Source organism: Cyanistes caeruleus, unplaced genomic scaffold, assembly GCF_971803275.1.
Source record: "Cyanistes caeruleus unplaced genomic scaffold, bCyaCae1.hap1.1 HAP1_SCAFFOLD_96, whole genome shotgun sequence".
Classification (NCBI taxonomy): domain Eukaryota; kingdom Metazoa; phylum Chordata; class Aves; order Passeriformes; family Paridae; genus Cyanistes; species Cyanistes caeruleus.
Genome location: NW_028255898.1, coordinates 1,114,030 through 1,182,287, shown reverse-complemented (window position 1 = coordinate 1,182,287; position 68,258 = coordinate 1,114,030). Strand labels below are relative to the sequence as shown.

Genomic DNA, 68,258 nt, shown 5'->3' with positions numbered 1-68,258 from the left:
TCCCCCCCACCGTCAGTTTTGGGGTAAGTTTACAGGTTTTGGGGTTTCTGGGGTGGGTTTTTTGTGGGATTTGAATGGGATTTTTGGGATATCTGTGGGCACTTTTTGGAATTTTTGGGAACACTGGGTGCCCCCACAGGTTTGGCTTTGGGCTGCTGACATCACGCACCTATGCTGAGTACCTGGCGGGGTCCCTGGTGCTGCAGTCGCTGCAGGGCGTCGGCACTGACATCTGCCTGAGGCTGTGGCACATCGATGGCAAGGCCAAGAGCTTCTGCATCTAGGGGGGCTTGGGGGCAGCCATCGGGGGTGAGGAGAACCCCTGGGAGGTGCACAGCAGGGCAGTGCAGAGCCCCAAAAGTTGGGTTTTTGGTCACGGAAAGCCAGGAGGACCTTCCAAAGTTGGACTTTTTGGTGGAGGTTTTCCAGTTGAATCCCCAAAGCTGGAGCTTGGTCATTAAAATCATGGAGAGATTTCAAGGGCTGGGTTTTGGTCATGGAAACTGAGGAGGAGCCCAAAAGTTGGACTTTTATGGTGAGGTTTTCCAGTTGAAGCCTCAAAAGTTGGGTTTTGGTCATAAAGGTCATGGAGAATGTTCCAAAGTTGGATTTTTTTGGTGGAGGCTCTCCAGTTGAAACCTCCAAATTTGGCGTTTGGTCATCAAGGTCATGGAGAACCTTCCAAAGTTGGGTTTTGGGTCATGGAAACCAAGGAGTACATTCCAGATTGAGACTTTTTTGGTGGAGGTTTTCCAGTTAAATCCCCAAAGTTGGGTTTTGGTCATCAAAGTCATGGAGGACCTTATAAATTTGGATGTTTTTGTTGAGGCTCACAAAAGTTGGGTTTGGTCATTAAAATCATGGAGAACCTTCCCAAGTTGGTGTTTGGTCATTGGGGTCAAGGAGGACCCCAAAAGCTGGGGTTTGGTCATGGAAACCACGGAGAACCAAAAGTGGCTGTTGGTCATCGTGAGGGCCAAGGCCACGCCCCCATTCTGGCCACTGACTGCTGACCGTTCAGGCCCTCGGCCATTGGGATGGCCCCGCCCCTTCCCCCACTGAGCAGGGCTTCATTCATGAACAAGGCCCTGCCCCCACTGAGGCTGCAGCTGTGCTGGGGTTGGGGCTTTATTGGGGGAGGGGTGAGGGGAGGAGGGGAGGGAGGAAGGCTTAGGGTGGAGGGGCGTTGGGTGGGCTGAGGATCTGGATTGGGCTTGTTTTGGCCCAAAATTCGTCGTCATCATCATCATCATGGAGGCCATCTTCATGATCTTCATGTTCATCATCATGGAGAACATCATCATGGAGAACATCATCAGCTTCATCATTGTGGAGAGCATCTTCAGCATCATCATGGAGGCCATTTTCATCACCATCACAGAAATCATCATCTTCATCATCATCATGGAGGCCCTAAGGTCCATTTTGGGCTTTTTTTGCCCCAAAATCCCTCCTCATCTTCATCATCATCATCCCTTCCATCATATTCTTCCTCAGCTCCTCCTTCAGCTCCTTCCCCCACCCTCCTCCTCCTCAGCCCCGCCCCCTAATCTTCATCACCTCCACCTTCATCCTCCTCGGGGCCTTCATCACCTCCATCTTCATCCTCGGGGCCTTCATCACCCCCACCTTCATCTTCCTCAAGGTCTTCATCACCTCCATCTTCATCATCCTCGGGGCCTTCAACCCCTCCACCTTCATCATCCTCAGGACCTTCATCCCCTTCACCTTCATTATCCTTGGGGCCTTCATCTTCCTCAGGGCCTTCATCACCTTCACCCTCGGGGCCTTCATCTCCTCCACCTTTATCATCCTCGAGACCTTCCTCCCCGTTTTGGGCCTCTCCCTCCTCCTCCTTGGGGCCTTCCTCCCCACTTCGGGGCTGTCCCTCCTCCTCCTCCTCCTCACACGCCCCCTGGGGCTCTGGCTGGCAGCAAGGACAGTCTGAGCGGTGTGTGGGCGCCGCGTCGCGCTGGGGGTCATAAAAATCTGCGGGAAACGGGGAAATCCCACCCAGGAGTGACCCCTGGAGTGACCACGAGTGACCACCAGGCACTGCCCCTCCCCCCCTAGGCCACGGCTGGACATCAGAGCGGTCACTCATTGAACAGGGGTCATAAAAATCTGGGAAAAATGGGAAATCCGCCCCCCCCAAAAACCCAGAAATGAGTGACCACCAGCCACTGTCCCCCCAGGCCACGGCCAGATGTCAGAGTGGTCACTCACCGAAGGGCCCCGGCCGGGGCGGCCCCTCCAGCCCCTCCAGGACGGTCAGCAGGACACGGCACGTCTGGTCCCCTCTGGCCACGGCCAGAGCGCACAGCCGCCGCACCCAGCCCGAGCTGCCCGGCCGTCCGAGCGCGGCCACCTCGGGCTCGGTCACAGCTCCAGCTGCCCGCAGCCCGGCCAGCAGCGCCTCGGCCGGCACCGAGTCCAGCCGGCGCTCCAGGCCACGGCCGCCCGCTTGGACACGCTCTAGCCACGCCATGGCGGCCGAGTGGACAAGGGGAGTGGACACTGGACACTGGGAATGGACACAGTGAGTGGACACCAGGAGTGGAGCCTGGGAACAGGGGCTGGACACTGGCAATGGACACTGGGAGTGGACACCGGGAGTGGACACTGGGACTGGACACTGCCCCCTGGGGTGGCTCTGGACACTGCCCCAGAGGGGTCACTCCTCTATGGGGGATGGGGAGCGCTATAGGGGACCTCCTCCTAACCCCTCCCCCACCTTCCACAGGGATGTGTCCCCTATAGAACCCCCTTGTCCCCTACAGAACCCACCCCATGCCCTATAGAACCCCCCAATCCTGTCTAGAACCCCTCCCGTGCCCTATAAAACCGTTCTGTCCCCTATATAACCCCTCCCGCCCCCTATAGAACCTCCCCCACCTCCCCTCCTCCCTCCCTCCCTCCCTCCCTCCCTCCCTCCCCCCCCCACCAAATCCCCTATAGAACCCCCGTACCTGCTCCGGGCCCCCACAGCCCCTGTAAGCGCCCCCTGCTATTTAAAGCCCCGACCTTTACGGGCAGCGCAGACCCCGCCCGTTACCGCGCCAACCGCCACGCCCCCGCGGTTCGTGCAGCCCAATGACCCGCCCATTTCCCCGCCCTTTGTCCCCGCCCCCCTTTCCCGCCGGACCGCACCACCGCGCGGGACTGCAGGGGCGGGGGGGCGTCCCCGTTTCCTTCCGGACGCGAGTGGGACGCGCCGGCCGAGGCTATAAATGCGCGGGCGGGCGTCATGTGGAGCGGCCGCGGATCCAGCGGCACCGCTGTCGCCTCCAACGGTACCGGCACCGTGGGGACCCCCCTCAACCCTGGGCAGGGACCCCCAGGCCCCTCCGTGCCCTGCGGACCCCTCCTCACCGCGGGGGCTGCGTCGCCCCGCGCCATCTAGGAGTGCCGGGGGTGGATCATGAGGGAGTTCCGGCGGTGTTGCTGCGCTTGACACGGCGGTGGTTGTGTCGTTTCTAATTAACGTGATTCTGAAGGGGCATTTCCTCGTTAATTGGTGTAGTTAAGGCGTTGTTACATTGTGGATTTCTCGTGATCAGCGCTCCTCTGGGGGCTCCTCTGTGTGTGATTAGTGCTCTTGTGATCCGGTGCCGCTCCGTTTCCGCCACGCCTCGCTCCTAGTTTTAAGTTTTTAATTCATTTTGCTTTTTACTTTTAATATTTCCCCGCCTTAACCCTCACAAACATTTTCATTTTAAGGCCAAACCGCAAATTTCGGCCGCTGTTTTGGGGTGTTATTACCGCTAAAACGACCGCGGATGGGGCGGGGGCCGAACAAAGCTCGGAGCCCGGATGCTCCGCGCCTGCAGCGGCAAGGAAAGTTAACCTCAGAACGCCCAGTTATAACAGAAAAACTTCAATTTTGGGTGACATTCCCAGGCATTTATTTTTTTTATTTCGGGACAATTTCGGAGTGTTTTAAGTGCTCTGGGATTCTCTTTTTTTTTTTTTTTTTTCCCCGCCCACCATTTTGTGGTTTTGCCCCTGCGGAACCGCCGCCACTTCGTGCGCGCGGCGCTCGCGCGGCGCCATTGCCGCGGTGACACATCCGCGTCCTCCCGTTAAATCAAACCAAAATCAATCCGATTTAATCAAATTAAACAAATGCGCTAAAAAAAAAAAAAATTTAAGCCCTATACCTTCTGTTTCGGCACTAAGAAACCCCACGGTTTCTTCCACGCGAGGCGGGAAAGAGCCGTTGAGGATTTGTGAGGGAACTTTAAGCGTATTTTAATTAAATATGGCTTTTTATAAAATACAGATTTTTATAGTTAAATTCGGGTGTTTTTGTGCTGTTTATGTCGCTTTCCAGGGAAATTCGATGGTAAACGCAGGTTTTTACACCCTCTGAATCCTTCCCCCAGGCGCCCCTTTTGTTACGCGAAGCCTGAGGGGAGTTTAAAATTTCCCCTTCATTTTAACTTCTTAATATTTAAATTTACATTCATCCTAAAAATCGAAGTTTATCCTTTTTAATTTTATGCAGAAATAGTTAAATTCATTGATTTTCTGAGGTTTTAGAGCCTTTTTGCCCTCAGACCCATGTGCCTACACACCCCCTTTTGTTGTGCGGCGCCTGGGGAATATTAAATTTTCCCTTCAATTTTTCTGTCTAAACCATTAAATTTATTTTAATTATTGTTTTTTTATAACACATAAGTAACTAAATTCGAGTTCTGAGTGCTTTTTGAGGGGGATATTTGCTGTAAAAACGGGAATTTTAGGCCCTTTTCCTTGCGCTGAGTCTGACTGGGCTTTAAGACTTTGCATCCATTTTCACATTTAAATAACAAAATCCGACTTCAATTTTGCTTTTTATAACTAAAAAAATAAAATTTTGCTGTGATTTTTTAAGGATAAATCCATTAGTTTTATTTTCAGGTGGGAAATTTCGCTCCTCAGCAGGGTTTTGGTGCTTTTGGGTGGCTGAAGCACCAAATTTTCCTTTATTTTGTGTTGAAATTTCACTATTTCTGCCCTAAAATCAAAAATAACTCCAAATTGTCTAATTAAATTGGTAAAATTTTTGTAAGGTGGTTTTTATTTTTTTTTCTGTAGTTAAAAGCTTCCTGTCAGTAATTAATAGCGTTGATCAGTTGATTTCTTAATTTTAATAGCATAAATCAATTGATTTCTCTAAGGATATTTTTGTGCTTGTAAAGTGTTACATTTTTGTTTATTTGAAGGTATTGAATAATTTTTTATAACGAAAAGTCTCTTGATATCAAATGAATGCATTTTATAAAAGATGTTTAAATATTTTCACTTTTTATAAAATTTAGGTTTATAAACCTTAATATTTTAGGTATTAAGAGAGGACATTTTTTCTCATTATTGGTTAATAAAATGCTTCTAATTACAGAAATAAGCATAACGATAAAATCAGTTTATTGATAAATAATTGGCTGTTGGTTGGATTTTAGTTATGGAAATAGATGTGGAATAATAACTTACGTTATTAATCATTAAAGGATTATTTTAATTATAGAAAACCGTATAAAAACACTTTTAAATGTTTTTAATGTTAGTTTTGTGTTAATTTTCCTAATTAAAAGCATGATGTATATCAAGCAAGAGATTTTTGCTCTTAATCCCCTAATTAAAAACATTTTTTTAATAATTAATAATACTTAATGAGTTAATTCCAAGATATTTTTGTTCTTAATTCCATCATTAAAAATGCTCTTTTAATAATTAATAAGTACTTAATAAATGAGTTGCTTCCAAGAGATTTTTGCTCTTAATCCTGTCATTAAAACACTCCTATATTTATTAATTACTTAATAAGTGAGTTAATTCTAAAGTAGTTTTGCTCTTGATTCTGTAATTAAAATACTTTTTCAATAAGCATTGATTACTTTAATATAGAGTTCAGATATTTTTAATATTACATATATTGCTATAAATAATATAATATATTTATAAAATAATGCATTATTTATATTGATTAATTATTTACTAATTATATTGAAAATTTAAACTTAAAAAATCTTAGAAAATTAATAAACTTGAAATACTCATTTATTATTTATACTTATTACTACAATTAGACTTAAACCCATAATTAAAAGGCTTTTATTAGCTCATAACCTCTCACTACATTTAAAAATCTCTTTATTTGGGGCCATTTCCCATGGATTAACCCCATTTTAATTCTGCTTTCCCCAGATGACGCAAGGGTACGGCCCCCTCCCCCCATCCCTAAGGAATCCTTTTCTCACGGGATTCCCGGGAATTTTAACGGGATTTGAGTTTTCCCTCGGCAGCTATGGCACCTACCCTGCCCCCACAGCCAGAGCTACTCATGGGGGGGCCGGGGGGCAGGGCTACTCCCAGCAGAGCTACAGCAGCTACGGCCAGGGCTCAGCCAAGGGCTTGGGCTACAGCCAGGGCGGCTACAGCGGCTCTTACAGCCAGAACTAGAGCGGTGAGCGATCCCAAAAATCTGGAATTCCCAAAAATCCCCATCCCTCTATCTTGCTAGACCTGAAATCTGCGCTTCTGTACCTGAAACTGCCCTAAAACTGCTCTGAAATCCCCCAAAGTGAGCCCAGAGCTGCCTGGGCAGAGCCAGAGCAGTGAGTGATCCCAAAAATCCTGGAATTCCCAAAAATCCCAGGTGTTATATCCCCCTGTACCCAAAATTGCCGCCTTTGTACCTGAAACTGCCCTGAAATGACCAAATCTGAGCCCAAAAATGACCCCAGTTTTTGACCATCCCGTTTCTCCCGGTTTACTCCCATCATTCCCACTTTCCCCATTATTCCCATCATTCCTGTTTTTCCCACTTTCTTCATTTTCCCCCCGTTTTCCCCCTGTTTATCCCCGTTTTTCCCCAGTTTATCCCTATTTCTCACTGTTTTTCCTGTTTTCCCCCCATTTTTCCCCAGTTTATCCCCAGGTTACTCGGTGCCAGCGGCTCCTCCCTCCTACAGCTCTGGCGGCTTTGGCTCCGGGCAGAGCTCCTCATACCCGGCCTACTCCCAGCCCCCCACTGCTGCCTCTGCCAGGTCGTTAATTAATCACTAATTAATTATTAATTGGTTATTGATGGCTATCAGTAACCCAGACTCTAGACCAGTAACCCCAGACTGCTTCCCAGTTACTCCCAGTAATGCCAAATGCATTCCCAGTTACCTTGGTAGTTCTAGGGATTTTTAGGTGAATTTTGGGGTTTTTGGGGTGATTTTTGGGTGAATTCCAGGTGATTTCGGGTAAATTCCAGGTATTTTAGGTGATTTTGGGTGATTTTTGGGTAAATTCTAGGTGCTTTTGATGAATTCCAGGAGATTTTTGGGTGCATTCCAAATATTTCCAATAAACTCCACATTCCCGCTCATTCTCCCCCTTCTTTTTTAGCCAGCCCCCATCCCTCCCTCCCCTCATCCCACTTCTAATTCCTGGTTTTTGGGCTGAAATTCCCATTTTTTATGTTTTTCCCACAGTTACGGCAGCGGCTTTGTCAGTTCCAGCTATGGCCAAGCCCTGAGCAGGGGCCACAGCCAGCAGAGCTACGACCAGCAGTTGTCCTACGCCCCACCCCCTCCCCTGAGCTACAGCCAGCAGGGCCAGTACAGCTCTGGTGGCTGTGAGTCATGTTCCTAAAAAAATCCGGGGTTTTGGGGCAAATTCTGTGGATTTTGGGCAAAATTGGGACTGAAATTGGGGGATTCGGGGTGGAATTTGGGGGTTTGGGATAGGAACAGTTGTCCTACAACACCCCCCCAAGATACAGTGGTAGAAATTCCCCAAAAATTGCGGGATTTTGGAAAAAAAAATTACCAAATTTGGGGCAGAATCCCTGGGATTCGGGGCAGAATTTGTGGGATTTAGGGGAGAATTCTTGGAATTTGGGGCAGAATCCCTCAGATTTTAGGCAGAATCCCTGGGATTTAGATCAAGATGGACTGGATTTGGGGCAGAATTTGGGGCAGAATCCCTGGGATTTGGGGCAGAATGCCTGGGATTTGGGGAACAATCATTGGGATTTGGGATAGGGTCACTGGGATTTGGGGCAGAATCCCTGGGATTTGGGGCAGAACCCTAGGATTTGGGGCAGGATCCCTGGGATTTGGGGCAGAATTTGGTGCAAAACCCCTGGAATCTGGTGCAGAACCCCTGGGATTTGGGGCAGAACCATGGGATTTGGGGCAGGACCAGTCACCGCCCCCCCCAGCATTCCCTGAGCCCAGATTTTCCATCCCAGTTGGCAGCTATTCCCAGGATGGCTTGGCGCTGAGCTCTGGGGGGGTTCCAGGAGCCAGGCGGGACCTTCAGCTCTCGGGGTGGCTTTGTGCGCGGGCGCAGCCACAGGAACCGCGGGGCCATGGGGTGAGTGCAGGAGCCTCCAAGTGGCTGAGGATGTCAGCAGCCCCCACTGAGGCCATCCCTGCTCAGAGACTGTGAGGGAATGGGCAGACAAGGAGAGCGTCCGTGGGGCTGGGGAAGCAGAACTTGGAGGCACCAGCAGCTCCAGGTGGGAAATGGAGTGTGGAATGGGGCTGTGAAAGCCCTGCCTGGGCTGTGCCAAGCAGGACAGACAAGTGTAAGAGAGGGTCCGAAGATTCCCTCATCTGTCTCACAACCGTCTCAAGGACAGAGACTGAGACCCTGAATATCATAAGGGACTTGGTTTGGGGATTTGGGCCTAGCTGAGATGGATGTTTGCCAAGTGATTGTTTGCAGGTGGTTGCACGGTACACTGCTTTTGTTCCTGCTGGTGAGCAGAGGCTTGTGCATGGTAACCTGTGCAACATCTTTTCCATGACTCATGGCTCTCATTCCTGCTGGTGAGCAAAGACTTGCAAGACATGGATCGCTCCGTACCCTACACCTGCTCCCCACACAATGAAATTAGTCACAATGATCATCTATCTCCTCTGTTTTTGGCCCTGTGCCCCTCACTTTGCAAAAGTCTATAAAATTATACCCCAAACTTACCTTCCTTTGAGATCTCTCCAATGGACAGAAGACTGCGTTGTTGGACGGCTGAGTGAACTTTGATGTTGGTAGCTATAATCCCCTTACTCTCTTTCCTTATGCTTTGCTTTCTCCTCTTTTCTCTCTGTCACATATTAGTGCTGATGAACACTCAATAAAGTGAGTTTTGCTGTTTAAGTCCTTGGTTTGCTGATAATCTTTTGTACTCTAAGACCAACTAAAAGAACCACATCACGAATCCCACCTTGCGGATTGTGACACCATCATGTGCTACGACCGCTACGTGTCCATCTGCAAACCCCTGCACTATGAGACCCGCCTGGGCAGCAGAGCTTGTGCCCACATGGCAGCAGCTGCCTGGGCCAGTGCCTTTCTCTCTTCACTGCTGCACCCAGCCAATACATTTTCCCTGCCCCTGTGCCAGGGCAATGCCCTGGACCAGTTCTTCAGTGAAGTCCCACAGATCCTCAAGCTCTCCTGCTCCAAATCCTCTCTCAGGGAACCTGGGCTCTTTGCTGTTAGTGTCTGTTTGGTATTGGGTTGTTTTGTGTTCATTGTTTTCTCCTATGTGCAGATCTTCAGGGTCGTGCTGAGGATCCCCTCTGAGCAGGGACGGCACAAAGCCTTTTCCACCTGCCTCCCTCACCTGGCTATGGTCTCTCTGTTCCTCAGCACTGTCATGTTTGTCTACCTGAAGCCTCCCTCCATCTCCTCCCCATCCCTGGATCTGGCACTGTCAGTTCTGTACTCAGTGGTGCCTCCAGCCCTGAACCCCCTCATCTACAGCCTGAGGAATCAGGAGCTCAAGGCTGCAGTGTGGAGAATGATGACTGGATCATTTCAGAAACATTAAACTGCTGGCCAATTCCTGCAAATAACTTGTAATAAAACTTATTTTTGATACTTCTTGGTGGTTTCATTTAGGAGGTTTTTTTTCTTAGTTGTATGTTTTAAAATTGTCTTCAATAAAATATCATTGTTTGTGCCATTTCTCATTTTGTTTCTCTCTCCATCTTCCCTTTGGCCACAGACTCTGCCAATGAGGGGCTGTGCCCTTGGTGGTTTTAAAGGAACTAAAGGATCTCCCAGCAAAGTTTCCTCCAGAGATCCCCCTTTTGTTCCTGTCCTGGGGTGACTTATGATACTGGTATCCCCAATCGTCTGGTTTATGTTATATATTTTCTGCACCTTTAAGACTGGCTTTGAGTGCAAGAGAGGGGGAAGAAGAAGCGTGCAGTTTGTGTTAAAGAAAAATATCACTCCCACACATCTCGCTCCTGGACTGTGGTGTCTGCAGCACGGACAGACAGCGGGACAGAGCTTCACTCTGGCTTTTAGTTAGCTTTAGCTAGCTGAGGCAGAGGAGTTCCCTGGACTTTTTTTTTTTTCTTTTCTTGGATCTGTGCAAACCTGCTCTGGACTGAACACCCAGCCAGATCCCAGGAGTTCACGCCTTTGGCCCACTGGGGCCTGGGCCTTGGCACTTTTCCAGCGCCAAAAGGACTGATAAGGGACTGAGCAAGCCAAGCTACACCACATGAAAAGGACTTTTCTTCCTAGACTTGCCATCCCATCAAACAGCGAGAGGTTTTATTATTTAATATTATTCAATTTCTGTTAAATAAACAGCTTTTTCTACTTCTCTCCAAGGAATTTATTTTTCCTTTCCCAGACCAGTTGGTGGGGAGGGGGCATTTCCCTGGGGAAATCCCCATTTGGAGTTTTCCTCCCTAATTTGCCCTAAACTAGGACAGTTCCCTTCTCTGGAGCTGCAGCAGCAGTGTCTGTGTGCAGAGCTGGGGCAGATCAGTGCTGGCACAGCAGCTGTGCCCAGGAGCAGCAGTACTTGGTGTTGCCAGTGCTGCTCCCGTGCCACTGCCCCGCTGCCCTCCTGGCCCTGGTGTTGCTGCAGGGCCTGAGTGCTCTCGGGGCCGGGCACAGCCCTGGGGGTGGCAGTGCCGGGGCTGCAGCAGGAACAGGCCATGGGCACTGCTGGGGCAGCGCTCACGCCTCAGGGCAGGGCCTGGGGGCTCAAGGCTCCTTGTCCAGGCTCTCTCAAGAACACGGCCAGGCCAAAGCTCAGCACAGAAAACCCCCGTGAGCAGCCCCAGTGTGGCTGTGGGCAGGCTGGGGGCAAACAGCATGGCTGGGGCTCTGCAAGGTCCCTGGGCGAGACGGGAAGGAGCAGAAGAGAAGGGACTGACCCATCCCCACTGTGCTGGACACCCCAGGCCAGCTTGGAGGACAGGAGGGAAACCACTCAGGTTTGTCATTGTGATGAACAGGCCAGGAGACCAGGTCCTTTTAAATAAGCCTTTATTAAACAGGACAGCTCTTGGGTGGGGGCCCAAGGGGTCACGCACACCACGACTGCTCCCACTGGACATTGCAGAAGAGGATCCACACAGCTTTATCACTAGGGCAGAGCTGGGCCTTCCTTCCTCATGGGAGTCGCTGGGAAGACTTGTTGTCTTGGTCTCATAGTCTAGGGTGTCATCCCAGTTGAGTCCCCTCGTGGTTATGTCGGCCTCTGGAGGGAAGTCAGGGGACTCCTCTGGGTCTTCCTTGTTCGATGGTACTGTTTTTATTCCTTCCCTTTTGTGTGGCTCGTTGTCTTGGGGGTTTTTTCCAGTCTGTGTGCGTCCCATGAGTCTCTGGTCTCTCATTTGCATAAAAGTCCTTATGTCATCCTCCTCCTCAGGGCCCAACTGAACAAGGTACAGCAACTTGGGGGCAGGGGTACAGTGCTGCCATTTGGGAGTCTAGGAGCAGTGGGGGCAGGGCCTGGCTGAACACAGAACAAGAGACACAGGGTACAGCAACTTGGCAGTGGGGGCAGGGCCTGGCTGAACAAGGAACAAGAAACATGGGGTACAACAATTTGGGACAGGGGTGCAAGGTAAGTAAACCTGGGACAGGGGTACAAGGTAAGTAAGGGGTTTACAAACAGTAACATGGTAACAATCTTCTAATTATTCTTAACATCGTGGCCTCTGAAGTCACACAGAAAGTTTGTTCCCATGATCTGTGTGTTTCCTGTGCAACTGCAGATGTTGTTGCTTAGAGCCAGGTAATCCCAACCCTCTGAATCGCGCCTGGGAGAGATCTGTGGAACTGCCAGGATGACGAGGACTGGAATGCTGGTGGAAAAGCCTGCACTTTAATTAACTCCATTTCCTGATGGAAAATAATCCAGGAATTTCCTGCTTGGAATTGGAAAAGCAAGGAAACGTTTTTTTAGGAGGTGTCATAGGCACTCCCAGACTGAGGGACTCCCTAACCCATCCTTTCCAGATTGAGGAATGGATGTTCCTGGGATGAGCCAGGATTAACAAACCCCTCCCTCAGGTGTGTGTTCCAGGATTTTCCCAGGTTTTCCCAGCCCAGCTGAGCCGTGTGCAGCATTCCAAAGGGATTGGTTAAAACCAGGAAGGATTTTGTTCTCCGTGAATAAAACTGGCTCCAAAACCCTCCCAGAAAGGCCAAATCCCAATTTTGGCAGCTTTTTCCACCTCCACTGGGTGAACCAAAACTGCTGGGTGTGGTGTCACCCACTGACTGGTCCTTGGGGAGATCTTCTCCTCGCTCCCCGCATGGTCCTTGGAGGGTCCCGGTGTCCCCTTGGATAGCCCTTGCTAAAACCCAAGGGGGTTTCCTCAGGGAAGTGACAGACCCGAGAGCGACTTGCTTTCTGCAGCTGGTGCTGCAGGAGACGCTTCTCCAGGGAACCGCTGGCAGAGCTCCCTGTTGGGCCCCACTTGTCGCGGCGAGCAGAGGTGGTCAAGGTGCCGCGACCTCCCCAGGGAAGCGTCTCCTGTGGCACTTCCCCTGGGTGCACAGGCATGCTTGCCTTGTCCCCGGGATTCAGCTGTGAGCCCTTCAAAGGGCTTTTGGAATGGCCGCTGTTCCTCGGGTGCTGCTGAAGAAAAGACATGGGAGGCACTGTGTGGGGTTCCAAGGAGGTCTTTATTCTTCTCTCCCGAAGGGTCCCAGAGACAACAACTGGCCTGGGCTCAGTGAGAGCAGGGATTATACAGGAAAAACAGGGGGCGGGATGGAGCAAAAGGGACAATGGTCTGAGGATTCAGGGGCGGAACAAGAGGGAAGGGCCAACAGGGTAAAAATAATATGCATACAGGGGGAAAGACATGTTGGGAACCACTTAACGTGTGGCTCTAAAAATAAAAGCTCCCCATCGAGGCCTTTAGCCTCTGGGGGAGAGTGGTAAGTGAAAGCCTCCTATGGGCTTTTCCTCCAGGGAAGAGTGGCTACAGCATTGGCTGCTTCCTCAGCCCCCACAGTTCCCAGTACCCAGTTAACATCGCACAGTTCTTTGCATCATTCGGGCCCAACAAAGGGTTTACAATAGGGAAACAACTGGTCCACTGTACCTTGTAAGGCTCCACTAGCAATTTCTCCCTGCACACGTGCTCTGACCATCTTCATCACCAACTCTTTATCTGTTTTCTTTAGCGCTGTCATCATGAAATCACCTCCGTTTGGTCTTGGTTCTTGACTATTAACTCCAGTCTTTTTGCCACTTTGCTAGGGTTTCCTCTATGATTGTGAACTTCTTCCTGCCAGTTATTCAGGTCACCAGTAGAAAAGGGGATCTTTACCCACACAGCTTCTCCTGTGGGACCCACTGCTTGCCTTAAGGGGGTGATGAAAGGGAAAGCTTTCTTGGTTTTATTCCTTGTACATGTTGTCACTGGCATCCCCACACTTGTCCCCTCACCAGGATTATTCATCTCATTCTCACTTTCATTTAATTGAGGGAGAGGAGTGGTTGCTTGAGGGGGAAGGTAGAGCTGGCCTGGAATAACTCGGCTGTGAGTCTTGGACATCTATAACAGTGTCTTCCTTGTGCTTCTTGCCAATTTCAAACATCTCTGCCCTAAACTACATGCTGAACAACATCTCTTTATTTTCCACCTGTTATCTCTTTCCAAAGGAAGGACCAAAGTCTCCTGGGGGTCTAAATCAAAGCCATATTCTTTGTGCCACTCAGGTTTATTCTTCAGGGTAAAAAAATGTTTCTGCACATATCACTTGGTCTCATTTGTCTTCTTTTCTTAAAAATAACATCAACTGTAACAGTGGATGATCATTTAAATTTCCATTAGGCAGTCCATTTTCACCACTTTCTAATTTTTACCAAGCCTACCGTTGGTTACAGTATTTAATCAGATCACTTTGCTTCAAAAAATGACCCTCTGGGATTCCTCCCAAGTCTTTCTAATGTGCTAAAATACATTCTAGTGGACTCTTCGTGCCTTGGCCCAGATGTTCTTTGTGTCACACCTGTGAGTTTGGAATGGTCACCAGCTGGAACGTGTCCCAAGGAGGCCGTGCCAGCTTCTGTGCAAGGCCCGTGCCCTTCCTGCTGCGGCTGCGTCGGCAGCCGTGGGGGCTCCTTCTGCTGCCCTGAGCCTGCAGAGCAGGGCAGCGTTTGCTGATGGTTTGAGGCGTTCCTAAAGATCCTGTCAGGCTGTCTTAGACACTTTGGGCAAGGGATTCCTTCCAAGCTGGGCCACTTAGGCGGGGATGGGGGCGGCCCCAGGGCAGGTGGCAGTGTGTGCAAGGGCCCTTTGTGACACATGGTCACCATGGGATGGAAACGGACAGGGTGTCAGAGGGCCCTTTGTGACATGTGGTGACATAGGAGCTGGCGGTGATAGGACCATGCCACAGTGCTCGGTGCACACGACGGGACAGGACGCGCCAGAGCGGTGCTGTTAGGAGCCCCGCACAGCGCACTCGTTTGTGTCTGACCCGGAGCTTTTCTGAGCTGTTATTCCTACAGGTGACCTCAAGGCCAGACCACAGGACTTGCTGACCCGTGGCCTTGCTGAGGCTTCTCTTCTGCAGGTGACCTCGAGAGCAGACCGTGGGACTTGGTGACCTGGAGCTTTTCCAAGGCATCGCCCATCCCTGCAGTCACTGCCCTTGAGACCAGACCACAATCCTTGATGAGAAGCCTCCTGTCCTTGTAGCAGGAGCCCTCAAGACCCCAGTGCAGGACTTGCTGTCCTGCAGTCTTGCCAGGACTTCAGTCTTGCAGGTGCCTTCCAGGCACGACTGCAGGACTTGCTGCCTCGGAGCTTTTTTGAGGCATCTTTCCTGCAAGTAGCCATAAATCCAGTCACTGCCATGGTGCAGCGACCCCCAAGAGTGCCCAAGTTGGCCTGGGTTGAGGAGGAGGAAGAAGAAGGCCCTGGAGCTGCCCCAGCACAGGAGACTGAAGAGGTGCAGCACTTCCAGCCACTGCAGGAGGGTGAGTGGCAGAGCTGGGCAACAGGGCTCTGCTTGTTGCCAGCTTGGCCACATCCCATCCCATCATGTCCTGTCCCTTTCCATCCCCTCCCGCCTCTTCCCATCCCCTGGGGACGTGCCCACAGAAAGGGTGGAAGAAAGCCCCCCCAGCAGTGGCCACACTCCATCCCCTGTGGCATCCCAGAGCTGTCCCTGCCTGGGGAGTGCAGGGCTGGGTTGTGTTCTCCAGCCTCTCCCGCAGCCCCTCAGCTCTGGCTGCTCTTTGCCAGATGCAGCCATGGACCAGACACAAGAGCAGGACCTTGCCGGTGGCCTCTTCCACAGAACAGCGCAGGTACCTGCAGCCATCCCCACCTGGGCTGGGCCTGCTGGCACTGCTCAGCCCAGCACCATGCTTGGAGCACTCCATGTAATATCCCTCTCTTCCCACCCTTCCTTCTCCTTCCTGACTTGCAAATTCATCAAGTGCATTTGGCAGGAAGAGACCAGCATCATGGGCACTGGGTCCATGGAAAACGGTGACGACTACACCACCGACACCAGTGCTGCCATGCTGGAACTGATTTTGGAGGAGGGTATTTCCATTCCAGAGGAAGTAAGCAGCCTGTGGCCAGGGTTTGATCCTCCAGGCATAGCTTAGCCTCCCAAGCCACGCCTGCTGATCACTGTAAGCCTTTGAGGCCATTGCAGCGTGGTGAGAAGGGAAGCACTTCTCTGGGGAATCTGGAGACATTCCTGACTCCCTCTGGCAGCTTTCCAAGTCTCCCTGTGTCTTCTCCAGGTGCTTGCCATGGTGAGGTACATCCACCAGTGGCTCATGGCCAATGAGTCTGCTGAGCACAGGCTGGACAGGACCCTGTTGGATCTCACTGAGGCACAGCCTGCTGATGTGGTCATTGCTCTCCTGCGTGTGGCCCCAGCATGTGACAGGTATGGGGCCCCTGTACAGCCTGGCCCAGGTGTCTGACCAACAGAGAGTTCCAGGGCCCTCTGGCTGCTCCCTTTCCCAGGCCTGCTACATCGACCCCCAAGCCTGCTGCCATGCCATGGCCCTCAGGGCTCTGTCCCCACAGGGCTGGGCTGCCTGGGTGCTGCTGCTGGCGAGGGGCAGCAGGCAGAGGCAGAGCTGGCAGCCAGCTCAGCTTCTCCCCACTGCTGCCCAGGCCACCGGGATGTGTCTGAGACCGCCGTGAGACAGAGCTGTCACCCCGCAGAGCTGCTATGACCATGTGGAAGACGATCTTGTGCTAGAGCAGGACTGTGGAGCCAGTGGTGCAGATACTCCTCGATGTGCTGGGGAACTGGCCAGAGCACAGCACGTGCACCTCCGATGGGGACAACACAGGTGTCTTTGCCCTGGCTGTGAGTTTCTGCAACTGGCCTTTGCTCACCCCATGGCTGGCCGTGTCTTCAGCAGCTCTGTTTCCTCCTTCCCCCACTGCATCTCCCTGCCTCAGGCACCAAGCTGAAACCTGGCCTAGGGGCAGCTTCAGGGGCACCAGGCCTGATGCTCCCCCTGCGTCTCCCCCGGCCTCTCCCTGCCACGCTCAGGCCCTGCCACAGAGACACCTCGGCACTGAGCTCTGTCTCAGGGTGCTTTGTCCTCTGCAGGCAACTCTGGTGATGTGGAAGTTCCTTCAGGTGCCCTGTGTCCCATGGGTAGTGAATGTGTATTTCCCCTGCCTCTTTGTGCATCTGCTCTTCCAAGTGCACTTTGGATATGCCAGAGGAAATTGATACCTTCTGGACGGGATGCCAGGAGCAGCACAGCCTTGCCACCAGCCCCAGCAGGTGCTCCATCCCACTCCTCCTGTCCCTGCCATGTCCTCATGGCAGGAACCAGTGCTCCCAGCATGACATGGGCCTTGCTGTGCACACAGGTTTGCAGTGCAGGCCCTGAAGTCCCTGCTCTGCCTTCTCTGGTGTGAGCATGTGGTTCTGGAAGTGGAACGCAAGTGTGGCTGGGACACGCTGCTCTGTGCTGACACCCAGCACTATGCTGTGGATCTGCTGGCCAGGTGAGACCCCCTTCTCCCCACTGCCTCTGGCATTTGTGCCCTGTGTGTCCGGGTGCCCCACACCATCCAAGTGGTTGTGGGCCCAAGGGCCTCGTCACCAAGAAACAACCAAGGAGACTTCAAAAGGCTGGGAGAGGAGGGTGCCCAGGAGCAGCCACCTCCCCAAGGGCCCACGTCCCCTTGCAGGCTGGTGGGGAAAGATCAGCCCTCTGTGAGTAATTCCTGGGAGAGCTTTACTGCTGTTGGCTCAGAGTTTTGCTTCCTTTTTCCTCCATTCAGAGAAATGTGTTCTTCATCCATACACTTGCGTTCTGGGGTAGCATTCTACCTGCTCAGTCTGCTCAGCAAAGAGATGCCATTCTGGGATTTTGCTGCCCTGGCATTCCTTGTAGAGGTGAGCCTGAAGGCCAGCTGCTTTCCACCTCTCTGCCCTCTCATAGCTGCAGCTGCCTGGGATTTCACCGCCCGCGCTCTGTGCTGCTGCCGGGGCCCAGCTCTGTGTGATTCCGGCCTCCTGCCGGCTGGCTCCCCTGTCACTGCCCTGTGCCTTTCAGGTCCTGGAGTGCCTGGACTTGACTGACTGTAGTGACAGCATCCTGGACATCATGTTGTAATAAAGAATTGGGTAAATAAAAATTCGGAATAAAAGGTTTAAATAAAGTATGTGTAATTATAACTAATGAAAATATGGAATAAGGAATTCTCCTCCAGGTCGAGGCAGAATTCCTTTTCCAAAGTCACGGATTGCAAAAGAACCCCCCCCAGATAACAAGCTTCAGCAGGCTCATCAACTCGGAGGAAAGGACAGGACACAGGCCATCATAGAAACAAAAGAACTAGCCTGAAAGTCTACCTCCAGATAAAGGCAATGCCCGGCCGATTTCGGCCGGAGACCATCAAGCAAGACAAAAGGGACGAGCCCCAGGAAAATGGTCGTTGCCAGAATCGAACACCACACCCGCCAAACCCATACTACAGAAACTCAATCAAGAAAGACAAAGAAGAGACTACTCCTCCGAGATATCCATCGGCGCTAGCCCGGATCCCTCGATTCTGCTGTGATGAAATATGTTAAAATACATACAGACTCACTTTGCATTTGAGGAGACTCTGCCCGGACACTTACTGACTCAATGTTCTAGGCCAGGAAATCCATTCACCCGACAATCATGGACACTTGGTGAATGGAAACTGGTTGGAATTCTAGCCTGGGGACATAAAATCCCTATAAAAACCCAGGCCAAAGAACCCTCAGACGTGGATTTGGGAACACCTATACCTTGCGTATAGACCCTGTCCACCCAGCGATGCGCTGTCCATTTATTGTGGTTTTTCCTCGCTGTTCGTTGCTTTATTAATTTATAATAAATTTATCTGTGTTAATCTTTAATCTGCCGTTGCATTTATAACAGATTGGTGCCATGACTCGGATCGGAAGAAACTGTGGGAGAATCTCGCTGTCCAGGGGGGTACCCCCGCTGATTTCAGCGGCCTGGGGAGCAGAGACCCTCCGCAGTTCGCTCCGATTGCCGAACCAAATTTAGGCTGAGGAAAAACCATAATAAAAAGGGAAACGGATCCAGAGAGCTCGGGAAGGCGAGGAGCCTTCGGGAAAGCCGCGGCTTGGTAGCTCATAAAAAGTCATACGTGCACGAAGACGCCCTCGCAGGAAATTGCTGTAAGTACTGTGAGGTTGAGTGGGTGATCGGGCGAGTTTGTGAGAGACGTGACCTGGTCACGAAGCGAGTGTGGACTTCAAGGCCGCGTTTCCATCCTCCCGCGAGGGAATTGGCCGGCCGCGAAGGAAGCGATTCTGTGTGAAAGGGTCTCTCTTTCCTTACTCGTAAAGCCTGAGGCTAAAGGGAGTCTCAGGGGACCGATGAAAGGGGGGCTGAGAGAGGAAGGAACGTCCAGTCGAGCTCTGGAACTGGTAAACTCTCTCAGCCAAAAGATTTAGAAAGTCGAAACACCGAGAAAACCCCGGTACAGCTAACCGAGAGGTAAGTATTGGTGCGATCTAGGACTTTCGGAAGCGGAAAAAAAAAAAAAAAAAGACGAACACAACGCAGAGCAGGTAAGAATCGTAAGAAAATGGGGCAGAGAAAAAGTAGAGTGCAAAAACTAGATAACGAGAAAAGCCCATCAGAAGAATCAAAACAAATGCTAGACATCCCACCGGAGAGTCCTTTAGGGTGGATGTTGAGAAATTGGGAAAGTTGTCCCGAGAAACGAGGAAAATCCAAGGCAAAAATGATTTATTACTGTGCCGAGATTTGGGGAGGACAGGAATTAAGAAACTGTCTCACTTGGCCAGTATTGGGGACATTTGATAAATGGACGTGCAGAGAATTACTCGCACACATAGAGAGAAAGGTCTCGTCAGACGTTGAGGAGAAAGAATATGCCAAACTCTGGTTAAATACCAGAGTGCGGCTGTTTCCAGTGAAACAGAAAAACGAACATAAGACAGAGACCTGGGAACCCCTGGATCACTTACCCCCTCCATACCGCGGGCCAGTAGAGCCTCCGGTGATGGACCAAGTAGTACCATCAGCACCCGAGGGTTCCATGGGGCAACTGGCAGAAGCACGCTCCCCTCAACCACCGGGAGTAGTGCCGGAAACCCTCACTACCCCCCCCACCTGCAGAAAACCCAGCCACCGCACCCTCTTTGGAGTCGGTATTGGCGCAAGGATGGGGCTTACCCCCTCCACAAATCCTGGTCCGGCCACCACAGCTGGGACCACCGAAAGTATCAGAGGGAAACCCTCTGAGTCACTTAGCTGCGGCAGACATCCCGCCAGCAATGAGGGGAAAACCTCCCGCAAACTCCAGTTCCCCTCCTGCAAGCAGGACTCGGTGGAAATCAAAAATAGGGAATGGAGAATGGGGAGAGACAGAAAATGGGCATCGAATGTTCCCTCTCAGGGAAGTGCCAACTGCCCCCAGAATAATTGGATTTGTAAACGTGCCCCTTAACTCAGGGGATGTACGAGCATTCAAGAAAGAAATGGGGCGACTGCTAGATGACCCATTTGGGGTGGCCGAAAGATTAGACGATTTTCTAGGGAGTAGTATTTACACCTACAAAGATCTCATGGCCATCCTGAGATCCCTGTTTAGCCAGGAGGAGAGAGAAATGATTAAGCAGGCGGGCATCAGAGATTGGGAAAGGCGGCACCCGCAGGGAACACCCGGTGACCAAAAGTGGCCGAGTGTGAGCCCAAGTTGGAGTGCCCAGACCGAGGAAGGAAGAAGAAGCATGATAGATTTAAGGAATATCATCGTGCAGGGAATAAGAGAGGCGGTCCCCAGAGGACAGAACATTAGCAAAGTATTTGGGGAATGTCAAGGAAAGGAGGAATCCCCTACCGAATGGTTAGAAAGGTTGCGGAGAAGTCTGCAGATTTACTCCGGGACTGATCCCAGTTCCCCGGTGGGGGAGGTCCTGCTTAAAACGCAGTTTGTGGCTAAATCATGGGAGGACATTAGGAAGAAACTTGAGAAAATTGATGGATGGCAGGAGAAGAGTCTCCAAGAGCTTCTAAGGGAAGCTCAGAAGGTTTATATGAGGAGAGAAGACGAAAAACAGAAACTTCAAGCCAAAATATTAGTGGCTGCAGTAAAAGAAGTTCAAAAAAACGAACAGAAACAGGGTAAACCGATACCTAAAAAACAAAAGGGGTCTCAGAAGGAGGAAACTCCTCCTCGAAAAGATCCTCCAGAGTGTTTCTACTGTAAGAAAGTAGGACACATAAAAAGGGATTGCAGGAAACGAATGAAAGATGAACAAATATTTAAAGAAGATTAGGGAAGTCTTGGGCTCTTTCAAATGGGGACAGTAACAGCAAAAGAGCCCTTGATAAAATTGAAGGTAGGTCCCCACCGCCAGGAAGTGAGTTTCCTGGTTGATACCGGGGCCGAGAGAAGCACCCTGCAGAAGTTACCTATAGGGTGTGAAACGAATAAAGAAAAAGTAATTGTAATTGGCGCAAAGGGAGATCCATTTAAAGTCTCGGGAATCAAGGAGGTGGAAATCGAGTCGGAAAATAAGATATGTTTAGGAAATTTGTTGCTTGTGGAAGAAGCAGACTACAATCTATTGGGAAGAGATATGATCATAGCTTTAGGAATAAATATCGTTGTGAAAGATTCAGAGTTAGTAGTGAAGGTGTTACATTTGACTTCAAAAGATGAAAAAGAAATTGACCCCCGAGTATGGCACTCAAAAGGGGAAGTGGGAAAATTAGATATTGCTCCCATCAAAATTGAAATTGAAAATCCAGAGAATCCGATAAGGATCCGACAATACCCCATCCCAGCCGAAGGGAGGAAGGGTTTGAAATTAATAATTGACGAGCTGCTTAAAGGAGGCACGCTCGAGCCCTGCATGTCCCCACATAACACCCCCATCCTGGCAGTAAAGAAAGCCGATGGGAACTTCCGATTGGTTCAGGACTTGAGAGCTGTAAATGCTAGAACCCGAACCAGGTTTCCGGTGGTAGCAAATCCTTACACTCTACTAAACAGACTCTCACCAGAGGATGTATGGTATAGTGTAATTGATTTAAAAGATGCATTCTGGACATGTCCTCTGGATGAAGGGAATAGGAATTTTTTCGCTTTCCAGTGGGAGGACCCAGATACCAATCGAAATCAGCAATTGCGGTGGACAGTCCTTCCACAAGGATTCGTCGAATCTCCGAACTTGTTCGGACAAGCCTTAGAGCAACTACTCACTCAATTCACTCCAGAGGAGGGGACAAAACTATTACAATATGTAGACGATTTGCTAATCGCCGGAATCACGGAGGAGCAGGTGAAGAAATGTACCATTTCCCTGCTGAATTTTCTGGGACAAAAAGGGTTGAAAGTATCTAAATCCAAGCTGCAATTCACAGAGCCCGAAGTAAAATATCTTGGACATTGGATATCACAAGGGAAAAAGAAATTCGATCCCGAGAGGGTGGTGGGAATTCTTGAACTTCCTGCCCCACAAACCAAGAGACAAATTAGGCAATTTTTAGGTCTCATGGGATATTGCAGACAGTGGATTGAAGGATACAGCGAAAAGGTGAAATTTCTGTATGAAAGGCTAAATACAGATCGATTAAAATGGACAGGGCAAGACGAAATTAAATTTCAGGAACTAAAGAATGCCCTCGTCACTGCTCCAGTTCTAACATTACCAGACATAAGTAAAGAGTTTCAACTGTTTGTTGATATAAGTGGACAAACAGCACAGGGAGTTTTGACCCAGGAATGGGCAGAAAAGAAGAAACCCATAGGGTTTTTGTCCAAAATCCTAGATCCAGTCAGTCGGGGCTGGCCTACGTGTCTGCAAGCAATTGTGGCAGTAGCACTGTTGGTTGGGGAAGCCAAAAAGGTAACGTTTGGAGCTCCCCTGATAGTTTATACTCCACATGATGTAAGAAACATCTTACAACAAAAAGCAGAGAAATGGTTGACCGATTCAAGGCTTCTGAAATATGAAGCCATGTTAATCAGCTCGCCAGGACTGGAATTAAGGACAACCTCTGCACAAAACCCTGCGCAATTTTTGTACGGGGAACCAACGGGAAAGCTACTACACAATTGTATTGAGGCAGTAGAATTACAGACTAAAGTAAGACCCGATCTGGAGGATCAGGAATTGGAAGGAGGAGAAAAATGGTTTATCGATGGTTCCTCGAGAATGATAGAGGGAAAACGTAAATCAGGATATGCCATCATAAACGGCATAACAGGACAGACTGTAGAATCGGCCCCCCTAAAGGCAAATTGGTCAGCACAGGCATGTGAACTCTTTGCTCTCCTAAAAGCCCTCAAAGGCTTGAAGGGAAAAAGGGGAACCATCTATACCGATTCAAGATATGCATTTGGGATAGTGCATACCTTCGGGAAAATTTGGGAAGAAAGGGGTCTGATCAACACTAAAGGAAAAGGATTGATACATGAGGAAATAATTAGACAAATTTTAGAAGCGGTCAGAGAGCCACTGGAGATATCTGTGGTTCATGTAAAAGGACACCAGACCGGACGACAATTCCATACAAGGGGAAACAATTTAGCGGATAAAGAGGCGAAAAGAGCAGCATTGTTGACCGTAAGTATTTCTGAGCTAGTCCCAAGGGAACCTCCAGAGGTTTCAGTGCTTCCTTCGGAAAAGGAGCAGGAAGACTTCAAAAAGGTAGGGGGACATTTCAAAGAGGGTAAATGGTGGTTACCTGACGGGAGGGAGTTGATCCCGAAGGGGATAGCAAAAGGAATACTCAAAAGACTACATGCACAAACCCATTGGGGGACCAGGGCATTGGCTGAACAATTTTTAAAATTCTTCGGGTGTAAAGGAATCTTCGAGCTCGCAAAACAAGAGGTACCGGGATGCGTGATATGCCAAAAGGTAAACAGAGCGAATTTTCGGCAAACCAATTGGGGAGGTCGGCCAATCTCATATCGACCATTTGAAAGAATCCAAGTGGATTTCACAGAATTACCAAAGATTGGCAGAAACAAATATTTGTTAGTTATAGTAGATAAATTGACACATTGGGTAGAGGCCTTTCCCAGAGCTAAGGCTACGGCCCAAACAGTGTCTAAAATTCTACTAGAAGAAATAATTCCTAGATATGGTATTGTAGACCATATTGATTCGGACCAGGGCACACATTTCACCTCAAAAATTATCAAACAGTTGTCCGATGCATTAGGGATCAGATGGCAATATCATACTCCTTGGCACCCTCAGAGCTCGGGGCAAGTGGAAAGGATGAATCAGACGTTAAAATCACAAATACCCAAACTGACAATTGAAACAAAAATGTCCTGGGTCAAATGTCTCCCCTTGGCATTGCTGAATATAAGAACCATGCCGAACTCAGAAACAGGACTGTCCCCCTTTGAAATGTTGTATGGAATGCCGTACAAGCATGGTATGCCGGTTGAACATCCTCAAACAGAGGATGTTCAACTCCAACCTTATCTCATTTCTATAAATAAAAACTTACAGGAGTTAAGGAGAAGAGGATTGATTCCTCAGAGCAGCACATTGGGATTTCCGATCCACCAAATTCAACCAGGGGACAAAGTACTGATCAAAGTGTGGAAAGAGCAACCCCTCAGTCCTCACTGGGAAGGACCATTCCTCGTCCTCCTGACTACAGACACCGCGGTTCGTACGGCTGAAAAGGGCTGGACACACTCTTCCCGAGTGAAGAAAGTTTCGGTTCACGATCCCCGCGAGTGGAAAATTGTAACCCCTCCGGGAGAATTGAAAATCAGGCTTCAGCGGAACAACAAATGAGCAGCGAAGACAGGATAAGTTGCACCCATTTTGAATGTTATTGTTTTCCTTTTGTACATTTTAAGTGTGCATATTGTAAACAAACGTGGGTGACTCATTGTTTGGGAGGGCAAAAACCAAGAGGGTTGTGTGCCGCGTGTTACAAAGAGGAATTAGAACAGACCAACCTTTTTCTAGCACTTGCTACCCGGGTGGGCATCTTGGAACTCGACTCTCCGGAGTGGTTCCGATTTTTTCAAAAGGGATTACGAGGCCATTTGGACTGTAAAGCGGAACCTCTAATAATTGAGTGCCGCCGAAACGTAAAAGTACCGTGCAGGAGTGGCACGATCAAGGCAACTCGGTGGGCAACCTTTAAAAGGAGGTTTGCCATCAGAACGTCAAGGGCCCCTGAAGACAGTCCTTGCTGCCGAGAAGATGGTTATCCCCGCCGTATGTTCTTGTACGGGCGGAGGGAATGGCAGAGGGATGCGATTGTGGGGAATCCTGACAATCCTGAACCTAGCCATGTGCTGGACCGAGAGAATGGGCCCCGAGGCGCCTCCAGGGACGACCTCCCTGGGGAAGTGTGAGCAGTGCCAAACTGCCATGCGAACCGAGCCATTGATCACTTGCCCTCCGGAATTGCACACAGGAGAATGTTGGGCCAATGGTACCCAAATGGACCTGTGTAAGCTGGAAGGGAAAATTTGGTGCTTCACCCCGGGGATAGGTACTGGAAAAAGGCAACCCCATATCACAGGGGAAAAAGGGGTCCAAGCGACCCATCTACGAAGTAAGAGAGACATAGGAGGGGTTTCCCCAATCTCGGTCTGCGGGCAGTGTAATAAAACTGTCTGGATTGGAGGAAAGAAACAGTCGACGTTCATTGCGTATCACAGAGTCAACCCCTTGTGTTACAATAAAGCAAACTTAAAATATTGTACCATGGGGGGGAAATTGTACTGGGAAGGGAGGAACCTGAAACACGAAACGAAAGTGTCATTCAGTAATGAACCGATAGTTTTGGATTTACTGAAAAATGACGATGACAGAGTGTGTCTACAGTTTGATCAGGTGATCTGTTTTGCAAAAGACAAGGATGGTTCAGACCCTGAAAATAAAATAAAACAATTGACTCTTGAACTAAAGAGGCAGGAAATGGAAAATAAGAGAAAAAGACTCGAACAAGAGAGGTTAAACTCTCTCAGTGAGCAATACGAGCAGTTAGAAAAACAATACGATAATTGGAAGCTACCTAGCCCTAATCAGAATCTATTTATAGATCTGATGCAGGAAATAGCTACCGAATTAGGATTAACTAATTGTTGGATATGTGGCGGCCTGAAATCAGCCGAAAGATGGCCATGGAAGGGAGAAGGATTAACCCCGTAACAATTACTTAAGTGGACAGGATTGAAATTATCCAAAACAACCCGGCGACCAGAGGGGTGGGTGATTGACAAAAGAATCATTGGAACTTTTTGTGTCAGTCAGGAAGGAAGGGAATTCACTGAGCTAGTTGGTTACACCCTGTGTGTAAAAACTCTCTCGGTAAATTCAGATAAAAAGACAAAAATTTGGCAGCCGGAATCACCCGAGGGCTATTCGAGCCAATCTCGGGAAAATAATTGCGAATGGGTAGATCTAATTGGTTTATGTTGGAACAAACAGGACGGGGCGAATCCCTTCCATGCCTTTCTCGGCCTGAGGGAATATTGGGAGGACCCGGCAAAACTTAACAGAGATTGGAAGGCACCGGATGGGATTTACTGGATATGCGGAAAAAAAGCATACAGTGAATTACCCAGAAATTGGAAGGGGTCATGCACACTCGGAATAATTCGGCCTTTCTTCTTTACATTACCTAAAGATGAAAGTAGGTCTTTAGGTGCTCCCCTCTTTGAAACTCTAGCCCGACAAAAGAGGGAATTGAAACGGGAGCTACCAATAGCCGGAGGTAACCACAAATGGAAGGGGGAGGAATGGCCCGCCGAAAGGATCATACAATATTATGGACCGGCAACATGGGCAAATGATGGCAGTTGGGGATACAGGACCCCAATCTACCTCCTCAATCGGCTCATTAGGTTACAGGCTGTGGTAGAAGTTGTTTCAAACCACACTTCAGAAGCCCTGGAACTCCTAGCAAAACAACATTCTCAGATGAGAGCTTTTGTATACCAAAACAGACTCGCTCTCGACTATTTGCTAGCTGAGGAGGGAGGAGTGTGCGGCAGATATAACGAGTCAGAGTGTTGCATGGAAATAGATGACTTCGGAGAAACTATAAAGGGTCTAGCTGCTGAAATAAAGAAAGTAGCCCATGTACCCGTCCAGAAATGGAATTCGATTTTACAAGCCTCTTGGTGGGATCAAATTTTTGGGCAAGGGGCATGGTGGAAAAAGCTAGTATTCTTTATAGGATGTTCAATTGCCGGAGTCATCTTCATACCCTGCCTAATTCCTTGTCTGATCAGACTGATACATTCTGTCGTTCAAGGAATGCAGATTGCCTCTCTCCCAATAGACCCAGAAAAGGCACAAGGAAACGCTACCCTTCTTTCAAAAATCATGAAGTTAGAAGAAGAAAAAGAGAGTAGAAATGCGGTCAAAGCATTGAGAGAATTTGAAAACAAACATATGTTGTCCCCAGAAAATGTAGGAGAGTCAGACAAAGAGGAAAACGACATTATCTAACCCGATATTCCTCTGAAAAAGTATGTAAACACGAATTTTTAATATGATCAAATTATTAGGTGGGGGACTGTAATAAAGAATTGGGTAAATAAAAATTCGGAATAAAAGGTTTAAATAAAGTATGTGTAATTATAACTAATGAAAATATGGAATAAGGAATTCTCCTCCAGGTCGAGGCAGAATTCCTTTTCCAAAGTCACGGATTGCAAAAGAACCCCCCCCAGATAACAAGCTTCAGCAGGCTCATCAACTCGGAGGAAAGGACAGGACACAGGCCATCATAGAAACAAAAGAACTAGCCTGAAAGTCTACCTCCAGATAAAGGCAATGCCCGGCCGATTTCGGCCGGAGACCATCAAGCAAGACAAAAGGGACGAGCCCCAGGAAAATGGTCGTTGCCAGAATCGAACACCACACCCGCCAAACCCATACTACAGAAACTCAATCAAGAAAGACAAAGAAGAGACTACTCCTCCGAGATATCCATCGGCGCTAGCCCGGATCCCTCGATTCTGCTGTGATGAAATATGTTAAAATACATACAGACTCACTTTGCATTTGAGGAGACTCTGCCCGGACACTTACTGACTCAATGTTCTAGGCCAGGAAATCCATTCACCCGACAATCATGGACACTTGGTGAATGGAAACTGGTTGGAATTCTAGCCTGGGGACATAAAATCCCTATAAAAACCCAGGCCAAAGAACCCTCAGACGTGGATTTGGGAACACCTATACCTTGCGTATAGACCCTGTCCACCCAGCGATGCGCTGTCCATTTATTGTGGTTTTTCCTCGCTGTTCGTTGCTTTATTAATTTATAATAAATTTATCTTTGTTAATCTTTAATCTGCCGTTGCATTTATAACAATGTCAAACCATCTGCAGAGCGAGTGCAGGGAGAGGCAACACTTGGCACTCAGAAGCCTCCTAGTGCTTGGCAAGAATCCCCTGATGGTGAGAAGGGGGCAGCAGCTGAAGCCATGTGGGCAGCGTAGGGATGGGAATGCAGTCCTTGGGCTTAGATGAGCTTCAGATACTGAGGCAGCTTGTCTTGGTTCTAGAAGACAGGTGTCTGCTAGGGAGAGCAGGAGCCTCCCTTGGGATGAAAGAATGTAGACCCCCTCCCTCCAAATTATTATAAATTTGAAATCAAGGGTGTTATAAATACAACGGCAGATTAAGGATAAAAAAGAGAAATTTATTATAAATTAATAAACAGCAAAACAGCGAGGAAAAACCACAATAAAATAAGCAGCGCAGCGCTGGGTGGACAGGGTCTATACACAAGGTATAGGTGCTCCCAAATCCACGTTTGAGGGTTTTTCGGCCTGGGGTTTTATAGAGATTTTGTGTCCCCAGGCTAGAATTCCAATCAGTTTCCATTTACCAAGTGTCTCTGATTGTCAGGTGAATGGATTTCCTGGCTTGGAAAATAGAGTTAGTAAGTGTCGGGCAGAGTCTCCTCAAATGCAAAGTGATTCTGTATGTATTTCAACATATTTCATCAGGGCAGAATCGAGGGATCCGGGCTGGTGCCGATGGATATCTCGGCGGGGTTGTTCCCCCTTTGTCTTTCTTGATTGCTTTTCTTCAGCATAGGTTTGGCGGGCGGGGTGTTCAGTTCTAGGGACGACTATCTTCCTGGGACTTGTCTCCTTTGTTTAACTTGATTGTCTCGGGCAGAAGTCGGCCGGGCGTTGCCCAGGTCCGGAGGTAGACTTTCAGGCTAGCTCTTTGTCCTTATGATGGCCTTTGTCCTGTCTTTTCCTCCAAGTTGATGTGTCTGCCGGGGTTCGTTATCTGGGTGGATTTTGCAATCTGTAGCTTTTGGAGAGAAATCCTGCCTCGACCCGGAGGAGGATTTCTCATTTCATATTTTTCATCATTTACAATTACATATACTTTATTTAAACCTTTCTTCGACTTTTTATTCATTCAATTCTTTATTACAAGGGGCTTTCAGGCAGAGATCTGGAGATAGGAATAACAGTTCTTTACTAGTATAACCAGGCAAACAAACAAACAATAACTACAGCAATAACAAGAACACAGAACCAGGGACCCCGGGACAGCTTTCTCAGCTGAGATGGGATGGGGGAGAGGTTTTCTTTTCACAGACCCCTCGGGCAGTCAGTCCCGGTGCTCCTGCAGGGCTCCGAGGAACAGTCGGCTGGAAACAGCAGGGACGAGCTGAGATCCTGGGCCGGTGGCTGAGGTGTATCAGCAGCTCTGCGGCGGTGGCTGCCACACGTCCCAGCAGGGCAGGGGGTGCGAGGCCACCAACAAAGAGGGGAGAAGCAGAAGAAGCAGCAACTCCGTCTGGGTGATGGCGAATTCCCTTCTCTCCACCGGAGCAGTTCCACGACCCAGCACACCAACGTCCTTCCCCGAAACCGAAGAAAAACCAGCCCCAAAAACTGTCCCCACCCTCCTTTTCTGCCTCCTTCCCCCCCTGGGCCCGGCCACTCATTGTCCATTGTCAAGCACCCCTAAGTACCGGTAGTTAGGTTGTCCCAGCACATAATGGGTAAAAATTCCCCGGGCAGGCCAGAAGGACAAAACAAACAAACAAAAAAAAGATACCTAACCCTCAACACAGCTGCTCCCAGCTCTCCTGCCTCGTGGCTCAGCTGCCCAAGTGCTTTAGGACCAACCTTTGGCCTCCGGGCCCTGCAGCAGCAGGGTGGGGTTTCACAGACTTCTCTTCCCCACAGGCCAAGAAAATGTGGAGCCTGACTGAAAACCTGCTGGAGCTCCTGCAGGAAAATGATAAGTGATGTGGTCAGGATGACCATGGTTCTCCTCAAATATTTGTTCCTGTATAATAGTGCCCCGATAGCCATCTCCATCGCCCAGGTTCTCCTGCCACTGTTTGACAATGTAAGGTTCTGTGCCCTCAGCCACAGCCCCTGGGTGCTGCCCAGACACTTTGTGCCCTGTGGATTTGCAGGCCAGTCCGAAGGGGGCCCGAAGCAGACAGTGCTGAAGTCTTTCCTTCCTTTCATACAGGATTATAGCCAGGTGCAGCTGTGTTCCATGTTTGTATTTCAAAAGATGATAGATTTATTAATGGAAGACGGAAGAAAAGCCCTGAAGTCATATGTGTGCCAGAGCCTGCTCCCACTCTTCTTCCACTGCCATGACCAGAACCATCATGTGGCAGAGGTGAGGACACCTGGGCTGCCAGTGGCACCCTGGGAGAGGGCTCGGCTGCCTCCTGCCCTGGGCACCTCCAGGCCTTGGCACACGAATGTGGGTCCTGTGCCTGGGCTTGTGGGGCCATCTCCGGTCTCTGCTGCTCTCCAGGTGTCCTGGGAAACGCTGCATTCTTCAGCCAGATTCCTGAAGAGGAGTCTTAAAAACGAGATTCACTTAATAAATTATAAAAAGAATTTAATATAAACAAAAGACAATTAGGAGACAAAAGAAATAAAGCAAAGGGTTAGAACGGCCGGGTGCCCTGGTGGGTTACCAGGAACACACCTGGTATCTCAGGAGTGTCCTTTTTATCCCATCCTTGCTGTGAGAGGTTAATGCATATTCAAGCATGTCCCCTCCCTGGTTCCACCTTCTTGGATCATGTTATTTTCTGCTGGTCAGCATAACTTTGCTGGTCTAGCTGGTCAGCATTATTTTGGAGTTTTTGGTTTCCTTTCTGCTGCAGATGGTCACTTGTTGATAAGAGTCCAGGCCCCTTATACTTCCTCAGAGAGCAGATGGGCTTCATATCTTTCCCCCTTGCCAACGTCCTGGTACCGGCTTTTTGGTAACAGTTTGCTCTCCATTTCCTGCTGCTGATAACAGTTTGGGCCCCAGTGTCCTTCCCTCTGAGGTTTCCTTGCCTTGTACCTAGGAAATTCTTTTAAACTTAAGACTTGTTAGCATAGCTAAAAAGTATTTACTATATAATATTCATCTGCGAAAGCCAATATCACAATACAAATTTATAACAGGAGGGATATTGAACAGATGCTGCTGCTGGGTAAGAAACTCTGGAAGTTCAGCGAAGGCCTGATAAGGACGGCCTGGATGGCCCAGCCTCAGCCTGGAGAAGTCCCCTGTCCCCGGTGCCCAGTGTGTGGGGCTGGCAGCTGCGCCCCTGCCCACTGCTGCACCCGGGAGCAGCACGGCTTCTTCTCCAGGCTCCTGTGCCCACAAGCCGGGTGCCGATGGTGCCCCGGCCCAGCGGGGCTGCGGGCCGGGCCGGCACCGCGGCTCCCCGGGCAGCAGCCGGCCCTCTGCCCCCTCCAGAGCCCGGCGCCAGCGGCTGCTGGCCGGGCCTCAGGGCTGGCCGGGCACGGGAGGCCGGGGCTGGCCGCAGGCAGCAGCGCCCGTCCGAGGGGCAGAGCCCGCGCCAACCCTTCCCTCCTGCCGCTCTCTCCAGCTGGCACAGGACAGGAACCGAGCGGCCGAGCACCTGTGCCGGGCCCTGCCGTACCTGCAGAGCCCACAGGAGATCCTGCTCCCTCCCGGCCCCGCCGCAGCTCGGCCCCAGTCCCGGCTGCTGCCCCGGCAGCGGCACCCGGGCCCGGCGCCCTGGAGCCCCGGCTGCCCTCGGGGCTGCTGCTGCCGGCCTCTGGCAGCCGTGCCCTTGGGCTGGGTCAGGGTGCGGTACGGGCCCGGGCTGAGCCCTGCCGGGGCAGGAGGCCGTGTGGCCACAGGGCTGGCAGCGCCGCTGGCAGGGAGCTGTGCTGCTGGGACCCTGACAGGCTCTGTGTTCTCAGGGATGGCCGGGGAGCAGCTGAGGGAGAAGAAGAAAGATATGCTGCTCGTTTGTGAGGGTGAGTGAGGGCAGCGGGCTGTCAGCGGGGCTGGCGGGGAGAGCTGCAAGCCCTGGCCTGGCTGCGGAGGGCTCTGCTCAATGTGTGGATGAGAGGCAGCGTGGGCAGAGTACAGTGAGATTTCAGGGCCACGTGGGGCATTTGTGGCCAGCAGCTTCAGGCTGACCCCCTTGGTCCCTGCTCCCTCCTGGCCAAGGCAAGAGCCGGCTGGCATGGCCCTGGCAGGGGGCTCTCGCTGGGCCCCCACAGCTCTGGGATCTGACCATGGCTCTGTTCGTCTCTCTTCCAGCCTTTGAAGACACTGCATATGACAGCAGCCTGGAGGTTGGAAGCCTGGCACTTCAGACATTGTGCCTTCTCAGGGCAGGAGACCATGCTCCAATCTCCATGTTCCACAGGCTTCAAGATCAGCTCCGCAGGGCGTGGAGGTCATGGCCTCGTCAGTCTGGCCTCAGCTGTCTGTGCTGCTGGAGCTCTGCAGAGCGCTGATCTGGTAGGCTCTGTCTGCTGGGGCCATATGAGCAGCCAGCAGGGACTTTTTTTCCTTCAAAGATTGTTCTTTTCTTTTTTGTTTTTCTTTAGGATGTAAATTATATAGGATATGTTATAATAGACAGACTCCCAGGAGCTTTCTTTTGCTGCCCAGGGTGTGCGGGGCATAGGGGAAGAGGGTGAAAAGGGGGCTTGTGCTCTGCAAGCTGCCCAGGCGTGCAGTGGTGCAGGGAAAACGGCCAGAAGCCCCTTGGCGTTTGGTGGTTCTGCTGAAGCCACAAGCCCTGTCCCAGCCATGAAGTGCCATCTGTGTCCTCCTGCCTGTGTTGCTGCCTGGATTGCTGAGGGCTCTGTCATGATCCGCTAACACAGGCGGGAATCATGAGAGATGCGTTTGATCTCACAGTGCAAAAGGACACAAAGGGATTTCAGTTTAAATCACAGCAATAGTGCACTCTTATTTTATTGCCAACAACAGGAGTTATAGCTGCTATGGTTTTTTGAAGGAAAATTGCTATAGCTTTATGTGATTCTGGAAGGCTTTGAATTAAAGGGGTCATCACAGGTAATTGCATTGGTGATTCATAGCCAGTAGTTAATTTTCTGTCATGTATCATTTGCAAGCAGGCAGCTTTGTGCATGTGTTCCAGTAGTTGGTCGGGGGTACCAACTATAGCTACAGGGTCTCCCCTTTCCAATGGATTAAGCCCTGCTGCCCAATAAGCTGTGTGCTGAGTTGGGGACCAAGGGTTACATCTGTCTCCTGCTGATGAGAAGACCCCATGTCCCCAGTACCCACTGGCTTCTTGTTCTGTCAGTCAAATCTGATCTCCTCCAGTGAGAGATGCAATATGTATTCTGTCTCTGACTCGTGGGGGAGATGCCCGTACTCCTTTTTCAGCTCAGCCAATTCAGCAGCAGTGTACGGGATTTCTTTAGTGGTTGTATGCGAATCAAGATCTTCATCATTGATATGATTATATTCTGTTTTAATTAAAGGTTTCAAGCTAGGACAGCAGTGCTCCCCACAATTTTTCATCAGTTAGTTCTTCTTGAGGGTAAATTTGATTAATGAGAGGTGTTTCCCTCTCCACTGTTTCTTTGGTGAGTAAGCATTCTTTGAATTTTTAACGCATTCCTCTCTTCGGGCCACTGACAAGAGATGGATCTCATTCCTTTCTTCATCTAATTGTTTTTGCAAAATTTCAACTAGGTTTTGAAAGGAGTCCATTATAGTTCTTTCCTCACCTTTTTGCTTAAAGCAAGTTTCTATAGCTGCTGTAAGACAAGCTCCCAAAACTGAGCAGAGTATATATTTTTGCTGAGTAAAAGCCTTTGGAACCCATACTGGAAGTCTCCTCCTCATCCTTGCCTCCATCATATGCCTACCAATATCCTTGTGCTGTAGAGCATTTGCTCTAAGCCGCACCTTGGGTCACCCCCGCTGCTGAGTGTCACAATCCACTAACACAAGAGGAAATTGTGAGAGGTTCGTTTGATCTCAGATTACAAAACAGACACCAAGGGATTTCAGTTTAAATCACAACAGCACTAATGCACCTTTATTTTAGTTCCAGCAACATGGGTTATGTGATAGAGAAGAGGGAGAGAGAGAGAGAGGGAGAGAGGGATAAAGAGGCAAAATGCAAAGAGAAAAAGGGGGGAGGTTATAGCTACCAACAGACAAGACGGGGTCGCCCATGTCTTCTTCCATGGGGAGATCTCTCTTGAAGAAAGTAACTTGCAAAAGTCATTTTTACAGTCTGTTTCAAAGCAAGGGGCAGCTGGCCAAGAGGTGGAGAAATTCCCAGGCTATTGTGATGAGACCCCTTGCTCTGGGAAGCAGGTGTAAGGTACCGAACAGGCTGCTCCTTACAAGTCCCTGCTCAGCAGCAGGAATGAAGGCAGTGTACCTTGACAGCACAACAAGCACACCTGCAAACCATCACCTGGCAAGCTTCCACCTCAACCAGGCCAGAACCCCTGCACAAAGTCCCTTGGGTTCTTCAGGGTGTTGGTCTCTGTTCTTGCAATGGTTGTGAGGCAGATGAGGGAAACTTTGGACTGTCTCTTGCACCCTAGTAACCCCAAATGACACCAATGACCCCAAATCACCACAAATAACCCCAAATTACTCTAAAGGACCCCTCTGATCCCACACCTGACCCCAAATGACCCTTCTGGCCCCACACCTGACCCCATAGGGCACAGACATTTACCCCTTGCTGAGCTCAGTCCTATACAACCCCTATACAAACCCCTTCAAAAATCCCCAAAATTTGACCCTGGGAACTTCCTGGATGAGCAGGGTCAGTTCCAGTGCAACGAGGCCTTTGTGCCCTTCTCGGCCAGTGGGCACCCCAAAAATCCCATAAATCCTTGGGGTGGGGTCCTAAATCCTTCTGGAATCCCAAAAATCCCCAAATTCCTTTGTGGTGGGACCCTACCACAATCCCAAAATTCCTTGGGGTAGGGACCCCAGACTCATTTGGGACCCTCACCCCTGAAACACCCAGACCATTTTTGGACCCCAATCCCAAAGCTTCCAGACCCTTTAGGGACCCCCCAGACCCTTTTTGGGGTAGCCCAGACCCTCTTGGGACCCCAGACCCTTTTGGGATCCCATAGCCCCCAAAGTCCCCAGGCCCTTTGGAATCCCCTTGGCCCTTTTGGAATCCCCAATCCCTGAAACCCCCAGCCCCTTTTGGACTCCCAGCCCCTTTTGGGACCCGCAGTCCCTCTAGAGACCCTCACCCCTTTGGGACCTCAGACCCTCTAGAGACTCCCAGACCCTTTTGGGACCCCCGACCCTTTGTGGTGGGGCGGTGCTGACGCCCCCTCCCCACAGGGCAGTGGCTGTGCCTGGGGGAGGCGCTGGTGCAGGCAGAGCTGTTCCTGTTCCTGACCTCGCTGCTGCAGCGCCTGCGGCCGCGACCCCTGGCACCCCCCGAGGAGCTGCCCACGGCACCCCTGGAGAGCGGCTTTGCCAACATCAGGCCCCACTTCCAGCTCCACCTGCTGCCCCAATGAGACCTCCCCAAATTCCAGACTGCTCCCCAAATTCAGGAACTGCCCTAGGACCAGGACACTTCCCCATGGCTGGATAATCTCCCCCCAGATCCTCCCCAAATTCCACTCCCAACATCCCCCCCACTTCCAGCTCAGGATGGTGCTCTGATGAGACCCCTCCCCAAATCCCACCCCCAAGATGCCTCCCCATCGCTGGAAAATCCCCCTAAATCCACCCCAAACCCTGCCCCAAAATGGGGAATCCTCCCTGAGACCCCCCCCAGATTCAGGCCTCCCCAAAATGCCCCTTCTCAATGGGATCAAGACCCCTCCCCATCAATGGAAATTCCCCCAAAACCCAAAAAATTCTCCCAAAATCCCCTTCCCAAAATCAGAAACCCCCCAGGACCCCTGAATTTCCCCCCAAAACCACCAAATTCCTCCCCAAAAATACCAAAATTCCTCACAAATCACCCCAAAAACCCCAAAACCCCCATACTCCCCCCAAAGTCCCAAATCCACCCAAGACTCAAAATCCCACCCCAAAACTCCAAATTTCCTCCCAAACCCAAATTTCCCCTCAAAACCCCAGAATTCATCAAAACCCCCAAAATTCTCCCCCCCCAAATTTCCCCCAAAACCACCAGATTTCCCCCCCAAACCCTAATTTCTTTCCCAAAACCCCAAATCCTCCCCCTAAGAAACAAAGATCTCCCTAAAACCCCAAATTTCCTCCACCTACACCCAAATGTTACAAAAAAAATCCTAAAATGTCTGCCCTAAAACTTCGAAATTCCCCCAGGACCCTCAAAGTTTCTCCCCAACACCCCAAATTTCCCCCAAAACTTCCAAATTCCCCCAAATTCCAAAATTCCACCCCAAAACCTGGGAGACTCCTCTGCAAAAAAAACAGCAACTCCTCCCCAAACCTCCCCCCAGAATTGCAACTCCCTCCCCAAAAATCATCGGAAAAGTTGAGAACGTATTTTTTTATTTCATATTTTCACACCTTGGGATGGGGGGAAAACACCAGAATTCCTGTGATTTTTCCTGTTTTTTGGGGGGATGGGCGTCTCCCCAAATTTTCTAGCCCCCCCAGACAACCATTCCCCAAAATTCCTGCCCCTGAGCCCCCCAAATTAAGTGCAAATAAATTAAAAGAGGAAAAAAGAAAAAAAAAGGGGAGAAAAGGTAAAATAAAGAAAAACAGAAAAAAAAAAAATAAAAAAAAAAAAATCCCCACAACCCAATTTGGGGGGAGGGGGGCAAAGGATATATCGAGGGAGGGGTCAAATTCCCAGGAAAAAATTGAGGGACCCCCCCAAAAAAATTGGGGGACCCCCCCCCAAAAGATTTCATTTTGAAAAATGCCAAAACAAAAAAAAAAACTGGCAAAAAAAGGTAAAAAAAAAATGAAAAATTTGGGGGGAACCCCCAAAAAATGCATAAAAAATGGGGAACTCCCCCTTGAATCAAAGGGATTTTGGGGAATTTTTTTCCCAGAAGCAGTGGGTTTTTGGGGGTGGCAGGGGAGGAGAGACCCCCTGCAAATTCCTGGGGGTGTCCCCAAGACACCATCTGCAGAGGCAGCAGAGGGAACAAAAAGGCCAGTTTAGGGAAGTTAAGGGAATTTGGGGAGATTTGGGTGAATTTCAGGGAATTTTGGGATTTTTAGGGGGTCAAGGGCGGGTGTTGAGGCTTTTGCAGGTGTGCTTAGCTTACAGCCTCTTTACAGAGCATGCTGACCCCAACAGTAGACTGCCAAAGAAAACAAGGTGATAAGTATTCCTGCTCGTTGAGCAAAAAGAAAGATCACAAAGGTCTGCAAGCATCTAGTAATTTGCTTTAAGATAAGGATAGTAACGTGTTTAGAGAAGAACGAAAACAGTGTTATAAACTAGAGCTATAAGCTTGTATTCTATTTTTAGATGCTTGGCAAAAACTATATAAGTAATGCAAGAGCAAGAAATAAAGGTCTCAGTTCCACATCACATTGGTGTGCTGTCTGATTCCTGCCTTAAGATTGGACTTAACAGGCGGGTCTTGAGTTTGCAGGGTCTTGCATTCCAGGGCTGCAGGATCATGTCCAGAGAGACCACATTTACCAGGAACAGGCATGGGACACCAACGAGATGGGATTCTGCTCAGGAAACCATTTATTCAGCTCAGGAACAAACTCAGATCCAGAGACAGCCCCAAACAGAGGCAGGGAAATGGGGTTTGAGAACCAGGGTGGAGTTCAAGGTCAGGGACCACTGGGAACACAGCAAGGGAGAAACCCCAGGGGCCCAAACCAAATCAGAAATCCCTGGGCTGCCACCCTACAAAGGGTCCAGGGTGGAGTTTCTTCCTGGGCTTGCAGGGCCCAACCTCTGAGGCAGAGGGATGGAATTCCCTCTTGCCCATGCCACTCACTTTAACAGTGTTCATTTGAAACTCAATCCTTGCCTCCCTGGGCAGGGGCACCTCACACAAAAACTCACTCAGTAATGGCCTCCTGCTCCATTCATCATCCCCAAACTTTGGCTGTCTCATTCCAGATCCCACCCCACCTCCCCAGTCCCAATCCCAACCCATCCCATCCCTGCTGGACATCAAGACCCACTTCCCAATCCCGATTTCCCCAATTTCACACCTCCCAATCCTCATCTCACCCCTCCTGATCTGCATCCCACTTCACCCAATCCCCTTCCAACCCCATTCCACCTGATGCCTTCAGAAGGCTGACCTAGAACAGAGGCCAGAGTTAAGAATAAAGTTTATTAAAAGGCCTTAAATGATACATCTAGAGCAGCACAAGAACCTGGCCAGGGCTACATCCAAGATGGACCAAAAATGGTCACAAAAATGGACAACTGATCATGAGGTCTCACATTTTTAGAAGTTCAGGTTCATCTGGATATTGGAGTTCATTGTCCAGTTACAGCTTCAGATGATCAAGTCCCATCCTTCCTGTTTTCTCTCTTCAGTCCACCCTTGTTCATGCTTTTGGGCCTGGAACTTGTAACAATTGTCCTTGATATCAAGCTAGAAAAGGAATTGTTTTGTCTACCTACTCTGTGAAGAGAGCTCACTAACACTTAATAGGAAGTTCAAAACTACAAACCTAGGCAGTGCAGAATATGAAAAATATGAAAGCTAAAACTTAAGATATCACACCCTGAGGGGCTGTGGAATCCAGTAATTTTGGGTGGGACTGAGTAGTTTTCAGTGGCATTGAGTGGTTTTGAGGTGACAGATAGAACCCTCTCATCTCTTTGAGTGCCAAGAAGTGGAGACAACTCCACCAAATACCCCCAAAATCCCCAAATACTCCCAAGTATCTCCTTGAATCCCAGATTCCCTTAAAGCACTAGTGAAAAGTGAGGCTTTAGTTGCCTTTGATGAATTCATAGATTTTGCCCCGATTTTGTCTGTTTTACAGGAATGCAGATGAATCAAAAATAGAACCAAACCAGAATGACCAGCAACCCAGTGTGTTGCCAACACAGATCACTGGGAACGTGGGTCATCAGAGCTCGGCCCAACGTGGGTCCTCTGATTGGGGATGGAGCTGGGGCAGCACACGAAGCTCTTCCTCCACTTGGGGCACTCGCAGGGCCTCCCTTACCGGTGCCTCCATTGGTGTCTGGCCAAGTTAGACCTGTCTGAGAAGCTCTTCCCACACTGGGGACACTCATAGGGCCTCTCCCCAGTGTGGATGCACTGATGGGTGACGAGGTGGGAGTTTTGCTTGAAGCCCTTCCTGCAGTTGGGGCAGCGGAAGGGCCTCTCATCCGTGTGAATCCGCTGGTGCACGAGGAGAGTGGAGCTGGTCTGAAACCTCTTCCCACACTGGGGACACTCGTAGGGCCTCTCCCCAGTGTGGATCATCTGGTGGATGGTCAGTTGGGACCTCTGGCTGAAGGTCATCCCACATTCCCCACACTGATAGGGCTGAACTCCGGTGTGTGTCCTCTGGTGGCAGATCAGGCTAAAGCTCTGGCTGAAGCTCTTCCCACATTCCCCACACTCGTAGGGCCTCTCCCCAGTGTGGATGCGCTGGTGCCTGATGAGGTGGGAGCTTTGCTTGAAGCCCTCCCCACAGTCGGGGCAGTGAAAGGGCCTCTCATCTGTGTGAATCCGCTGGTGTCTAAGGAGATGGGGGCTGGTCCGAAACCTCTTCCCACACTCAGGACACTCGTAGGGCCTCTCCCCAGTGTGGACGCGCTGGTGGATGACGAGGTCAGAGTTGAAGCTGAAGCCCTTCCCACATTCCCCACACTGATAGGGCCATTCCCTAGTGTGGATCATCTGGTGGCGGATCAGGCTGTTGCTCCGGCTGAAGCTCTTCCCACACTCCAAGCACTTGTAGCGCTTCTCCCCATCCTGAAGCTGATCATGGACCACCAGCTCAGAGCCCTGGCTGGATCTCCGGCCGCCTTCCTGGCACAGGGTGGGTCTTTCCTCCTCAGAGCACCCTGGGATGGGTTTGGAGCCCTTTCTCCTGCGGGGTCGTTGGGGCTTTTCCTCCCCATTGGATTCCTGCACCGTGGAGCTGCTCAAAACGGCCTCTTCCACCAGGTTCTGCTGTAGGGATTTGTCCTCCCTGGTCTCCATCCTCAGCTCCTTGTCTGGGGGAGGAAGGACAAGGAGAGGATGGGATTTGCCTCCGTGCCAGAGGGAAGGGGAAGGAGATCCCTCCAGTGTGTCCCCGGCAGGACGGCGTCGGCAGCGGGGTTGTCCTGCAGCCGGAGGCCATGCTGGGCTGGGAGATGGAGCAGGAGAGAGGGGGAAAGGGGCACTGACTTCCTCCTCACCTGCCTGGGTGTCCTGGGGCATCTTCCTCTTCCTCGCAGCCTCCTTCTCCATCTGACCAAGGTCTGAGAATGGGAAATTCTGGTTTGGGGAGAAATACAATTCATGAGCACATTGGGTTAGGGGGTTCCTCCTGCCCACGTCCATCTCTAGAAATCACAAGCCTTCCATAAAAACCTCCCAAACACCAAGATTCAGCCCTGAAAATGCCTCCCAGGAGTTCCCCATCTCTGGTCTCTCCCCTTTGGTGTTCAGAGGTCCCCTGTCCCAGCTGCTGGGGGTCACGCTTGTACTGAAGGTCTCCCGTTTGCTTGGTCCCTGCCCTGCCCAGGCTGCTGGGAGTGCCAGGAATCTGAGAAGTTCCCTGTTCCCATCTCCCCACTTAGGGATGCTGGGAACTCCCCAGTGTCCCCCAAGGGGCATTTTCCACTCAGCTTTGCAGTCCTTAAGTTGCAAATATCCCGTCCCAAAAAACCCAAACCATGGATCCCCCAGGATATCTGTGCTGAGCTCCCCCTCTCGGGGCACCTGTGGGATGGGGGGTGATGATTCCACAGGTGGGGGACTGTAAATTTAGGGAGTTCTTGACCTCTTGGTTCCTTCTCCTTTCCCTGATCCTCCTTTGTCCCTCCTCTTCCTGTTGAAGTTAATTTAAAAAACTATGGTATGTCCCAAGGGAAGAACTCACCCTTGGTGTTGTATAAGGTTAGTCCCTACCTAACCTCCCTTTGCTTTTCCCTATCCCATTGGCTGTAGCCTCCCTGTATCCCCTGGCCACTCCCTCCCCCAAGTTTAAGAGACAGCACCTGAGGAATCTCAGCCTCTTTCTTGCCCCGGGTGATCCACATACAATGAACCCAGGACCACGTCTCAGAAGTCTGAGCCTTCTTTGTCTAAAATGGACCTTAGGTCCATGTTGGATATATTTTGAGACCCCTTTCCCCCCACTGTTCTTTGAAGGGCGGACACATCCCCAAGGGGGACAAGAATGAAGGGGTTTGTGGAGTATTTCCAACATTTTCCTCCCTCTCCTCCCCTTCCATCCCTCCTCCTTCTCCTCCCTAACGCTAGCTTCTTCTCCTACTTCCATCCCCTCTCACTCTCCTTCTTCATCCCTGCTTTTCCATCCCTCCTCCTCCTCCCCCAGGAGCAGTGACACCCTCGGTGCCCCGTTCCCAAACCCCTCACAGCCCACGGCAGGAGCGGGGATGGAGCTGGGACAGGTCGGGATGGGCAGCGCGGGGCTCTCCGCTGCTCCCACCCACTGGGGGTGGGGGGAACCCGGCCCAGGGAGAAGAAGAGGGAAACTGGGAAAATTGGGGGCTGCAGATCCAACCTGGGGCTGGCTGGGGACCCTGGCTGGGGACTGCCAGTCCTCGGGGCTCCTCTGGGGAGATGTGGGAGGGGGGAACACAGAGAGGGCTGGGGGATCCCAGGAGTGGCAGCACTGGCAGGGACTGGTTTGTACTGGGATCATCCTGGCAGTGGCTGAGATTGCACTGGCTGTGTACTGACATTATACTGGGAGCAGCTGTGAGCAGATGGGCCCATGTCAGGAGAGACTGTGATCACACTGAGGGAAACTGGGATCATACTGGGAACATACTGGCAGTGAGTATGAAACTGCAGGGGACAATTGAGACCAGGTTCATGGGAAATGGGATATACTGGGAGTTACTGAGATCATGCTGAGGCTGACTGGGAGCACCTGTGAGCAACTGGGGTCATGCTGGGGGTAACTGGAAGCAACAGGACTTATACTGGGATGAACTGGAATCATGCTGGAAGTGAACACGATCATACTGGCAGGGAGTCCAGCTACACTGAGGCTGACTGGGAGTGGTTGGAGCAAATGGGATCATGATGGAAGGAACTGGGAATATGCCCTGCGCTCCCCAGAAACCCGGTATCACCCCCCCTTAGGTCCCATGTGTCCCCCAGACCCTTCAGGATCCCCGAGTGACCCCTCAGCGCCCGTTCGGGACCCCCCAAAGCGTCCCTGGATCCCTGAATGCTCCCGATCCCACAGATGCCCCTTCCAGCCACTGCTGGGAATTCATCTCACATCATTCCAGAACACAGTTCCGCGCCCAAACCTCCTGCCGTACCCCGCGCCCTAAAGAGCCCGGTTAGAGCTCCCCAGGCTCCCCCCAAGTGCTCCCGAGCCGTATACATTCGCCCCGAGGACCTGCAGCCACAGCTCGGACGCAAAAGTGTTCTCCAAGCGGTTCCCCACAAAGCCGAACACGTCTTCCGAGCCACTTCCGGGACTGCATCTCCCATCATGCTCCGCGGCGCCCATAGAGCGCTATTCCAGCCGGGACTGCATCTCCCGTCATGCCCCGCGCCTCACCGGAACCCATTGGAGCAACGCTCACAACTCCCGTGATGCTCCGCGGCCCCGTCAAACCGTATTATACCGGCGCCTACAACCCCCATCATCCCCCGCGCCCATGGAGTCCCGTTACAGCCCCCCAAGTGCCCGCCCGGACCCCGAAGGGCCCCCAGATTCCCCTCCCTGACCTCCAAGTGCCCCCCTGGACGCCCAGGTGCTCCCCCGGACCCCGAATTGTCTCACAGAATCCCTAAGTGCCCCTCCAAGTGCCCACCCGGCTCCCCCAAGTGTCCTCCAGACCCCCAGGTTGTCTCTAAATTCCCTCCCCAGACCTAAAACTGCCCCAAATGTTCCTCAGAAAAATCTCCATGGACCCCAAAGTGGTCCCTTTTACCCTGTCTGAGAAAATTATTAAAAAAGATGATGAAAGGACTAAAAATAGGTGTAATTAGCATAAAGAGGGAGAAATAGTGACCAATTATTAATGAAGGGAATTGTGTTACTTTGAACCAAGGACCGATAATGTTTTTAGTTGCTAAAAATGTATCAATTCTTTCATATAAATATAAAAATTAGGTTATAAAAATACAGAATAATATTATTATAAAAAATAAATTTTTTTTTTTAGTAATTAATTAGATTTTAATTATAAAGGAAAGTTGGTAAATGTTCTCAATGCTTTGGGATCTCAGTCCCAGGTGGGCGATGTCAGACATGCTGAGGCTCGGGGTGAGGAGCAGGTTGTCCAAACAGGGGCAGCTCACAAGGGGCTCATTCTTCTCTGTGACCAGACCTCCTCAGGAGACATTCAGCATCAGGATTGTAAAGAGCAAATCGTGACCTCCTGATCAGTACACAAAGATGTTTTACAGTTTGAACAGTAGAATGTTGTCACCGTAAGGTGCCTTCTTTGTTAATATACCTCATGTTGTGTCATGTTTGGTAAATACCAATGTTGTTGTAACTGTCTTTGTTAAAATATTGTTATAAATGAAATTAGAATTTTGACAGCTAGGTCCCTTGGGTTAATGGCAGTTTAATTAAAAATGAATACAATTTACTAAACTGAATAGTAATGTGGTATGAAAGATTACAGTTTAGTAAAATAATACAGTTTAATAAAAAATTAAAATTTATATATATAATCTGCTAGTAATTAAGTATGATTAAAGCATAAGCAAAACCGACCAGGGTACGGAGGCTTCCCACCCTGCCTCACGTTCAAAACAAAGCACTTCAAGCTAAACTTATATACTGTATGCTTATACATATTCATTAATGTTTCCTGTAAGTTTCCTCCTATTTCCAATTTTTCTGACTTTACGTCACTTTTCTTCACAGCACATTCCTCACTTGTTGTTAGGAGGTGTTCAGTCTTCTTTTGGTGGTCTTTTGCCAAAGGCTTCTCCTCTTCCTCATTGTCCTTTGGATAACCTTACAGGTTTGTGTGTGTGTACTAAGCGTTGTGTTATGTTAGTCTATTAATTAGCTTTATATTTACTAATCCTTACGCCCAATGCCTAAATTTGTTCTAATTTTGGTCCATCTCAAGGCCATTTTGGTCTTGAGACACCATTTATCTTCTAAACTACATCCTGTACCTTAATTTGGACATGTAACATCTGCAAAGGGGTACATCTGCTTTGTAACACTGATTCTTGATTGTTTCTAATAACAACTTTAATAACAGTTACAATTTAGTTAGCACGAACCAATTCCATTTCTTACAACTGCAAATACACCTTATATCCCTTTTTATTGGTTTCCATGCTAATGGCCTTGATTTCTTCCTTGCTATGGATAAACTTGTATTTTCTCAATTTCTTCTTTTGCTACCTCAATTGTTTGGCCTGCAGACCAGTTGCTAAGCCCATCCACATTCACCTCTTAGTCTTCAGAGGGAAACTTTGAGCACAGTGAGAATCTCGCAGTGTGCAGGAGGGTGCCTGTGTGCCAGCTGCAGCTGGGACCTCAGCCATCTCCTCTCTCAACAGGTTCCCCTGCCCAGGAAAAGAGGCAACCATCAAGAGCATCTCCTGTGACACTGCCTGACCAGCATGTCAGCAGGCAGAACCAAGGTTTTGTTTAGCAGTGACCCTTTGATGAAGTCAAAGATTTACAATCAGTCCATTAGTACAGATGGGAGCATACCTGGAGGGTACAGCCAAGGCCATGAGGTCACAGAAGGCTCTGGGGTGACAGCAGGCTGAGGTGACAGCAGGCTCTGAGGTCACAGAGGTCCCAGAGCCCCGTGGTTGCACAGCACCACGAGGACCGAGCAGTCAGTCCTTGACCACGACTATTGCGGCAGCAGTGGCGGTGGCAGCAGCGGTGCTGACATTGGGACAGCGGTGTCAGGACAGTGGTGGCAGCAAGAGCTGCAGGACTGGCAGTGGGCAAGGCACCATGGCCTTTGCTCTGTGCCTCCTCCTCCTGCTCCTCCTGGCAGTGGCCCTGCCTGAGAGGGCCGCCCAGGCTGCTCCATGGCGAGCAGGACGAGCAGGTGAGCCCGCGGCCTGGCTTCCATTTCCCGGGACAGTCCTCTCTTCTCCCTGGGAAGCACTGGGGACGGTTTTCCCCAGGGCTTTAGGGAGGGTTTCCTCTGTGGGAGGGAGAGAGGCCTCAGGGGCTCTGGGCTGGTCCTGCTGCCCCTCCAGAGATGTTGCATGGGGCCTGCAAAGTGGGTGGAGAGTGACCAGAGCCAGCCCAGAGCTCCCCAGGCCCCTCTACAACTTTGGACATGTCCATTGACATCTGACACCCACAGCCTTACCTGACCCCCTTGCAGTGCCCAGTTCCCTAAGGCAGAAGGGGATCCCAGCACACCATGGAATGATTCTGATCTGTGCTCCCTTCCAGACAAGATGGGTAGGAAGGCTTCTCCAGCAGCTTGGCTCCATGAAGATTTTCTGCCTCTGGAGCCCCGTGCAGGTATGTTCTCACTGTCCCAACAAGGAATAATCATTGACAGCCTGTCATGAACCAGGTGACAGAAGCTTCTGTGGCTGTTGAGTTACAGGTGTGTCTGCAGCGAGGACGTTTCAAGCTCCTTTTCTGGTTGCTGCACGCAACCCCAGCTCCCATCACAGGGGTGAGTGGTGTGTCCCTGCTGAGCCCTCAGGCTGAGCACTGGTTCTGTGGGATCCATTCCTGGGAAATGGAAATACTTTCTGTTAAGGTTCTCCTAGAGGGAGGAACAAACCTACAGGAGACAAGATGCTGAGTGATCTGGAGAGACGCCATGGTGGGTCCATGTCCCTCAGACTTCTCCTGAGACTCAGCAGCCGGGGGCTTTCTCTGCACATCTGGACACACCGTGCCCGGCACAGCAGGAAGGGATCCATTTCAGACTCACTGCCCCACTGCTGCTTTCACAGCCTGTAGGGCTGTTTCCCAGCCTGGCCTGGCTGCAGCTTCTCCCCAGCCTCTGCAGAAAGGCATCTGGCATCAGCTGACAGGATTCCCAAACTGCACCATGGGCCATGCACACCCTGAGATCCCTTGCAATTTCCCGGTCTTGGGCTAGATCAGGTGTAGGGGCTGTTTGGAGGAGGGAGGGCCCTGGCCAGCCTCAATAACCTGGCCTTTCTCCTTATCCTTATTCATGACTTTGACAAATATTGCAGTTGAACATGCCACCTCCTCAGTGTGGAGTGGTTCTATCTGATCCAGCTGTGGCTCTTCCTTCCTCCAGAGATGAACCCAAAGGCTGTGCTGTAGGTGCCATTTCCTGGAGGAAGCAGTGGCTCATGGACAGCCTCTGCTGCAGGAAGGGAGGCCATGCCAGGCACAATCCCAGGAGGTAATTGCTGGGCCTCTGGGCCTGAGCCCTGCTGAGGCGTGAGCTGTACATCTCTGCTACTTGGCAGTGCCTGCCTTTCAGGGATTTTGCACAGAGCATGGAAAAGGTGTTGAGAATGTCCAGAGCCAGCCCAGAGCTTTCCCCAGGCCCCTCTGCAGCTTTGGCCGTGTCCATTGACATCTGGCTCCCATGGCCTTACCTGACCCCTTTGCAGTGCCCAGTTCCCTAAGGCAGAAGGGGATCCCAGCACACCATGGAATGGTTCTGATCTGTGTTCCCTTCCAGATTGGGATCGTGACATGGAGCATCTGGAAGTGCTGGTAGATGGTGGTTTGAAGACCTTGCCAGATGCTGGAGGCAAGCTCTCAATGTCCCTTTCCACACAGAATAATCAGTGTCAATGTGGCAAGAGCTCACTCACGTTCCATTTCCCTTGAGAGTCTGAAGGCTGATGGATTCTGGAAACCTCGCCCTGCTCCCTTCTGGAGCCCTGAGTGATCCCACAGCATTGCTGTCCGTGGGAGGAAAGATCATTTAGTTGTCAATCTTCTTCCCGTGTGCAATGCCAGTGTCTCCTTCTGTGTGCTCTGTGCAGCCACAGAGAAGATCAGAGAGGGAAGGGCCGGTCCCAGGGCTGTGCCCCGGGGCTGTGCCTTGTGTGGCTCCTTTGCCAGCCCCAGGGAGCCTGAGCTGCTCCAGCTGCCACTGCCAAGCCCTGGCCCTGCCTGGGGCTCAGTTCAGAGCTGCTGGCAGCTCCAGGGAGTCCTTTCTCCCCTGACTTTCATGCAAGGGGCTCCTTCCATCCCTTTGTGGGGCCACTGCAGGCACGTGGTCCCCCTGCTCCTGCTCCTGAGTGTAAGGCAGAGATGAGGGAGTGCCTTGGAGGGCAGCAGTCACCCAGGTGCACTCACTGCCACTCCAGCCTGAAGAAGAATCTTCAGCAGTTTCACGGGAGCTGTTCTGTCCTGAATTTCTTTGCAGATGAACCTGATGATGAAGATGACCTGGATTCCCCATCCATATCAGTTACTGAGCCTGATAATGAGGAAGATTCTGAGAGTAGGTGAAGGCCTTTCCCCCTGGGAGAGCTGCCAGCTCAGAGCCCAAGGCTTGGCCAGGGCAGCATCACTGCAGGTGCCAGGACAGAGCTGTGCACGTGTGTGCCCTCGTCCTGCGTGATCCCCTCACTGCTCCTGTGGCTCAGTGCTGCCTGTGCAGCAGAGATGAGAGAAGCTTCTGTGGCTGTTGAACTACAGGTGTGTCTGCAGGGGGGACTTTCCCAGCTCCTGAGCTGGATTCTGCAAGCAAGCCCAGCTCCCATCACAGGGGTGTGTGGTGCATCCCTGCTGACCCCACAGGCTGAGCACTGGTTCCGTGGGATCCATTCCTTGGAAATGGAAATACTTTATATTATGGTCCCCTGAGAAAGAAGAACAAACCTATAGGAGATAGTAATGTAGCAATGGAGGAACTCAAATACCTGGACATAATCCTGAATGATCTGGAGGGACGCTGTGGTGGGTCCATGTCCCTCAGCCTTCTCCTGAGACTCAGCAGCCGGGGGCTTTCTCTGCACATCTGGACACACCGTGCCTGGCACAGCAGGAAGGGATCCATTTCAGACTCACTGCCCCACTGCTGCTTTCATGGCCTGCAGGGCTGTTTCCCAGCCTGGCCTGGCTGCAGCTTCTCCCCAGCCTCTGCAGGAAGGCATTTGGCGTCAGCTGACAGGGAGCCCAAACTGCACCATGGGCCACGCACACCTTGAGATCCCCTGAAAATTTCAAGTCTCGGCCTAGTACAGGTTTAGGGTCTGATTGGAAGAGGGGTGGCCCAGAACCATTTCCAAAACCCTGGGCATTTTCCTGATCCTTATCCATGTCTTTGACAAGTATTGCCTGGAGAAGACCAGCACAGCGAAATTGTGCCATTCAAGCTCAGGGGGTTGAGCAGTCTTGTGCCAAGGCGTGGCAAGGTGCCTGCAGGCCCCAGCTCTGGGGGAAACAGAGAATGTCCTGGCCGTATCCAGCGTGCTGCCAGCTCAGCAGTGGAGCACAGCACGGCTCACGCTGCCCACTGCTCCCACAGATGCAGCCGGCACCACAACACATGCTCAGAATATCTGGGAAAGCATGAGAAGTGTTTTCTACCAGGGAACACATGGTTTGATTAAGTTACTGGCCATTGTGGCTGGTGGAGGACTTTTCCTGATGATATGCTGTACCGGAATCTGGTATTGGTGGAAGAGAAAACGGTGAGTGTTTTGCTGATCTCGCCTCAAACAGCTTCTTGAAAGGCTGCTCATAGTCAGGAAACATTCCCAGTGAGGCTGCTGTGGACTTGTGGCTAGTCCTTGGTTGCCCAAATAACTCTGTTGAGAGTTCTGCTGCTTCCCAGGCCTTTAATTGGCCTTTTAATTGCGGGGCCTTGTCCTGTGGAGCCCGCTGGGGCTGCAGCCAGTGCTGGCTGCCACTGAGGCTGCCTGGCCAAGAGCAGCCCCAGGAGCAGCAGGCAGAGACAAAGCAAGGTGGGCAGGAGAAAGAGCGGGGACGAGATTGCCCTTGAAAGGCAGAGGCGCTCTGGGGCCCGCTCCTGGCCAGGGACCCTGCCCAGAGCCATCCCCTGCTCGCCGGGGCCTTGAGGGGCAGCTGTCCAGTTGGGCCAAGCTGTGCCAGCAGCTCCAGCTGAGCTGGGGAGCCTTGGCCGCTCTGGGCCCTGCTGTGCAGGAGGGTCCCTGAGTGCCAGCGGTAGCTGGGGGCCTCAGCCACCTCATCTCTCCACAGGAAAACCTCTGCACCTTCAGAAGACTGGTGAAAGACTTTGGTCACTGAGAAGCTGACTTGTCATCCCCGTTCTTCACATCTCTCCCCATCTGCTGTGCTGTGGCTGCATCCCCGTCTTGAGGGCATCCCAAGACTCAGACCTCCCAAGCAAGACCCTCTGCCCCTGAGCCCCCTGGCCCTGGTCCCTGGCCAGGAGTGAAATTTGGCATCCCCTGTGCACCAGAGCAGGGGTTGGCCCATGTTTTTTGTTCTAATAAAGAGATGGAGCTCTCACCCCAGTGTCCGGCTGGTACCACCAGAAAGGCCCACATGGCACCAGCCCCAGATGAGCTCCATGTCCAGCAGCAGGCAGGGCTGACCATGGTGTGGGCAGGCAGGAGCCAGGCAGGGGCTGCCGTGACCAGCGGTGGGGCCCCGAGGGGCTGGGGGAGCCCATGCTGAGCGTCCCTGGGCTGTGAGGGCGCATTTCCTTCAGTGGCATCACCTGGGCCTGGACCTCATGGGGCACACAGGGAAAATTTGGGCTCTCTGCTAAGGTGTGCAGGGATCCCCCATGAAGAGTGCAGTGGGGTTAAATTGAGAGGGTTTCTTACTCTTCCCAGCACAGTAAAGGGGACAGTCTTGGCTGAGGTTTTGCAAAGCTGGGAGGAAGCCTTTGCAAGCCCTTGGGCCTGGCCTGTGGGCACAGTGGGCAGTGGAGCCCATCCCTTGAGGCCAGTCTGGGCTGCTCGGGCCAGGCTGGGCCGGGCCAGGTGAGCCGGGCCATTCTCTGGGGCACAGGAGGCACCTGGGGTTATAACTGAGAGGAATGATGAGCTTGTCTTTACAAACAAGCTGTGGGTCAGTTGATAAGATGTAGCTATCAGTGAGAGACAACAGAAACAATGGGATGGATTCCAGTAGAAGATCAAAGAGACACTGAAAGAACACTATGAATTCCATAAAAGTTAAGAAGGGATTATGCATTGGGGGTGGGGGGGGAAGGTACCCCAGGTGTCAGGCGTTCCAGGAAGCCTGTACCTCTCAAGTACCTCAGCGTATAGGGAAAGGGAGAAGGGACAAGCGGCTGGGAATTAGGATAAAAAGGAGGCTGCGCCCTCCAAAAATTTGAGAGACCCCATGGGAATGCCCCATGGCCTCTCCCTTTATTCGAATAAAGAAAAAGGACTCCTCTGTCTCCTTTTTGGACATAAACCTCTGGTGTTCGTGGATTAATTTTCCTGACATAGTTTTGGGGGCTCGTCCGGGATATTTCCACCGTCCGGGGCGGCGGGCAGCGAGCGGAGCTGAGGGCGCGCCTCACCCAGTTTCGGTGATCAGCTCCCCTTGGTGGCGGCCAGCACCGGGCGATCGATTGGGTTCCCGAGACTGTCCAGGAGACAGACGAGTGGCGGACCAGGGGGGTCCGTGAAGAGTCCACAGGGAAGGACCACTGAAAACCTCACCAGTGAGTAAAATGGGATCTTCGGGAAGCAAGCCTGGGAGGGCACCCAGGGAGGGTAGCACAGGCAAACCTGGGAGGGCACCCATGGAGGGTAGCACAGGTCAAACAGAGCACCCATGGAGGGTTGCAAGGGTACAGCCGGGAAGGGGTCCTGGCAAAAGGGATGACAATCCCACAACACCCCCGGAGAGTCCCTTGGGGAGAATGCTGAGATCTTGGGACAGATTATGCATTCACCCAGAAGTCACTATGGAGATGATGGTAAAATACTGTTATTATGTATGGCCAGAGTATAAGTTGCCGAATGGACTTATATGGCCATCTTATGGAACAGATAGAATTCATTTGTGCTGAATTCTGTGGAGGTATCTAGAGGAGAATTGGAAAGGATGGATTGAAAGGGAATGTGGATTGATATGGTTTAAACAAGCAACAGGAGAAATCTATGTGTTAAGAAAAAAAGGAGAAGAGGAAAAAGGGGGGAAGAGGAAAACGGTGAAGATTGGGATGTTTTTCAGCACCTTCCCCCGTCTTGTCCTCTGGTGTTACCAGCTGACCCAGGGCCAGCTGCAGATGCCCTGTATCCTCACCTTCCAGGACAAAAGGATCAGGGAAATGCTGTTCCTACAGCTCCACCTGAAAATAACAATGGTGAGGGGGGGGGGAGCAGCATATCATATCACCCCCTAGGACTAGAAGAGGAACTCAATTTAGAGCATCAGAAGCCCCCCAGACCCAAGGGACAGGGGTCCATCAAATGGCACTCCGCCAAGTCCCTTTGGGAGGTCAAGGGGGAGGATTTGGGTTTGTAGTTATACCACTTACTACCCAGGATATAAGAGGATTGAAAAAAGAATTACCACCATACTTGGAAGATCCCATAGGGGTGGGGGAAAAGATAGAAGAATATTTGGGAAATGCAGATTATACCTGGAAAGACTGGGATTTTCTTTTGGGGATTTTGTTTGGGCCATCAGAGAAACGAATGATTTTGCAAAAAGCTCGGCAGCTGTGAGAGGATGAACATCCACAGGCAGTGAGGGGGGCTGGACCTAATGTACCTACAGTAGATGATGCCATCCCACAGGTGGACCCCCAGTGGGATCCAAATAACCAGGCCAGCCTGGCTCGCCTCCGTGATTACCGTGCTTATTTGATTAGGGCAATCAAATCAGCAGCTTCTAGAACTAACAACATTGCTAAGGCTATGTCGTTAGAACAGGAGAAACATGAAAGCCCCTCTCATTGGTTAGAGAGGATTAGGGATGCCTTGCGGAAGCATGGGGGGATGGACCCTGAAGGACCAGCCTTTGACACATTGTTGAAAGTACAATTTGTTACTAAGGCTTGGCCTGACATAAGGAAAGGAGTACAAAAAGATCAAGAGTGGCAGAATAAGCCTCTAGAAGAATTGGTGAGAAAAACACAGCAAATATATGTAAGAAGGGATGAAGAAAAAGTAAGAGCTAAGGCAAAGATGATGGCAGAGTTTTTGCAGCCCCAAAAGAATAAACCACAAGGTCCAAGGGGTCCCCCGGGGCAGAGGGGACGGGATCGGCCACAAGGAGGTGTCCAGGGCATTCCCCCCTCGACAGGAGAGAACTGACCCAAACAGCGGCTGGGGAGGAACCAATGTGCCATCTGCAGGAAAGAAGGGCATTGGAAAAGGGAATGCCCACAGAAAGAGCTGGACCCACAAGAGGAAGAAGTCCAGAGGATAATGGAAATGGATTGTTAGGGATGTCAGGGGCTTCCATTATACCAGGGACCCACCACTCAGGAGCCCTTGATAACTTTTAAGGTGAGTCCGGATCGAGGGGAGATGTGTTTTCTAGTAGACACAGGTGCCTCTCGATCCACCTTAAATTTTATACCTAAAGAAGGGAAATTGTCAAAAAGGTCATTGGTTATTCAAGGAGTAAGTGGAAAAGATGAGCGAGTGCATTTTATTCAACCGCTGTTAATAGATATGGGGGACAAGTTTAAAATGCATGAGTTCCTGTTTGTTCCTAATTGTGATTGTAATTTACTGGGGAGAGATTTGATGGCAAAAATGGGAATGCAAATCAGTATTATAAAAAATGACACTGAGTCCAGCACTGTAATATCTTTGTGTAAAATGTCTGAGAGAGCTTATGCTGAAATAGATCTGGAAGTGTGGGCAGCCCCGGGGAAACATGGAAAATTAGACATAGAGCCTCTCCAAATTACTTTGAAGCAACCAGGACAAGTTGTGTCAAAAAACCACAACTTTCAAGGGAGAGAAGGAAGGGGTTACAGCCTATCATTGAGTCCCTGCTAAAGGCAGGTCTGTTGGAACCGTGCATGTCTCCTTATAACACCCCTATCCTGCCAGTTAAGAAACCAGATGGAACCTACAGAATGGTGCAAGATTTAAGAATAATAAATAAAATTGTCAAATCAAGGCATCCCACAGTTCCGGATTCCTATACAATCCTGAACCAGGTCCCCTCCTCACATCAGTACTATTCAGTACTGGATTTAAAAGATGCTTTCTGGGGGTGTCCGATTACAGAAGAGAGTAAACAGTATTTTGCCTTTGAGTGAGAACAAGAGGAAGGAGGTAAAACGGTAAAACAGCAATTGACCTGGACAGTCCTCCCACAGGGTTATACAGAGTCACCTGTTTTGTTTGGACAAGCTTTGCAAAAAATACTAAGAGAATTTACTCCACCCTCCGGAGTTAAGTTGTTGCAGTATGTGGATGATTTACTGTTATCAGGGGAACAGGAGGAGATGGTTGAAAGAGCTACTGTGAAACTGCTTAATTTTCTTGCTAAAAAAGGACTTAGAGTGTCTGAAAAGAAAGCACAGTTGGTAGAGAAACAGGTCAAATATTTGGGGCATATTTTAACTGGAGGGTTACGGTGTATTGATCCAGAAAGAATACAAGGAATTCTACAAGTACCATTACCCCAAACAAAAAGGGAATTACGACAGTTTTTAGGGTTGGTGGGATACTGCCGAGTGTGGATAGAAGACTTTTCTGTTGTGGCCAAACCTTTATATAGCTTTTTAACACAAGACAGTCCTAATGTTGTGGTATGGACACCCGAAGGAGAACAAAGTTTTAAAAAATTAAAAGACAAATTGGTTAAGGCCCCAGTCCTAGCTCTTCCAGATATAGAAAAAGAATTTGAATTATATGTAGATGTTACACAAGGACATGCAAAAGGAATTTTGGTTCAGGAGCATGGGGGAACACAAAGACCGGTTGCCTATTTTTCGAAACTGTTAGACCCGGTAGCCAGAGGCTGGCCCTATTGTCTGCAGAACTGTGCAGCCACAGCTCTGATGGTGGCTGAGGCCCGAAAGCTGACAAGGGGGGGTTATCTGATTGTTAAAGTTTCACACCAGATTAAAGCGTTGTTAACTGAGAGAGCCTCTAAGTGGATGACCAGCTCTCGGTTACTACAGTATGAATCCTGTCTATTAGAACAAGAGGATTTAGAATTTAAAAGCAAAGAAAGTTTTAACCCAGCCTCCTGTTTGAATGGACCTGAGGAAAGGAGCCAAGGAAAATTCCATGATTGTATTCAAGTAATAGATCTACAAACTAGAGCAAGGAATGATCTGAGAGACATCCCGTGGCCTGAGGGGGAAAACGTGTTTATTGATGAGTCTTCTAAGGTGATAGAAGGAAGACGATTTACAGGATACTCTGTCGTGAGTGGAAAGCAATTAAAGGAAGGGGGGAGGTTACCAGCCACCTGGTCAGCTCAGACAGCCGAGCTGTATGCCCTCGTGAGAGCTTGTGAGTTATACCAAGACAAGACAGTAAATATTTTTACTGATTCTAAATATGCATATGGTGTGATACACGCATTTGGGAAACTGTGGGAAGAGAGAGGTTTATTAACCTGCAGAGGAAAAATGTTGGCTCATGAGAACTTAATCTCCCGCCTATTGGAGGTGGTGAATTTACCAAAAAAGGTAGCAATAATACACATCAAGGGACACCAGGCAGGGTGCTCGGAAGAGGCAGTAGGAAATAGGCTGGCTGATGAAGAAGCTCGGAAAGCTGCATTGTTGCCAGAAATCTCTAAGTTACTTCCCTTGCTCCCAGTAACTGCCCCCTTGCCAGAGAAGCTGTCTTTTCCACCAGAAGAACTTGACATAGTTAAAAAGAGTGGGGCAGAGGAAAGAGGGGGTAATTGGTTTACAAGAGATGGTAAGCAGCGGATACCGAAAGCTTTAGCCTCGCAACTGCTAAAACAGCTCCACGAAGGGAGTCACTGGGGCTCCCGAGGGATAGCAGAAGCCTTCCTGAAAATGTATGCTGCTGTGGGTCTTTTTGTTCTGACAAAATGAGCTGTTGATGGTTGTTTGATTTGTGCTAAGACAAATAACAAAGTTACAAAGAAACTGGCCAGGGGCGGGAGGCCTTGGGCTGTACGTCCCTTCCAGAGGTGCCAAGTGGATTTTACTGAGATGCCCCGGGTGGGGAGATTTAAATACCTTTTGGTAATAGTATGTCAATTAACAGGGTGGCCAGAAGCCTTCCCAGCTGTTTCAGCAACTACAGGGTCAGTTATTAAAGTATTTTTAGAACAAATAATCCCAAGATATGGGATGGTGGAAGCGATAGACTCAGATAGAGGAACTCATTTTACTGGAAAAGTTCTTAAAGGAGTAATGACTGCTTTAGGGATACAATGGAACCTCCACACTCCCTGGCATCCCCAAAGCTCAGGCCGGGTTGAACGGATGAATGGAGAAATAAAAAAAATCTTCTGAAGCTAGTGATAGAAACGAAAATGCCATGGCTGCGGCTCTTACCACTGGCTTTAGCAAGAATAAGGGCCAGACCCAGGGAAGATATTCAACTGTCTCCTTTTGAATTGATGTTTGGAATTCCTTATCCTTGTAATTCTCAGCCTGGGGCGGGGGTAGAAATAAGTGATGTATATCTAAAACAGTATGTGGCTCGGATACTGTCTCTTGTGAAATCTCTTCGACAGGAAGCTCAGCTGACACAGACCCTGCCTTTGAACTTTGCTGTGCATAATATCCAACCAGGAGACTGAGTCCTAGTTAAGGAGTGGAAAGAAGCACCCCTGCTGGCTAAGTGGTGTGGACCTTTCCAGGTGTTGCTGACCACAGAAACAGCCGTCAAGACAGCTGAACACGGGTGGACACATCACACTCGAGTCAAGGTCGCTAAAGCTCCAGAGGTTTGGACATCTCAGCTGGAGGAGAAGGATGAGAAGCTGCGACTGACACTCCGCAGGAGTGGACTGGAGCAGTAGCTGGTGCGTCGACATCGGGGGAAGCCCTGAGTGCCTACCCACAGACTGCCTGCTGAAATAGTCTAGACATCCCTACTCTCAGATCTCCAGCCATCGGGAGCCAATCCATGCTGTCATTGCTTTCTTTATGCTAAGCTGTTTCTGTGCTTTCACTTGCCACAGGTGGTGTAGAAGACAATGTGAAATTGAAAATTAGAAATTAGATTATAACACTATTAGAATGTTTCTCTTAATAATTTTACCTTTATATTTTCAGTTAAGTTAGGGTCTAAAGTGGGAAAATAATTTTTTTACTTTAGGAGAACAAGCAGCAAAGACCTTTAACCTTAGAAACTGTTGGGTCTGCGGAGGGCCAGGGGGATCTGAAAGCTGGCCATGGGTGGCCAGCCCAGTGGAGCCTAAATGGTGGGTTAGCACCCTGAGTGAAGTCCATAATGGAACTGGATTTTGGGACAAAGAAGGAAGTCCATGGCAGCTTCATTCTTCTGAAAGAGGCATTTATTGCTTAAACAGAACAGGAAGCACATATGTGGGAAAGAGCGTTTGTGACTGGACTTTATCTTTAGGTTTAGATTGTTGGGCCCCCAACTGCCCTCCTTATGACTGTTCCAGATATAGAGGCAGATGGAATCAAACGCATGTTAAGCTCACTAATGGTAGCTGGGTAAGGTGTTCCTTCCATAATTACCAAAAAGATTTTGAAAGCTGTAAAGCAGTGGGGAAGGATAAGTTTTTTGACCCTTTATTTTTAAGCTGCCCCCGGGATAATTCCACAAGTCAGACACATGTTGTCCGAGACTATCAGTGGAAATGGCAACACCGGAATGGAACTAGAACCCTTTTTAACAGGTTCTGGTCCAGATCTAATAAAACAGATCTGAGATGTGATTGCAAGTGGAAACCTCATGTAGGAGCTTGGAAATGTAAATATTGTGATTCTTATGGCAAGGCAACTATTGTGGGTGGACCCCTAGGCCCTGGAAGCAAGCTGTATTTTGACCCACCAGTTGATGATAAAAATTGGAAAGGTCCCTTCGCTAATGGGACCTGGGCTCTAAAAGGGCATCACTGGATTTGTGGCCAAAATGCTTACCGCAGGCTACCTCCAAACTGGCCAGGGATATGTTATGTGGGGTATATTAGACCATTGTTCTTTCTGCTACCACAAGTTCAAGGAAATCAGTTAGGAATCAAAGTATATGATGATCTAATTAGAGAGAAGCGGTCCATTGATACATCCCTGGTTGGAAGGAGCACCCAAAAGTGGGGAAAAGATGAACGGCCACCTGAACGGATCATACAACACTATGGACCAGCTACCTGGAACCCAAATGAATTAATATCAGGTGCCAGAGAACCCATTTATAATCTAAATCGGATAATTAGGTTGCAAGCTGTCTTTGAAATAATAATCAACCAGACAGCTACAGCTCTTGACCTTCTTGCTGACCAGTCTACTCAGATGAGAAATGCAATATTACAACATCGAATGGTATTAGACTATTTATTAGCAGAAGAAGGGGGGGTGTGTGGAAAATTGAATGACTCAAACTGCTGTTTGCAAATAGATGACAATGGAAAAGTGGTAAAACAAATAACAAAAGGAATAAGAAAGTTAGCCCATGTACCGGTCCAAACATGGAAAGGATGGGAATGGGGCATGTTTTCATGGTTACCTGGGGGCCTATGGGTCAAACAAATGCTTTTTTTCCTCTCATGTGTTGTAGCAACTCTAATCTTTTTACCATGCATGATCCCTTGCTTAATACAACTCATTCAACATGTGATCAAAAGAATGCAGGTAGTAGCCGTGCCTACTGATCCAGAGATAGCTACAAAAGGGCAGAAAGTAATGCCACTGCAAATAATTGCAAAGCCAAAAAAGACCCCAAAACAAGAAATTAGGTCAATGATAACTAAGGTTTGTAAAGACAATTATTAACAAAAATTAAAAGAGGAGGGATTGAGAGGAATGATGAGCTTGTCTTTACAAACAAGCTGTGGGTCAGTTGATAAGATGTAGCTATCAGTGAGAGACAACAGAAACAATGGGATGGATTCCAGTAGAAGATCAAAGAGGCACTGAAAGAACACTATGAATTCCATAAAAGTTAAGAAGGAATTATGCATTGGGGGTGGGGGGGGAAGGTACCCCAGGTGTCAGGCGTTCCAGGAAGCCTGTACCTCTCAAGCACCTCAGCGTATAGGGAAAGGGAGAAGGGACAAGCGGCCGGGAATTAGGATAAAAAGGAGGCTGCGCCCTCCAAAAATTTGAGAGACCCCATGGGAATGCCCCATGGTCTCTCCCTTTATTCGAATAAAGAAAAAGGACTCCTCTGTCTCCTTTTTGGACATAAACCTCTGGTGTTCGTGGATTAATTTTCCTGACATAACTGAGGCCGTGGCTTCTCACCCTGAAGGGAGACTGGCTCTGCTGGTTCAGAGGGCACAGCTTAGATTCCAGCTGCCTTTGTAAACCTGCTGGGGAAGCGTCTCGGATTTAGAAGACAGGTGTCTGCTAGGGAGGGCAGGAGCCTCCACTGGAATGAAAGTGTAGGCCCCCTCCCCCTGAATTATTATAATTCTGAAAAAAAGGGGCTTTCAGGCAGAAATCTGGAGATAGGAATAACAGTTCTTTACTAGTATAACCAGGCAAACAAACAACAGTAACTACAGCATTAGCAAGAAAACAGAACCAGGGACCCCGTGACAGCTTTCTCAGCTGAGACGGGATGGAGGAGAGGCTTTGTTTCACAAACCCCCTCGGGCAGTCAGTCCCGGTGCTCCTGCAGGGCTCTGAGGAACTGTCGGGCTCTGAGGAACTGTCGGCTGAAACAGCAGGGATGAGCTGAGATCCAGCCGGGGCTCTGAGCTGGTGGTCCATGAGCAGCTTCAGGATGGGGAGAAGCCCTACAAGTTCTTGGAGTGTGGGAAGAGCTTCAGCCGGAGCAACCGCCTGATCTGCCACCAGATGATCCACACTGGGGGATGGGCCTAGGAGTTTGGGGAATGTGGGAAGGGCTTCAGCTGCAACTCAAAACTCATCATTCACCAACGCATCCACACTGGGGAGAGGCCCTACGAGTGTCCCGAGTGTGGGAAGAGCTTCAGCTGCAGCTCCCGCCTCAATACCCACAAACGTGTCCACACTGGGGAGAGGCCCTACGAGTGTACCCAGTGTGGGAAGAGCTTCTCAGACAAACCTAACTTGACCAAACACCAATGGAGGCACCACTAAGGGAAGCCCAGCGAGTGCCCCAAGTGCAGGAAGAGCTTTCTCCACAGCTCCAGCCTCATCCCCCCTTGGAGGACCGAGGTTAGGAGGAGACCTGGTGATCCATGTTCCCTGTGATCCATGCTGGGAAGACACCTGTACCTTTTCCTGCCCATGGCAATGACATGATGTGAGATCAACAAACATGAGAGTCTGACCATGTCCCTGTCATTATATTCAATCCCATCTCTGGTCATTGCCAGGGGCAGGAAAAGGATTCCCTCTCTCTCACCAGAGGAGAAGGGTGTCCTTTCCAGGCAGGAGGAAATACGTGGCAGGGAAGAGGCCGTCCTGTAGTGTTGTAGTTTTCCCTATAAATAGTTTGGTTTATCCTTTCTCTTACCAAAATTTTTCCTGTTACTGTTTGTTTTTTATCTCATTGCTGTTCTCAATAAATTGTTCTTATCCCAGCCTGGGATCTTTGCCTTTTGTGCTTTCCATGGGAGGTGAGAGGGAAGCGAGCAGCAGCGCGATTTCAGTAGGAGCAGGAAATTGGGGAATGCCATTCCTGAAGCCCAGCCCAAGGAAACCGAGCATCCCAGCTGGTCCCAGGCCTGGTTGCCATGGCAGCAGCCTTGGGAACGGGTCCCTGGCTGGGGGCTGCGGGAACCTCTTCCCTCTGGTGCCCAGGGACAGGAGTGGAGGGAGCGGCTGGAGCTGAGGCGGGCAGGTTTAGGCCGGATGTGAGGAAAAGGTTTTTCCCGCGAGGCTGCTGGGGCACTGAACAGGCTCCCCAGGGAAGGCTCCCAGCTCCAGGGCTGTCTGAGCTCCAGCAGCGTTTGGCCAGCGCTGCCAGGCCCAGGCTGGGATTGTTGAGGTGTCCTGTGCAGGGCCAGCAGTTGGACTGGAGGATCCCCATGGGTCCCTCCCAACTCAGCCAATTCTGTGGCTCTGGGATCCCATGAGCCTGGAATGGGACTGCAAATGGTTGCCATGGCAACAGACTCTGGCTCCAGGTCTGAGCTGGTGTCCATGGCAACGACCCCTGGCATGGGGTCTCCATGGAGCTGCCAAGGGACTGCCCATAGCAACAGGGGCTGTGATGGTTGTCATGGAAACAGCATAGCACCGGGGGCTGGTTATGGTTGCCATGGAAACAGACCATAACAATGGGGCAGATGTTGCCATGGGAACAGACCACAGCAGAGAGACAGCTGTGGCCAGGAGCAGCTCCTGAGCACAGCCCAGCAGGGCTGGGGCCCTGCCAGGGCAGCTCAGGGACACAGAGAGCAGGCCCGGACAGAGCTGCCAGGGGCTCAGCACTGGCAGGGGCTGTGGGATGTCCCAGAGGGGGCTGTGTTCTGGAGCCCCCAAGCAGCTGTGATGTCAGAAAGGGGCTGTGTGACAGCTCCGAGTGGGTTGTGTGAGGTCACAGATGGGGCTGTGACATCCCAGAGTTTGTTGTGTGACGTCACTGTGCAGCTATGGCATCATAGAGGGGACTGTGTGACATCACAGAGAAGGCTGTGACATCATGGCATGGCTGTATGACATCATAGCGCCATGTGTGACATTGGCAGGCAGCAAAGAGCGGCACCAATGGCGGGGCCGGAGGCGGCTCTGGGGGCGGGGCCGGGGCTGTGGGCGGGGCCACAGCGGAGCAGCAGGATGGCTCCAGCGCTGGGGCCGGGGGTGCTCTCGGGGGGCGGCGAGAGGTGAGGGGGACCCCCGGCACCGGGACTCTTTGATCGCCCATTCCGGAGCACCGAGGGGCCCCTAAACCCCCATTCCTGGGCACCGCCATCTCACTGAACCCCCATTCCCGGCCGTGGGTCCCACCCTGCACCCCCTTATCCGGCACCAGGAACGCCTGCACCCCTTTCCCGGCCATCCCGCCTCTCGCAGCCCCCAGAGCCCTCTTCTCCTTGACCCATTTCCCTACTGGACCCCTATTCCTGCCTCTCCCAGCAGCCAGCCCCTCCTTTCCTCAGCACTCAGGACACCCGGGACCCCTATTCCCAGCCATCCCGGCTTTCCCTGCCCTGTCCTGGCAATGGGGACAGTGGGGACCCTTGGAGCTCCCTTTCCTGGGTACAGGAACGCCCTGAACTCCAGCCACGCCACATCTAGCCAGCCCTAGCCTCCCCTCTTGTCACTCCTGGCATCCCCAAATGCCCTTCCTGGCTCTCCCCGTTCCCCCTTTCCTTCAGCCGTGACCCCCCCGATCCCAAATCTCCAAATGTCCCCCCAGTTCTCCTCTCCCTGCGTTCCCTGCACGCGGCGCTGTCGGAGCCCGGCCCGGGCTTCCCGCAGTCCATGTCCATGGGGTCCCTGGCTGGGATCCCCTTCCAGCGCCGCCGCAGCGAGCGGGGCCGGGCGGAGCTGAGCCGGGATCTTGGGATAGCTAGGGCTGGGATATTGGAATAGGCAGAGCTGGGATACTGGGATAGCCAAGGCTGGGATATTGGGATAGCCAGAGCTGGGATCTTGGGATAGCCAGAGCTGGGATATTGGGATAGCCAGAGCCGGCACAAGGAGCGGCACCGGCACGGGACCAGCGGGGAGCTGCAGATGCTGCAGCAGCGGCACAGCCAGAGCGGGGCTGAGCGGCCAAACTAGACATATTTATTTAGTTCTTTTAATCTTCCTCATAGGTAAATCCCTCTAGTCCCTTAATTATTTTGTTGCTCTTTTCTGAACTCTGTCTTTCCAAACCCTTCTTGTAGTCATATTAAATGCAGTATCCTAGTTCTTGTCATCCAGAACCATGGAAAAGTCAGGGGTGCTGTTGCATCTTTGTTGCAATGTGATGTGTCTGACCCACTATAATATTTTTTCCCCTGATCTATCATGCTGAGCACCATGCAAGGCTGTAGAGAGGTCAAGACAACCTCTGTTTTTAAAACTGCCCTACAGCTATTCCTTACGGTGCTGTCAGCAGGGAAGACATTTTGTCTTCTAAAACCTTACTTCTGATAGTTTTCTGTCATGGGGTAGCTTTACCTTTAAGACAGCTTAGAAAGAGGGGAAGTTGAAGCTGCTGGTGGCTGATGGGAGTTTTTCTTCCTGACCAATTATCAGTCATTTCCAAGAATTGACAGCAGATCTGACCATTAAAAAGTGAATTCAACTTGTAAACACCCCCTTAAGAAGTACAGACAGAATTCTCTTATTCTGTTTGGTTTCCGGCTTCTGAGGAGGTAACAAGGCTCTGTCTCGGCCTCCTCCCCCCTCTCCAGGCCGACAAGGCCGCGGGATGGAGGGTGGGAGGGGGAAGAGAAGCAGCGCTCGTCAGCCGAGCTTGGTTTTCAGTTTTTGCTCGTAGACTGAAACTTAACACCATGAACTCTTGCAGTTTTCCTAAAGCTTTTGATTCTTTTACTACCTGGATAAACATACAGGTTACTCCTTTTCTCAGAAAGACAGAGAAAGAGAGAGACAATCAACATAGAGAAGACATCATAGAACCACCAAAAAAACAGTGAAGAAAAGAGTTAAGTTTAAATAAGAAAGAGAGAATAAGGAGATGCTTTACAGCTGAAATATCTTTCTGTTAAGGCTATGGAGATGGACAATAATAGTATAAAAAGACTCCTTTAATTCATGATGAGTGTTGGGAGGAACAGAGTATACAAAGTGTAAGTTTTGAGCAAAAGAGAGAGAGTACTTGTGATACTGTGAGTTGCTGGAATTGAGTAGAGTGAAGATTTTGAAGCTTTGAGAGGCCAAGAGAAAACTGTTTTCCAGGAAGGCTTACAGAGACAGATGAAGAAGACTTCTGCCTTTGAATGACTTATCCTTAAAAATAAAATCCCTAAGCTCAGTGACCCATACACACCTCGGAGAGATGTGAGATGGGAGGAGAAGATCTAATGACAGATTTCCGGGCAGCTGGCATTAGAGAAATAGAAAACTATGACAAAAAATAGTTTTCTCATGAGAAACTCCGTAAGCTAACAGAAAGAGACTTCTGTTTCTCTACAAAGACTGATGAAAAGACTGTACCAAGAATTAAGACTGTTTTTAACCACCAAAGTCCTAAAGTTATTTGTCTCTATGTTGTCATGTGTACAGAGAAATAGTTAAGATGTGGAGATAAGGGGGTTTTCTGAAAGTTTATTCTGGTGTTCTTATTCTTGTAGTTTGTTAATAAACTGTCTTTATTCCTTTTAAGTTTTAAGCCTGTTTTGCTCTTGTTCTAATCCATATCTCACAACAAGAAATAAATAATTTTTTTAGTTACTGGTTTAAAACCACGACATTTTCCCATCTGAAAACTATCTGGGCCAGGGGCAGCACCCAGGGACCTGTCCTGCCTGGGGGAACTTATAACTGGATCTTATAAGTAAGTATCAGAAACAAGGGCACACACTGTATTCCAGACTCCAACATTTTATTCTTATTCTTAATTTTCCATGTTTTAAGTACTACTACGTCTTCATCTACTTCAGCTTCTACCGCTTCTTCCTAATATTCCTATTCTTATTCTTTATCATTTTTTGGTTTCTGGAGGGTCTTATGCAGGGTTGGGGGGGGGGGGGGCGGGTTTGGGGTTTTTTCTTTCCTACAACTACTTCCTAAACACAACTTTCTTTTCTTTTGTTAGAATTGTGTGTGTTGCAGTCCAGCAGGCCACTGTCATGTCCTGTGAGCAACACCTCCTGTCTGTGTCCATTCTTCATGGCCAAAGTGCCACAGGATCAGCATGGAGTCCTTTCCTGAGGGGAGGAAATGGCCTTGGAGTCCAGCAGGGAGGAGCTGGAGCCAGTGTCCCTGCAAAGGGCCAAGAGCCGTGTGGCTGTGGCCCTTGGGGACCCGGTGCAGGGGTGCCGCTGGTGGTGCCAGGCTGCCGCTGGGAGCCGATGACTTTCCAGGTGCCTTCCCGGCCGGACGATGGGTCGGGATGTGGCGCTGAGCCCCGGCAGCGAGGGTCCCCCTTCAGGTGCCGCTTTGGGCTGCCGTGTGCCCTCAGGGAGCTGCCCTGGGGGTGCTGCAGAGCGGCCGGGGCCGACTCGGCCCACAGGGCCAGCGCAGGCCGGGGCAGCCCGTGTGGCTCCCTCGGGGCGCCGGGCAGGCCGCGGGGCAGCCGCCATCTGAAGCCTGGTGCTGCTGGCAGCGGGCGCTAATCCTGTGGCTGTGCCGCCAGGCAGGGGCAGCGGAACAGCCCCTGCAGCCCCCGCAGCGCCCGCAGCACCCGCAGCGCCTGCCTCAAGAGCGAGTGGCCTTTCCTGTGGGGAATCGGCTACCCAGGAGAAGAGACATCTTCCACCGTGGCTTGGGCTGCCAGAGGGCCAGGCCCAGCACAGAGTTGCTCTTGCGGGCACAGCTCGGGTTCCTGGCACTCCACCCAAGCTTCTTGAGGGACAGGCAGCAGGATTCTCTCTCGGGCTAAATCTGCCAGTCTCTGCTGCCTGGCCTCTTCTCCTTCCTCGTGCAGCTCCAGGACGCTCACCTCATCCCAGTCATCGTCCTCCCGCTGCCAGGCCTTGAGCTGGCTGCACACGATGTCGCAGTATCCGCTGCTGTCCTGAGCCAGCTCTCCATCACTGTCATCATCCCAGCTGGACCTGGAGGATTTTCTCTTTGCTTTGCCTCCAGTCACCTCCTGGCCATCCTGGGACAGCTCTTGCTTGCGGCAAGCTTCACAGTCCAAGAGTGCCCGGTGGCTCGTGCCTTCTCCTGGGGACAGCCGCTGCTCCGGAGATTCTTCCCAATCTGAGAATTCCTGACAGTGATCGCTGTCCGCCTGCCACAGCTCCTGCTCCCTGCACTTGTCCCACTCGGAGACAACTGGGGAGGGCTCTTTCTCCCTGCCCTTATCCCAGTCCCGGAAATGCCAGTAGCTCCCCCATACTTGGACCAGCTCTTGCTCAAGGCCTTCATCCCACTCAGAGAGCTCCTGGCAGCTCTGGGCTTCTCCTGGGGACAGCTGTGGCTCAGTGCAGGCTTCCCCTGGAGTCCCTTGCTGGAACTTGTTCATTTCGCCTTGGCAGAGCTCTGGCTCTTCCTCAGCGCAGGACTCCACGGCTCCTCTCCTCCCTCTGCTTGCCCTCTCAGCCTCCTCCTGCTGCTCCCTCAAGGCCTGGGCTCTCTGTGAGCCGGGCCAGGGCCTGTGGGGCTGGGACTTGGGCTTCGCCTTCTCCTCCTCCGTGCCTGCAGTCCTCTGGTGCACACAGGTACCTGGACACAGCCACTGTCCTGGGACTGACCCAGGCCCCACAAACCCTTTATATACCCCCCCAGCCGGGGCGGAGCTCTGCCATGTCACAATGGACTTTGGGCACCGCAAGGTCCCGCGTCACCACGGGCCCTGACGCACCGTGCCTGTGTCACAAAGGCCACCCCGGCACCCCGTGCCTGTGTCACAAAGGCCACCCCAGCACCCTGTGCCTGTGTCACAAAGGCCACCCCGGCAACCTGTGCCTGTGTCACAAAGGCCACCCCGGCACCCCGTGCCTGTGTCACAAAAGCCACCCCGACACCCCTTCAACAGCCCAAGGCACCAGGAGCGGCCTGGAGCAGCCCAGGCCTTGGGGGATTGCAGCCCCTTCTTCTGAGCCGCTCCTTCAAATGATCAGGAGTGGCTGGGGCCAAGTGAAGGTGCAGAAGGAGACTGTGTGTGTCTTCGTTTGAAAGACAGGGGCCTGCTAAGGGAGGCAGGAGGCTCCTTTGCAATGGAAAATGTAAACTCCCTCCCTCCCAATTATTATCCCTTTGAAAGGCACTCTTTGGCAAAGATAGGAGGACAGGAAGAACAGTTTGTGTTGCTTTTGCATGAATTGCTATTTGGTGAGCAGGGAAGAAGCCCCCCATGGAAATGATTTTACTGAGAGGAGCTGCTAAGCGAGAGCTGCCTCTGTGCCAAGCAAAATCCAAGAGCTGGCTAGCTGTGGGAACTGACTACCTATTAAAGCATTTAAAAAGCTGGATCCACCTCTGTGAGATTGACATTTTGCAGACAGGCAAGCCCGGGAAATCTCTCTCTTGCTTCCACCTTTGAGGAGGTACCCGGCTGCTGGTCGGGCCGGGCCCCACTGCACTGCGGCCCTTGCAGTCGTGCTGACAGTGGCCGCAACAATCCTTAAAGCTTCAGGGTCCCCTGACACCCAGACAACCGAGGAGGAAATTAAAGGAGTGGGTTCGCTGGAGTCCCCAAAACCAACTGGAATAGGAAAATCAAGTAGGGATAAGGCCCATAAAGCCTGTGCAACACAGGAGCAAAGTGCAAAGACCAGGATTAGGGGCAGACACAACAATATCTAGGGGAGGTGTGAGGGTGCAGTCTGAGGGCATGGGTCCAGACACAGACTGGGGTTAGAAAGATGCAAAATACTGTGACGAATTGCAACCAGTGTGGGGAGAGACACGGGAAGATTCTAGAAACATAACTTTCAGTGGGGTGACTTGATGAACGTATGAATTGCCATCAAGCCTTTGGCAAGTGCTTCCCAAGGCTTGAACTCAAAGCCTGCTGCTTCAGGGCTGAAGTCTTTCTGGCCCTGTGTCCCAGAAGGGCTGAATCGCACAGGCTCAGCCTGGCGGGGCCGGGCGGGCCCCGGCAGTGACTGGGTGGGGACGGGAGGCTGTGGGACCCCGGTTGAGGCTGGGCCGGACCACGGCTGCTCACACCTTGCCAAGCCTAAGCCGTGCCCCGCTGCAGCCCCCGCTGAGCTGGAGTCCGCTGGGCTCCGGGAGGAGCTCCGGGTGGGTCCAGGCCCCCTCGGCCATGGCCCGTGCGGCACATGGTGATTGAAAGAAATTGGCCAGGAGACAAGACTCCTGTTTGATGCCTTTATTAGGATTCAGCTCTTGGGGTGGGGGGCCCAAGGGATTGCTTGCACCACGGCTGTTCCCACGCTGTCAGCGTGGATGCAAGAGATGATCTTGCATCATAGCTTGCTCTAATATGTTTCCTTGTCCTTTTATTCCTCTGTCAGCTCATTGTTTTGGTGTCCTGCATGTCTTAGTTTGCATATTACTCGGTTACACAGCTTCCTGGGAGTTTCTTTGTTCTAGTGTGGCACAGTGACCATGGGAGTTGCCTCGTTCTGTGGCATACCTTTCTAATGAGTTGCTTTTGTTAGTTTGATTTAACCCCCATGGGAGCAGCTCTGTTACAAGGTAGCAGGGAAGTAAGGGGAAAGGGTACAGGAATGTCTCATAAGAACCTTTAAAACACTTCAGAAACTGGTAAGTAATTAACATTACTGTCGTGGTTTTAAACCACTAACTAAGAAAATTACTTACTTCTTGCTGTGAGATATGGATTAGAATAAGAGCAAAACAGGCATACAACTTAAAAGGGAAAAAAAAAAAAAGAAAGTTTATTGACAAACTACAATAATAAGAACACCAGAATAAACTTCCAGAAAAACCCTTCCATCCCCTATCTACCCACTATTCCCTTGTTCACATGACAACAGAGACAAAAACTCTGGAACTCTGATGGTTAAAACAGTCCCAATTCTTGCTAGTCTTTTTACTAACCTTTATAGAGAAACAGAAGTTTCTTCCTGTTAATTTATGGAGTTTCTCACAAGAAAACTATTTTTGTTATAGTTTTCTATTGCCCTAATGTTAGCTGTCCAGAGCTGCTATTATTAGAGTTCACTCCTCCCATTCTCACATTACTCTGAAGTGTGTATGGGCCATGCGTCTAGAGATAGCATTTTTAAGGATAAGTTATTCAAAGGCAAAAAAAGGTCTTCTTCATCTGTTTCTGTGAGCTTCACCAGAAAAGTTTTCTCATGGCCTCTCAGGGCTTCAAATCTCTAAACAGTTTTCTCATTGCCTCTCAAGGCTTTTAATCTCCCAGCACTTCACTATACTATAATTACTCTTTACTCAAATTTACACTTTGAACACTATTCCTCTCTAGATCCTATATCATGAATTAAAGGAGTTCTTTTCAAGACTTCATTGTCCATCTCCATAGTTTTAACAGGGAGATATTTCAGCTTAATTAAAGCATCTTCTTAATTCTCTACCTTTCTTGAAGCTTCTTTTCTTTCCTGTCACTGGTAGTTTATAAAGTCTCTTTTCATGTTGATCTCTCTCTCTCTCTCTCTCTGGATAAAAAGATTAATCCGCA

At 50.4% G+C, this 68,258-nt stretch overlaps 4 protein-coding genes and 2 long non-coding RNA genes across 14 annotated transcripts in view; 4 read left to right on the top strand and 2 right to left on the bottom strand.

Annotated features, from left to right (window-relative positions):
* The window catches only part of LOC147646491 (branched-chain alpha-ketoacid dehydrogenase kinase-like), a gene marked incomplete at its 5' end in the record, with an annotated part of 7,202 nt that extends 6,722 nt beyond the window's left edge, over positions 1-480 (top strand). The window contains one exon of the mRNA XM_086873389.1: positions 140-480. Within this exon, the coding sequence (XP_086729515.1) occupies positions 140-284 (145 nt within the window). The remainder of the gene's footprint in view (positions 1-139) is intronic.
* A 593-nt stretch (positions 481-1,073) lies between these two features.
* Positions 1,074-3,083, bottom strand: LOC147646490 (uncharacterized). Of its 2 annotated transcripts, XM_086873381.1 has the most exons (3): positions 2,970-3,083; positions 2,227-2,524; positions 1,074-1,989 (listed from the first exon to the last, which is right to left on the bottom strand). In XM_086873381.1, the coding sequence occupies exons 2-3, from the start codon at positions 2,486-2,488 to the stop codon at positions 1,547-1,549; spliced, it is 705 nt and encodes a 234-aa protein (XP_086729507.1). In that variant the 5' UTR covers positions 2,489-2,524; positions 2,970-3,083; the 3' UTR covers positions 1,074-1,546. The 2 variants fall into 2 exon arrangements, with proteins under 2 accessions (XP_086729507.1, XP_086729506.1); XM_086873380.1 differs by lacking the exon at positions 2,970-3,083 and having other exon boundaries at positions 2,227-2,774.
* A 10,526-nt stretch (positions 3,084-13,609) lies between these two features.
* LOC111943512 (uncharacterized) lies at positions 13,610-17,915 on the top strand. 5 transcript variants are annotated; one of them, XM_086873395.1, is made up of 9 exons: positions 13,610-15,238; positions 15,507-15,571; positions 15,716-15,832; positions 16,019-16,167; positions 16,401-16,599; positions 16,849-17,028; positions 17,118-17,255; positions 17,535-17,649; positions 17,810-17,915. In XM_086873395.1, the coding sequence occupies exons 1-5, from the start codon at positions 15,115-15,117 to the stop codon at positions 16,417-16,419; spliced, it is 474 nt and encodes a 157-aa protein (XP_086729521.1). In that variant the 5' UTR covers positions 13,610-15,114; the 3' UTR covers positions 16,420-16,599; positions 16,849-17,028; positions 17,118-17,255; positions 17,535-17,649; positions 17,810-17,915. The 5 variants fall into 5 exon arrangements, with proteins under 5 accessions (XP_086729521.1, XP_086729520.1, XP_086729519.1 ...); XM_086873394.1 differs by having other exon boundaries at positions 14,625-15,238; positions 17,118-17,649; XM_086873392.1 differs by having other exon boundaries at positions 14,649-15,238; positions 15,704-15,832; positions 17,535-17,915.
* Positions 17,916-31,502: 13,587 nt separating this feature from the next.
* LOC147646489 (uncharacterized) lies at positions 31,503-33,860 on the top strand. The gene is made up of 2 exons (XR_015281861.1): positions 31,503-32,021; positions 32,311-33,860. It is a non-coding gene; the product is annotated as an uncharacterized LOC147646489 (long non-coding RNA).
* A 4,654-nt stretch (positions 33,861-38,514) lies between these two features.
* On the bottom strand, positions 38,515-42,582 carry LOC111922429 (uncharacterized). 2 transcript variants are annotated; one of them, XM_023917988.2, is made up of 3 exons: positions 42,508-42,582; positions 40,322-40,400; positions 38,515-40,135 (listed from the first exon to the last, which is right to left on the bottom strand). In XM_023917988.2, exons 2-3 carry the CDS (start codon positions 40,371-40,373, stop codon positions 39,129-39,131), a joined length of 1,059 nt encoding a protein of 352 aa, XP_023773756.2. In that variant the 5' UTR covers positions 40,374-40,400; positions 42,508-42,582; the 3' UTR covers positions 38,515-39,128. The 2 variants fall into 2 exon arrangements, with proteins under 2 accessions (XP_023773756.2, XP_023773757.2); XM_023917989.2 differs by having other exon boundaries at positions 42,428-42,517.
* A 2,350-nt stretch (positions 42,583-44,932) lies between these two features.
* LOC111922430 (uncharacterized) lies at positions 44,933-49,512 on the top strand. Of its 3 annotated transcripts, XR_015281859.1 has the most exons (7): positions 44,933-45,157; positions 45,514-45,585; positions 45,674-45,745; positions 46,349-46,456; positions 46,742-46,813; positions 47,438-47,712; positions 49,240-49,512. It is a non-coding gene; the product is annotated as an uncharacterized LOC111922430 (long non-coding RNA). The 3 variants fall into 3 exon arrangements; XR_015281858.1 differs by lacking the exon at positions 46,742-46,813 and having other exon boundaries at positions 47,438-48,710; XR_015281860.1 differs by lacking the exon at positions 46,742-46,813 and having other exon boundaries at positions 44,935-45,157; positions 45,443-45,585; positions 47,438-48,710.
* The last annotated feature ends 18,746 nt before the right edge of the window (positions 49,513-68,258 follow it).

Excerpts from the sequence above, each read along its gene's own strand:
- LOC111922429 (XM_023917988.2), bottom strand. The coding sequence starts at position 40,373 with ATGGAGAAGGAGGCTGCGAGGAAGAGGAAGATGCCCCAGGACACCCAG. Across the intron at positions 40,136-40,321 it reads GCCCCAGGACACCCAGGCAG|ACAAGGAGCTGAGGATGGAG; the intron begins GTGAGGAGGAAG and ends TTCCTCCCCCAG.
- LOC147646490 (XM_086873381.1), bottom strand. The coding sequence starts at position 2,488 with ATGGCGTGGCTAGAGCGTGTCCAAGCGGGCGGCCGTGGCCTGGAGCGC. Across the intron at positions 1,990-2,226 it reads GCCCCGGCCGGGGCCCTTCG|ATTTTTATGACCCCCAGCGC; the intron begins GTGAGTGACCAC and ends CGTTTCCCGCAG.
- LOC111943512 (XM_086873392.1), top strand. The coding sequence starts at position 15,115 with ATGGTGCAGCGACCCCCAAGAGTGCCCAAGTTGGCCTGGGTTGAGGAG. Across the intron at positions 15,572-15,703 it reads TCTTCCACAGAACAGCGCAG|TGCATTTGGCAGGAAGAGAC; the intron begins GTACCTGCAGCC and ends AAATTCATCAAG. Across the intron at positions 15,833-16,018 it reads GTATTTCCATTCCAGAGGAA|GTGCTTGCCATGGTGAGGTA; the intron begins GTAAGCAGCCTG and ends TGTCTTCTCCAG.